Genomic DNA, 61,099 nt, shown 5'->3' on the forward strand with positions numbered 1-61,099 from the left:
ACATGGATGTCAGTCATGGTGGGGTGGGACTCTAAGACGTGGCTGTCTTCTACATGGGCAAATTCTAGAAGATTATCCAACAGCAGGCAGGAAGAAAACACCTCCTTTGGGTTAGGACCTTCAGCACCTTCCATGTGAAAGTCGGGCTGCTTCTATGAACTAGGTTTCAGTCCTGCCTACATCACGTATGATGTGACATCAGGCTACTTATTCTCCCATCCACAGAATGAAAATGAAATCTATTCTACTCTCTCAAAGAGATGTCATAAAGGTCGGAAGAGAAAACGCTTTGCAAACCATAAAACACTGAGTACGATAATGAAAATAAGATCTTGTATATAAGGTCCCTAGAACAGGGCCAGGCTTGGAGTGTAAGGTTAACAAGTAGGGGTTTCTCCCAGTTATAGGCTCACCTATGGCTGAAGGGGGGGGGGGAGGGAGTAAAGTGATGGCAGCAGGTATTTTCTGATGTCCAGTCTGTGCCCAGTTGTCCAAGGAAGCCCCATCAATGCCCTGAAATATCCCCACCTAACTCGTCCCTCCCCCTGCACAGGACTCACCCAGTAGGAACTAGTAGCCTCTCTGCAGGCTCTACTGAGAACAGCAGGATTCAGATGACAGAGCTGGGGCAACAGTCAGAAGGGTTGACAAATTCCTCTCATTAGGATCTGAGAAGGCTGAAACTGCCTGAAGGCATGGGATGGAGTGATAAGGAACAGGAAGAGAGAAAGGGCAGGAAAAGAAACACAAACTTTCCTTTTATTTCTCTGCCTAGGGCCTGGATACCCAATTTCAATTTCCAATTCTAGGATTAATGGGACCAGGCAAAACACAGCTGCATATAGGTGTTTCTCTCCTTAGAACTGGAGTTGTGTCTCATCAAATTCACACACTGTAAGGTCTTTGTAGGTGATCAAGTTGAGGTCATTAAGGTGGCCCTAATCCAATATGATTGTGTTCATATAAAAGGGGGAAATTTGAACACAGACACATAAGGAATATGCCATGTGATGACAGAGTGATGTTCTTAGAAGCCAAAGAATGTCAACAATTGCCAGGAAACCGCCAGAAATCAAAAGAGAGAAACAGATCCTTCCTTCAAAGCCTTCGGAAGAAACCAACCTCGATGAGACCTTGATCTCAGACTACTAGCTTCCAGAACTGGGAGACAATAAAGCTTTGTTGTTCAAGCCACCTAGTTTGTGGTGTTTAGTTAGAGCAGCCCTAGGGAACTAATATGAGTCATTTGGGTGTCATCGGCACAAAACCACAAAACCACAGGGTCAGATAGACCTGATTTGAACCTCTGCACTTACCAACAGCATGACCTTGGGCTACCTACTTGCCTTACTGGGTCTCATGTTCTTCATCTATACAATGAGGAATTCCATATGCTTTATGGATAGCTGTTGAGAATTATGGAAAGCATCCAGTTACCAATCCTGGCTCCTGAGAGCCTCTCAACAATGGCAGTGGGGTTTTCCATAGCAGAGATGATAACTCAACTCAAATTCCTTCACCTCTCCAAACCACTGCACCCCTTACTAGGGAAAAGTGAAGGATCAGCTTTCTTCTAGTCTGTGAGGATACAGATGCTGTGCAGGGAAAAGTCCCCAAGGCTTTGGATTAGGTTTCTATTTCCACATAACAAATTGCCACAAACTTAGCTGGGCTTAAAACACCACCCATTTATCATCTCACAGTTCTGTAGGTCAGAAGCCCAGAGAGACTTGACTGGATTCTCTGCTTAGGGTCTCACAAAGCCAAAATTAAGGTGCTGGCCAGCTTGAGTTCCTACCTGAGCTTCTGTGGATCATTTGCTTCCTGGTTCATTCAAGTTGCTGGTCAAAATCAGCTCCTTGCCTTCACAGGACTGAGGTTCCTGTCTTCCCCCTGGCTGTTGGCCAGGGATTACTTAAAGCAACTCAAGGCCTGTGACGACACTTCTGATATGAAATGAATGGACTTTCCACACTAAACAATTGTCCAATTCTCTGTGGACACCAATTGGGCGTCCTACAATTCAATGCTGACGTTAACTACCCAGAGTTAACATAGACTCCACAGGTTAAGGGCTCCGTTCCACAAGATGCCTCCACTTTAGACTATAGTCACAAGTCCAGGCCACCTGTACTTCTGACCAACTGGCTATAAAGTTGGGGGTGGGGGAGTGTTCCCACAACCCCTCCTCAGGTTTAATAATTTACTAGAAGAGATCACAGAACTCAAGGAAACACTACTTATATTTACTGGCTTATTATAAAAGATATTAAAAAGGATACAAATAAACAGCTAGTTGAAAAGGTATACAGGGAGAAGTCTGAAAGAGTTCTGAGCACAGGAGCTAGTCCCCATGGAGTTGGGGTGCACTATCCTCCTGACACATGGATGTGTTCACCAACCTGGTAGCTCTTCAAACCCCATCATTTGGGGTTTTTATAGAGGTTCCATTTCATAAGAATGGTTGATTAAATCATTGGCCATTGGTAATTAACTCAGTCTCCAGTCCTACCTTCCTCTCAGGTTTCAGAGAGTGAAATTAAGAGTATCAACCTTCTAATCTCATGGTTGTTTCCAGAAGGACCAATCAACCTTGGATGCTACCTAGGAGCCCACCAAGAGTCACCTCACTAGCATAACCTCAGGTATGGTTGAAAAGGGCTCAGTCTGATTAACAAAAGACATTCTTCTCACCTCTTGTCACTCAGGAAATTACAAGGGGCTTAGGAACTCTGTGCCAAGAACCAGGAATGATAACCAAACATAAATTTCTTATTAAATCATAACATCACAAGATCCTTCTACACAGCTCCATCTCAGTAACAGAAAGATGCCATTAAGTTCAATCCCCCTGAGTTTTTCTGACTTCTACCACTAGCTGGAGAAAACTCTTTGCAAAGGGCTCATAGGATTAGATTAAGCCCACCTGGATAAGCCTTGTGTCTTGTGTCATTTAACAACATAATCACAGAAATAACACCAGGGAGTAACAGTCACAGGTGCCATCTTAATAGTCTGCCAGGTTCTATTCTTGGCTCTGCCACTGAGTAGATGAATAACTTTGTAAAAGTCCCTTCTCCCTTTTGGACCACAAATTCCCTTTAACTCAAATACTTTATAACTCTCTTCAAGATCAAATCACATTTTCTTAACTTTATGGGACATGTGTTCCGCTTGAGGGTAACAAAGAAGTTCTAAAAAAAAGCCTTTGCTCTCAGAGAAGCTTTACAACCTAAATGCAGTGTCACTCATCTTTTAATGCAAATTAGAACCTTTAATAACACTGATGTTGGGGCCCCGTCCTTGGAGATTCTGATTCTTAGAAACTCCCGAAAAGCAGAGATCAAGGAAAACACACCTCTCCCTATGGTGGGTGCATAAATGGAGAGAGATGGGAGTCTTTCGTGTGCATTTTAGTCTTTCAAAGCTGGGATATGGGCAGTGGCAGCTGGACCCAAGTCACAATCCTACAACTCATATAATTTCAGTTTTGTATGTTTGCTTCTTGTGTTATCCCTAGGTGTGAGCTGAGGATAAAAGTTAGTAAGTGAGGATAAAAGTTAGGAACTGAAACACTGTGTTCCAGACACTGTCTAGCTCCAAAGCTTAAGTCTAAGATATCTTTGAGAGAAATGAATGGACTGCATTATCTTAGAAACTCTGTATGTATGTGTACATATGTGTATAAATGCATATATACATTGACATTACAGATATAAAATTCCTCTAATTCAATAATAAATGGATAGTCGACAGTTGACGATCATATTGTCTGCCAAAGTCTTGGTGTACATAATTTTGTCTTGCAGATTTTAAATTCACATAATTTAAATATGTGAGGAAAAGTCAAGAATTGTACTTGGTTCTTCATGGCCTCCAGCATGAGCCCTCCCCTGAGGCAGTGAGACTTTCCCAGTAGTGGACTATAGAACAAAGAGAAATTACAGAGAAGGAAAAATATATCAGAGATTATTTCAGTTTTGCTTAGAGAGTAACCTTTCCAAATGGTGGAGTTAGAATATCATCAATGAGTGCTAACATCAGTGGGCAAAGATTTGATGACAAGCATAATATTGGCACACATCTCCATAAATTATTTATTTATAAAGGAAAAGAAGTAGTTTTAAAATTGAGAAGGCAGATCTTCCTTAACCAAGTACCAAAGTTAACATCACCAATAACTGAAGGCAGGTGTCTCCTGATGGACCAGGACACACGTTACTTTTGTGTGATTCCTGCTCAAAATGTAAACTCTGGATTGAATCAGGCAAACCCAAGTTAACGAAAACAAATAATCTTCTGTGCTCTTCGAAAATGCTAAGGTCAAGAACGGCAAAGATAAATTGAAGAACTATTTCAGACTAGAGACCAAAGAGGCATAACTACGAAATGCAATATGTGATTCTGGATTAGGCTCTGGACCAGAAAAAAAGCCATAAGGGACATTAATGAAACAATTAACTAAATTGGAATATGAACTGTGGATTAGAAAATAATATCCACTTAAATTTCCTGATTTTGAGAATTATACTATGATTATATAATTATTTCCTTGTCTAAGGAAAGACACAGCCTTTAAAAAAAATGTTTTTTAGAGATAGTATTTAGGGATAAAGGGACATACCTCCAGCTTATTCGCAAAAAGTTCAAACTATTTATAAATATACTTAAAGAATGAAAATATGAGGCAAATATAGACAACTGGTGAATCTAGGTAAAGAATATAATTCTTGCAACTTTCCTTGAAATTTAAAATTACCTTCACTCCACCCAAATCAGCTACTTGTTTCTTTCATTTTCTTTACTCTCTGCTCTAAAATTCTGGTGGGAGAAAAAGAAGTAGTTCTGGAGACAGGAAACCTGGTTAAAACCCTCACATTCAACCAGGATTTGTGGAAATAACTTGGGCTAAACCCTCACTCCAGGCTTCTGATTTTTTTTTTTTTTTTTTAAATCTACATGCGAGTGAAACAGGCCCTTAAGGTTTTAGGATTCCAGGACAGGCTGCCAAAGGAAAAGACCTGGAATTTTTTTGTTCACCTGTTGGGATTTTGCTATTCATACTTCCAGATGTAGCCTTCATCTCCACACCTCCATTTTTTCCAGCTGCCTCTGATGCTCTCAGGTTAGAGTAGCTCTCAAGTTCATTGTTCTTGAGTTTCCTCATCTCAAGCTGGATTAGGTAAAGGGATGTAGACCCACATTTGGACAGGGGTGCCCTCTTGAACTGTCAGAATAGGACACCACTAGCTGTTTAAAATCTCATACCTGACCACCTTTGGTTTGAGTTCAGGAGCACAAAGCAGCTTTCTGATCACAAATTGGCTTTTTGTGTTGTTTTCCTAGAGAGGGAATGAACAGTCTAACAGAAACTAACCTGTTTGTCTTGTTCCCTGCTGTATTCACAACAGTTGAATCTTCATTAAGAGACTGAATACAAGCTTTGATCTGCTTGACAGTTATAAATTCATGATACAAATCAGTAAATTGACATTCTGGGTTACGTACGGGGCTCTGCGAACTTAGTTAACAAGTCCATCTGAAAGATCAACTCTCCGCTGGATGACAGAATTATGATTCAGAGTTTACACAGCTGATGATCAATGAATTTTCATGACATCACCAAGGTAATAACTCCCTAGGGCCCAGACTTGGCCACAGGTTACCTCCCTCTACAGCTTTTCTATCTCGCCTCATTTCTCAAACTGCCAGCTAGACAGGGTACCAAATGTTGTCTACATTTTTGCACTTATTTATGTCTTACAGGTTACACACACACACACACACACACACACACACACACACACAATGTTTTTCAAAAATTATTTTTGCTAATGTAAGAGACTTAGAATGCAAAGGTAATTTTTACCACTTCTTTTACCCTCCAAAGGAGGATAACCAAATATTTGTTTCTTCTTTTTGTTGCTTCTTGGTTTTGGTAATTTTGATTCTCTTGACCCAGTGGGTTATTTGTGCCTCTGGTACTTTACAATCCAAATCAAGTATTATCAGAAGACACTATGATATAGTTTTTTATTTGGAAGTGAGGGAGTGGGAATACATTGAGAAGCCAAAAGTAATGGGGTGAAAGCTGGCGCTTTGAGTTAAAGAGGTGGAACTGGGTTAGTCTGGTAGGGTGATAACTTTCTGAGCCAGGGAAGAATCCTGTTTCCTAAAGTCAGTGCCTATACTCAGAGTCCCTAGTGGAGGATATCTGTGGAAAACTATGGCTTGTGGACCATGAGCACTGCAGCTTGGAAACAGCATCCAAGGTAAGAGTGGAGGACTCCTGAGAAGGGCCACTTGGGGAGAAGAATGCCCACCAGATGGCAAGGACCATCTCCACAGCCCCATTGGCAATGATGGTGGACCACAACCTAGGACCAGGCTCTTCCCATAGTCTAGCACCAGGTTTGTCAAGGATTCTTATGCGAAGCCACGAACTAGAGCCTACAAAGCCCTAATAATGACTGAAATGGGACTTACCTATTCTGATGGAAGGTTTAATTCATCTAGGAAAAAGTTTTTCTTTCATTGCTGCTTAAATTTATTTCCATCATGTGGGAAATATCTATGCACACAAACAAAAACTGGAATGGTTTTTAATTTAGTTTAATTGTAGATGGCTTTCCCTTTTCAGATTTGCTTTGAGGGGGGTTACGTTTTAAATGTTGGTGGTCTGTCTAGTAAAACTGCGTATGTTGGTGAAGATCTGATGACAGATCCATTGTCAATGAGTTCAGAGGCACTGAAGTGCCTTTGGCTGGAGGTGGGCAACATACATTCATTCCATTCCCTTTGATGTTTTATTATCATTTGTCTTCCTAATATTAGTCACAAAATATACATATATAATCAATAGCTTTTAAATGACTTTGCTTTAACTTGTACATCCCTTGTAAAAGCCTGTTTCCCATAGTGTTTATTTCAACTTGGTAAAGAATTATGGCATAGGCCAGGCCCAAATTCAGCATCTCTTTCTTCCTTGAGACTTTATGAGTAACCAGAGGATGCTAAAGAAACCTTCTAGACAACCCGCTGATAAGGGAAGCAATTAATTTTATCAGTTGTAAATTACTGACATTAAATTACGAACATGAAAACAAGCCAATATTTTTATCTCTCCTTTCCTCCTCCTCTCCCCAGGAGCCAGGAATGGAGAGAAAGGTTTGTTTAAAGTGATAGTGAAGTGGGCAGTTAATTGCAGTGCTTATCACTGGGCACTGCTTCATTTAGGCTTGTCTAAAAGTGAAAACATTTCCAGGAGTCCTAAAGCTCCTTTTCTGTGTTTAGTGGAGTGCCTTTACTAGTAGAGATGTCAACTAAAGATCAAACGAAGATAAATGAGTTCAGCAAATTGATTAATCTTGTTTCTCTTTCCATTGTGCTACTATATCAGTGAAATAAGAACTTGTGATCATGAGTGGATAATGCTGTTAAAATTTCACAAATCTAGCTTAATTCCACAACCTGTATTTCACAAAAAGCCTTGGTAATGTTACTAACAGTAGTTCACCTGTGTGTAAGGCTCAAAATGTTCACAAACATTTCACTCAGATATGGGCAGGGCAGATATTATTATTTTCACCTATCGAATGAGAAAAGCAAAGTTCAGAGGATTAAAGTTGCTTGCCCAAGGTCATGGTCAGCAAGTTCAAGTTTTCCGAGTGGAGTGAAGGTAGGACTAGAAGCCAAGAATAACGACTCCCTTTTGACTTGCTATAGCCTTTTTGCCCCACTCCTTCCTGGTTTGGCAACTAAGAAACTTGGTTGCACAGATTTTACTTTTGTTATTTTTGCCAAGGATGGCTAGAATGAGGAATCTGGGAGGCGACTAAGTGAATAAGAAAAATGACCAGATAAAATGGCAATGATTCCCATGAGGAAACCACGGAGAATGGGTTTAGCTAGTAGTGCTTATTACCTCAGATGTCATCCTATTGATGCACAAGAGATTAAGAATTATCACAGTAAACATGAAATTTTAACCCAAGCAAACTATAGTCCTACAGGTATTAAGAAAACTTTATGGGTTGAGGATCTCGCCTAAAATATAACCCAATAGAAATTTGAATTATTCAAAAGAAATATCTAGTATTAGGGAAAGCAGTCACATGAAATGTCAAGAGGGTATAGTCTTAATTTGAAATTCATAGATCTGAAATAGACACAGCGAAGAACATTTGAGTGAAGCAAAGGGAGACATTCTACCAGTAGGAGTATGCTTCTTATTCAAAAGGCTAAAGTAAACACCATTAAGAAAGGTACAAATTTCAAGATTGGAGAACAGATTAAAAAAGAATTCCAGTTTCTTTACATAAGGCAGACCTCTACACCCATAAGAAACTGCAGATCTGTTGGAAGGAAAATACATGCTGGCAAAATTACAAATATGAAAATGACAAATGTAAGACAAAATTCCAACTCCAGTCATTTCTGATTTCTCCCATGACACATACCCAAAATAATCTATGAAAGTGAAGAAACACTGGACACAGGCAATGTTCAAGTTTTCCGAGTGGAGTGAAGGACAGATTCCAGAAACAATAAACCATTGGCAAGCAATAAAATCCTAGCCGGGAGTATTTAGCAGATGGTTTGCCGTGCAAAGCAGTGATCTTCAGGGGGGCAGTATGAGTCACTAAAGCAAGCCAGGACAAGGTGACTTCATTTCTCAGTGACGGGATTGACAGCAAAGGAATACAAGTATATAGAAGACTTGCCATTAGCAAAATTTCTGACATTCTTTCGTGATATTGGACAAAGTAGAAACATGGGCTGGGTATTAGTAAAAAGAGTTAAATTTGTAGCTTGTTGGATTTGCCCAAAGTGTGTTGACTGGTGTCCATGACAACTTGGGCAGCACAGGAAAGTTCTCTGGTTGGCTTCTGAACTTGATCCTCGGCTAGGTATTGATCAAAATTTTTATTAATAATTTGCATAAGAACATAAGGTATTGAAGCAGTATCGTGCTGAGGCTGGTTTCTGAGAGCAGACCGTTAAAGTTTTACAAAATATGTGAGCAGGTTCACATATTGTTACATTGTAATTGCTCATGGTGGAGTATTTAGACCACAGGAAATAGTAAGCACTACAAATCAGGGCCTTTTCTTTCTCTTCCTCCCAAGAGAACGTTGTTAAACATTTATCACACCACCGAATAGAAAATAGGTATGTTAGTTGAAACTTGACTAAAGCTAAAACTGGTTTAAGCAAGCAAGACAGCAATTTCAAGTAACTGTAAAGTTCATGTTAGAACTGTTTACAGGCAGAGTTGGAAGCTGGGCTCAAATGATGTCAAAAGGCTCAGTCTCTCTCCCTCTATTGTTCTCCTCCTATTCAGCTTTCCTCTATGTTGGCTTCATTCACTAGTAATTCAAGATTTTTATCATATCAGCATTGCAACACCAGTGGAAAGAGAACCATTCTTTTCTGATAATTTAAGCAAAAGTCCAATCACTTTAATGAGGTGAATAGAATGCTGATTGTTTGGTCCTAGGTTGTGTTCCCATGTCCAGGCACAGAGACTGACAACGAGGAAGTGGCTGACCAAAGAAAATCCGTAAGGCGGTTACCAGGAGAAAGGGAGATCGGTGCTGGGTATCTAAGGAGCATGAGTCCACTGAGTGCATTTACTGGATCTACGAAAAGGTGGAGGAATTACAATTCATCAAAAAAAGTATAATTGCAGAATGATTAAATTAATGGGTACAGAATGTCATATAAGAAAATGTAAGAGCTATAATTGCATAACCACTCTGGAGTATTATATTCAGTTCTTGGCACCGTATTTTACAAGGAATGTTAAATATCCATGAGAAGGCCTAAAACTATGTTCTAAAACTATGTATGTGGAAGAACATATAAAAAATGGTTGAAGAAACCAAGAAAAGTTTGTTTTGGAGAAAAGAAGACTTATAGCACATAGCATCCCTGTCTTCTTATATGTAAAGTCCCCTTTTAATAGAGGGCATCTTCTATGCGACTCCAGAGGGCAGAGTCTTCGGATCGGGGGATGGATTTGGCTCAACATAAGAATCTACTCTGTAACCATGAGCGCTGCCCAACAACTGAATACATTGGCTCTTAAAGCAGGAAGCTCTTTGTCACCAGAAATGTTCAAATTTAGATGATCAAAATTCTGGAAAACTATAGAAGAGTAGGCTTGAGATACTGGATAGTGGAATAGCATTTTAGATGGCAGTTACACTCTCAAGTCGGTAAGGTGAAAACCACGTATAGCCAAAATCACCTTAAAAATCACTACCTATAAAGTATGGTAATTATAGAACATGAGTTTGTACATATGATATATATGTATAAATTGTATAATGCATTTAATAATGCACAATAAAGAGTGCAACCTTTTAAACATAGGCATCTCCAAACCCTGAGAAATATATGGGGACCAAATAAAGCAACCACTGATCCAAGTCTCCTATTTCACACTCACTTTGAGGCACATGCCGATTGAGTGGAATAGTGGGCACGGTGTTGACAGAACTTCACTCTTCCCTCCTATACTCTACAAGGACATTTAGCTGAATCATCCTGCTGTGTAAAAAAAAAAAAAAAAAAAAAAAGGAAAAGAAAAGAGACTGGCCTTTCTCTCTGGTTCCCAGGAAGGAGATTCTAAATTCCTGTAATTTTCCAAGAAATTGGGGTGTTTTTGTTATTCATGAGCTCTTGCACCTGAGTTTATGCTCAGGGATGAGATAACAGGATGGGGGCTGGTCACCAGAAAGACTATGTGATCAAATAGTTGAAACTTTGAGCCAGTCCAACCTCTGGGAATGAGGGGAGTCAGTAACATGGCCAATGATTCCACTGCTCATGGCCATAAAATAAAACCCCGGAAAAAAACTCCAGACATCGAACTAATGAGAGCTTCCTGTTTCGTGAGCATATCGATGTACAGAGAGGGTGATGAGCCCTGATTCCATGGGGCTCTATATTTGGAACCCTTCCACACCTGTGCATCTTTTCATTTGGCTATTCCCGAAGTGTGCCCTTTGTAATATAACTGCAGTCATAAGCATAGTGCTTTCCTGAGTTTTGTGAGTCATTTAGGAATTATCACGCTTGAGGGTATTATAGAAACCTCTGAATTTGTAGCTAGTGGCAAAAGTGTGGGTAGCCTGAGGACTCCTAAAGTGTGACTGGTAACTAAAGAAGGAGTGGTCTTGTTGGGAACCATGTCCTTAAATCTACGGAGTCCAATACTAACTTTGGGTGATTTGAGTTAAAATTGTATAGAGGTTGGTATCAGAGCAACTAACTGTAACTTAAAGAAACACAGGATGTGATTGTACAGTACCTCTAATGATTGTTATAACTTAAAAAATTCTACTCTTTTAAAGACCAAACAAAATAAACACTTTTATCTTTGCCCATAGAAAAGCCATTATTAGGTACTTATCTCTTACTATCTCACTTTATAAGATATACATTCAAAAGACGCAATATAATTGGAACCTAAGAGTCTTTGGCTCATGTGATTTCACGTTACCAACTCATGTTACCATAAAGCAGCTAAGGTCTGGCAATGGAACAGCTTGTCCACAGTGGGGTTCGGCCAGTTAGGGAGAAAGGGCAGAACCCCCTCTTTCTACATCAGAATATGACCCAGGAGACACTAACACCATAGTAATATGAGCACGTCCACAGCCAAATACCTTAAAGGTTGGCAGGATGTTTTTTCTTTCAGAGAAGTGTTAATCAAAAATATCTACTGCCAATTTCACAGAAATTTAGGGGGAGGGGAAATCCACTTGCAAGCTCTTCCAGGGTCATAAGAACAATGCCTCATTCTCTCAGTTCCTTCAGTCAGTGGCTAACAGCAGCAGTATTCATCCCATACACGACATCTATTCAAATCCCTTAGGGTGCCCCCAGAGATGCTGCCCGGCTTCCTTGGCAGTGAAGAGTGGGGATGAATTCCCAGAGAGCAGAACTGGGATCAAGGAAAAAAGTTAGAAGGGGACCTTCTCAGCTGAGTGTAAGGAAGGACTTCTAAGTAAAGGGGGCTTCTCAGGAAAATGATTATGAACTCCATTACCAGCATGGTCTAAAATGAGTCACCACCACATCATGGGAACAAATGGACAAGACGTACACACCTGATATGAGGTGAGGACAACAGATGACATTTAAGTCTCCCTGCAGCTGACAGTTTCTGGTCTAATCCAATTATATGTAAAACCAGGGAAAATAACCCCACATAAAGAGACTTTTCGGCTGTGTCCTTACCACAAATATTTCTCAGCAATAAATCCCACTGAGTACCTTCTGCATGATTTTAGGGGAGTTACAAGATTTTGGAATTACTTCAAAGCGTTTAAATTCATTATCTAATGCTAATTAAAATGATGCTTCGCCCTCACCAAGGAAAATCTTGTTAGGGAAACTGATGAGCTGCAGTAAGCTCCCTCACTGAGCTGGGAGCAGAAGCATGCTTACAGCATCACACATCCTATGTCATTAACAATTAAGAGTGAAGGAAACTTGACATGGTGGTGTACTCATCCTCAAGCAGGTTTTGAGGGCCAGCCAGGTATCTGAAGGACACTGAGCTACATAGCAGGAGACCTGCCTCTGACCCTCTATATCACATTGGGGTAGTAACCTCATCTCTCAGGGTTCGTTTAGATCAGCAATTTATAACCTAGGAGGCACATTAGAATCACCAAGGGAACTTGCAACAATCCAGATACCCAGGCCCCACTGCAGACCAATTAAAATCATCCTGGAGACAGGCATAGGCATCAATATTTTAAAGCTCCTTAGGTGATTCCAATGTGCAGGTGAGGTTGATCAGCACTGCATTTGCTGGTCTCTAAGAACCAGCACCATCCACGTCCCCTGGGAGCTTGTTAAAAATACCCTCGGGCTCCAAATCATACCCACTGAATCAGAAACTTTGGAGATGAGGCCCCCAAATCAGTTTTAATTTCTTCAGGTGATTTGAAAACCCTGCCTTTATAAGAATTTGAGAGATGACATTCTGAGGCTAACATAGCAACTCCATGAAGTTATCAGACACTCAGATACCCTTCTGTTCAACACTCCTTTGTTCTTATGCTCAAAACCTTGTCACTATGATCCAAAAATGGCTGCTGGAGTTCCAGCCATTACATCTAATTTCGAAGGGGTAGGATGGAGAAAAGACCAGAGAAGGGTCCTCACTCTCCTTTAACATGATTTCCTACCTGAGGACAATACCTTCTTTTACACTCTATTGGGGGAAAAAAAAAAAAAAAAACTTTTCTGTGAAGAAGGCTAGAAATGTCTCAGTTGGACACAGGCCACTTAGCTAAAACTTGTTTTTGTTTCTGAGGTACTGAGATAGGAAACTAATTGTTTCTGCACTAACTACTCATTCGATGATGGTAAAAAGGAAAACTAAAATTTATGAGTGCTTTCTGTGGGTCTAGGCACTGTATTAAATATATCATGACAGTATCTTGTTTAACCTTCACAAATCTTTGGGTGAACCGTTATTTTTGTAGATGCAAAAACTAGGGCTTGCAGAGGTTAGTGTGTCTGTCACGTAACTGGGAAATGGAGAATTTCAACCGAGGCAGTTTATGTGCAGAGGGCACATTCTTAGCCTCAAAGCTATGCCACTGTGATAAAAGTGTTGGAGATGTAAGACTGAGTAATAACTGATATTTTACATCCGTTCCTCATTAGCAGGAATAACATTGGTTTTGCCATCACTTAATAAGGCTGACCTTGCAAAGCAACGCTCACACTGCTCCAAATGGCTGGCTTGCTCTAAGACTGCATTTTCGTTCACGAGGACAGCTCTGCAGTGGTGTCTCCACATTAAGAAGCTCAGGCCTAATGAAAGGGAGGATCCAGAGTTTGTGGGACCTGAAGCTTGTACAATTTAGGATTTCCTCTTAAGAAAATAAATAAATTATAAACAAAATATTAGGTAGCAGGCTTTGTTTGGAATGCCCAACAAGGGACCCTGATGCTTAGGCGTCCTTGGCCTCACAGGAAATTGCTCCTAGCCTAACCCTCCCCCTTCCCTGTACTGCTTGCTGATTGCACGAGGCACTGAGCACACATGGAGATGACTGCAATCAGGAACTGTTTCATCTAGAAGGGACACTGGAGCTATTCATGAGTGATTTTCTAACTTTGTTTCCAAGAGCAGAATCCTGTTATAAAAGTTAATGTTATTAGAAGTCTGATTATGTTAAACAGACCTAAGTGGAAGGTTACGACGGTTAGAACCTAAGCAGTTGGTCAAGATCCCCACCAGCTTTGCCCCTGTTTCCTACCACATGCTCCCAAGGCATCTCAGGGAACCCTGGGTCTTCCAGGATCCCATCTGAAAATCACCCGATCTATTCTAAGACCCTCTTCTTATGGAGCAAGGGTCCCCAAACCCTGGGCCGCGGACCAATGTCGGTCCATGGCCTGTTAGGAACCAGGCCACACAGCAGGAAGTGAGCATCAGGCAAGTGAGTGAAGCTCATCTGTATTTGCAGCTGTTCCCCAGCACTAGCATCAGCGCCTCAGATCATCAGGCATTAGATTCTCATGGAGGCACCGGTCCCTGGTGCCAAAAAGGTTGGGGACCGCTGTTATGGAGGACAGAATTAAGACCCAGAAAGTTAAATAACTGTCTATGTCACACACCTGGTTACTGGCACACAGATCTTTTCACTTTACCATAATTATCTTTCAATTACTAGACCAACCCTCAAAGGCCCATTGAAAACATGTCTCTTATCTCATCCTAAATGCAATATTTGTTACAGTACAGAATCAAAGCACAAGGCATTATCTGCTTCTATGAAGAGTAAGAATATGCTCACCCCCTGCAGCAGTGGTGAAGGGCTGGGTACTTCTTCCACTTATTACCCTGAACTGCTGGCCCTCTTTCTCCATATTCACCCTGCCTTTCTGGCTGAGCCCCTGGCACACCCAGGAGAACGTGAGAGGAGGGAATGGAACAGGTGGGCAGTGTTTGTACCTCAGAGAGTGGGAACACCTGCCTGGGGTCATGGGCACGTGAAATATATTTTGAAGGTAATCATAGATAGAAGCTACCTTAATAGTATGAAAAAACAGATTTACAGATAAATCACAAGTAGGTACCACAGATACTTCCTTTTCCATCTTAGAAAGGTAGAGGGAATGTTTTTTCTTCCTCTAATACATATTCAATGAAATACCACTAAAACAAAGACTGCAAAGTTAGATCAACACTGGTTAATGTTCTATGAGGTAATAAAACTGTAATCTTTGGAGTTGTCTCTACTTTGGACAGAAATTGTTTGCAACTTACTGATATTCTATATATTACCACCCTTCCAGAGTCTGGGGCCTAACAAACTAGTATGTCAAAGTTATATCCCCCTAGAAAAGTCAAATAGTCTTGTGGTTTTGCAGACAACGTGCTCATGTATCTTTGAATGGGGCAAATCTTTTTCTAGGCTTTGGATAATTTTACTTAACAGTAGTAGTATTATTTTTTAATCTGCACATTGCAACCCTGTGACTTGGGAATCAAACAAGGAATATTTGATCAATCTGGAGAATCACAAACACTGACAAATTTTACAAGGCACCTTCACACACACAATCTCATTTGATTCCGACCCCAACCCTCTGAAATTTTCAGGTGTTACCTCTATTTTTGCAGGCGAAAACCCCCCTAGGTTTATAAAGATTGTGACTTACCCATATTCTTGATCGGAGCCCAGGCCAAGCCTCAAAGCCAGATCTTCTGAAAACAAACTCCAAGAGCTCTTCACTGAGGACCTGCTCTCAATTACCCTTTTCATTTGTAAAGAATCTTGTTTAAAGTCTTTGTAAATTGAGGGAATAGGAGGCAGGTGGTTTGTTTTATAGATAAAAAAACAAACCTGATTACCAACATACCTGCTTAGCAAGTTGCAAAACCCATACAGGGTCCAAGTTTCCTAAATAAGTCTAAAGCTATTTCCTCTATAGAACAATCACCTGGAGTTAGCCCACTGTCTCCTTGTGCTAACTCTATACTCCGTCTTTGGATGCCAAGACCACAACACAAGATGAAAGCCCTCTCTTCTCTGCTGTACCTACTGGCCCAGGTAAGTGATCTCAAGGTATCCCTTACTCCTTCCCCAAATAAACACCCTTTCCAAACTGTCTAGCTCTTAGCATTCTACTCCAGGAAGCTGATGGACTTCTCAGGAAGATGTTAATCACAGGCAACAGCTATAAAGGCGCTGTTCCTGCAAGGATTGCTTGCATTTTAAAAAGAGCTGATTTGGACTCAAGCGCCGATTTGGACTCCCTCCGCTTTATAACCTGCGAGCAAAAATAATGCAAGGGGCCTGCAAACCAGGCACCAGCTTCAAATGCAATTACAGACGGCTTACATGGTTAACGACTTTTCAAATGTACACAGCTGTGTTAAATCGTAAAATACGTATCTAAAAGTGGTAATGAATTCACAGAAGTTTCTGTGATTTCTTAGTCAATATGTACTCAAAAGTCCAAGTGTAATTTTGCATCTGGGAGCAACAGTTGCTGAAATGTTTTATGTTAAAAATCTCCAAGATAGGAACTTTGATTTCCAAGTCATGGCTTTCAGAGTTGTCACAGAGGCCTTTCCAGCAATTCCCAAATTTTCCATAATTCTATCTGCGCAAATGTACGCCTGGCTGAGAGTGAGCCTCATCTGTATGGCAGGCCCAGTATTAGGTCCTTTACACATATAAACTTACTTAATATCCACAATGACCCAGTGAAGTGTGTATTTTTTTTTTTTTTAAATAAATGAGGAAACAGAAACAGAGGTTATGTAACTTGCCCAAGGATGCCTAAGACAGCCAGGCTTCAAATCACAATGTGGTTCTGAGCTGGTTATTCTAGTCACTATCTTCTACTGCCCTTAATTTTAGCTGATTTTCAATTTTCAAAGCAAGATGATTTGTATGCAAATATACAGGCCAGAGACACAGAGGAATCCAGCAATAAAGAAGTTTTGAGAGGAGTAAAGAGCTACTACAGAAAAGCAAAGCAGGTCGAGAGGGAAAATGATGGAATACTGTATTTTACCAACTGTAATATGCCTTGACTCTAAGACCCATCACTATTATATGTATCACTAAGAAAAAAAAGCTTCCTATTAAAAATGACCATGCTACAAAGCCATCAACTATAAATATGCATCCTTTCAGATGTTAAAATGAAAAAAAAGTACATTTGAATAATTGATAAAATACAATAATACCCAGACAGGAAGCACTAGACAACAGGCTAAGGAGCTTGAAATCTCAGGAAAAAGAAGAGTATCTTTCACAATTTATCTCACATTAGTCCCAGAATTCCAAATGTTCTCGTTTTTGTCCTATGCCAGATTCCGATTTGATGTAACTTATTAGTAAGAGTACTTCACCCATAAACTAATCCTTGTGGCCAAGGGAATGGTGGTGTGATTTGAGAGACCTGGGTCAAGTGCACCCAGTCGGGGCAGGTCATGATAATATGAGTTCACCCCACCCAAAAAAGATGAATGTGAAATGTGGGAGGAGGGGAACCCCCAAAGAGGTGCCAGAAGACCAAAATATATATCCACCAGGTTATTATTATTACAAGCAGACATGGTGGACTCTAACAGATCTATATTTAGAAATAAAATATTAAGCAATGCAGATAGGGCAGAATAGTTGATTTGGTAAGAAAAATAAAACTCAAGACTTGTCCACTTCCTCAAAAACACTTTCTATTACTGCCTAATTTTAAATTAATCGTAGTGAGTCAATGTCTTCACTGGTAGGTGTATCAATAAAAGAATATGGGTTTTAAATGCAAGAGGCTTTCTATTAAAAAGAAAGTCTGTTTTTAAGCATCTGAAAATAATTTAAAATACCTAAATTATTCATCATGCTTAATTATAGTTACAAAGAGCACAAAGCAAGGTGATTTTCATAACGCTACCAGATCCCTATTGCCTTCCGCTCAAGTAGTCATCACATATCAGGAACAACTAAGAGCTAATCATTTCCCCTTAAGATATAATTAATTCCCCTAAGAACAAGATAGCATGGACCAACATCTTTCTTTATCTTGATTTTACAGCTCGGTTTGCCACTTACATTCAGCATCAGTTCAAGTTTAAAAACTGGACAAAACACTTTGATGAAAGATTCCAAACACCATTTCTTTATAGGGACAGGAGTGGAAACATCAGTGTTATCTTCCAAGGCATCGTTGTGGGTACAAACATGTACACAGCAATCAGTATCTGTTTGCACAGTTTGAATTGCAAGGCAAAGCCATCATTTAGTTACTGTTCATAAAAGATTTGTAATGCGAAAAGCATACTGCGTCCCTTGATTAATTAAGACTGTTCATCTGGGAAAAAGGTTAAGGAATTTGGGGCACTTTAGTGGTGATGTCTTTCCATTTAGAAGAGGAAAGATGGTGTCATTTTCCAGGACTGCCTAGCAAATACCAAAGACTGGGTGGCTTCAACAACAGAAATTTATCTCCTCACAGCTTTGGAGGCTCGAAGTCAAGATGAAGATGTCTTCAGGGTTGGTTTCATTTGGAGGCCTTGCTTCTTGGCTTAGATAGCCTTCTTCTGTTTTCACATGGTCTTTCTGTGTGTCTGAATCTCTTACAGACATAGTCATACTGGATGAGGGCCGATCCATCTGATTTCATTTTACCTTAGTTATCTCTATAAGATGTAAACTTTTCAAAGTTTCATTGCAAACAGAAACAGAAGAGCCATCTCATATTTTTAAGAGCTTTGACTTCAGGTATGCAGGAAGCCATTTCCTCTAAGAGGCTCCATTCTGTTCTATAAATGGAAATTACGCCAGGCTTAAAGGGAAAACAGGTTCTTCCTTCTAGACAATGTCTGATCCCTGGAAAATGGGGTTGGTGCAACTGAAAACTACAAAAAAAGCCTGATTTTAAAATTAAAGACGTTCCTAAATCTACTAAGCTCTTCCATGGAAAATAAACCCTCTATTGAGGTAGGTGGGTTCTTTTCAGTCGGGTTAAAACCATTTGTAGACTTCTGTTAAAAATAAAGTGGTATAAACTCACAAGAACAAAGTAAAGATGCCAGGTACTGGGGAAAGCCGGACTAAGGTATGGAATGGAAAAATGGGAGACTGGATAAAACTGGCTGACTACCAGGCCATACCTTGGCAGAAGGCTGACAGATTATTATGTGAACTCATATTGATTTAATTTCTCCAGACTAGGGGACCCTAGATATAAAAGAACATGAGGGAGAAGCACTGTATTGAGAGCAGATGGGTTAATTAAAATTTGCACAATGAATGTTGTGCAAACAGAACACTGGCTGCCAGGTGGATTTCTCTCTGGAGGCACCAAGCGGCCTGAGGTAAAAGGCCTCTTGATCCTGACATCTAGAGGACTCCTATGAAACAGCAAAATCCACACCTGGTCACTTGTGCAATGAATAGTCAAGAGTAGAGATTAGGACGGGCCTGCTCCCTTTATGATTAAGTATATAGAGTCAAAGATCTCCAAGAAAGCTTCAAACACTGAGACCAAAATAAACAAAAAGAGCAGACAACAGAAAAGAGACAAAACAAAGTAAAACTAAGCAAAACAAATAAACACAAAATATAATATCCCTAGAGGCATAAAAGATTTCATCCAAGAAGCAAGAAAAGAACACTTCAATGGACGGGCTGGCAGAGTGTGTGAAGGAAATACCTCATCCAGAAAAGCAAAACAGAAAAGGCAAAGAACTAAAAAAAGAGAGAGAGAATCAAACCAGCATTCAGAATCTGAGTAACAGGAGTTCCAAAGAGAAAGAATAGAGAAAACAATGGGGGGGGGGGGACCTAGAGAAACAATACAAAGATAGCTCCCAGAATGGAAGGGCTTTGTTTTTTTTCTGACAACAGTTCAACAAGTGTCGGTATGAAAAATGATGAACAAACACACAACACATACTAGTTCATAAGACCCTGAAATATTGAAATATAAGGCAGCTGGGGATTTAAAAAAGTCCTGTGACCTTTCAGAGAAGCCCCCACCCCTCTCTTCACCTGACAAAAGGCCACGTACAAAAGATTAGGGATTAGGATGGCACTGGACTTTCACAGTAACTCTGCAAGCCAAAGAAAATACTAATGCCTTCATAATTCTGAGGCAAAATTCATTTCAAATCAGAATTCTATTCCCAACTAAACTAGGTATCCAGGTATGAAAGGGCAGAGTGAATACATCCCAACTTGAAAGGTCTTCAACATTTTACCTCATATGCATTCTTTCTCAGGAACCTATTAGAGATTGTGCCCCATTCAAAGAGGTATTAACCTAGTTAAATAATTGATCCTTTAAACAGCAACAACAAAAAGTGTTCAGCAAGAAGAAATGCAGGGGATCTAAGAATGGGCTTTCCATAGGAGAAAAGAAGAGATAGCCCAAAATGAGGATGGTGATTGTGCAGCAGCTCTCTGGGACATCCAGAAAGCCAGCTGGCTTCGGGAGGGGTGTCTGAAGAAAGCAAAAACGCTAGTTGATATGTTGGACAGTGTGGAAATAACTATTTAGACAGTCAGGTTAGCACACTTTTAGCTGCAAGTTTCTAAAGATTCAATTCAAAGTTGCCTAAATGATAAATGGAGTTTATTCTCAAGTAACCAGAAGTCCAGGAGGAGGAAGCTTTAGGAGCTGATTTCTTTAGCAGCTTAATGTCACCAAAGTTCCAGATTCTTCCCACCTTTTGCTCAGCTGTCTTCCACATGCTTTGTCTTCTCCTGGCTGTGAGGCACTGCAAGAGCTCTAAGCATCTGATCTATATATACCAAACACAAAGTCAGCAAGCAGAAAAAGGACTCTCTTCTTTGTGGGTCTATAACTTAAACCTCTGTCACCTCTCTTCAAAGGTTCATTGGCTAGGCTCCTTTCTAAATGCATTACTGACTGAAGGAATAGGTCACCAGAACTAGTTCACACCAGGGCTCTTTTGCACTATAAACACAAAGGGATTGTTTGCATGGCTTGGTGGAATAATGGAAGAGAGTGTTAAAATCTCAGCACAGCTAGGACCCACTCGAAGCACACTGGGTGTGAAAAGCTGGATTAGACCAATCAAGGTACTGGAGCCATGGGGTAGAGGGTGAACATCAGAATATGGGAGCCTCAGACGCTGAAAAAAAGAGGAAACAGTACCTGCTAAAGAAGAGTTTAAACAAATCTGATGAGAAGTCTGGGAAAAATTCATAACATTAATATAGAAAAGTAAGCAAATGAAAACAAATAAGGCAATTATTAATTCCAGGAAAAATAAAATGGTCTGGGCAATGTAATGACAGTTCACTACTTATTTCAGTATTTAACAGTTTATGTTGATATAATCATATAAACTGAACACTGATATATCAAAAATCATGCAATTCTATTGGGAAGATGAAAAGAAGTGTGTGTGTGTGTGGGGGGGAAATTATATATTTAAAAATTCAGAAGAGTTAAAAGAATTGGTAGTAGTTACTTCTGGAGAGGGCAAGGAAGGGCTGTGAAGAGGAGTGGGCAGGGGGAGGATTGCTGCTTTTGTTATATGCTTTATGGTACTCTTAACTTTCAAAATCCTATATGTTTTTTTTTTTTGTCTCAAAGATGGAACAAATAGTAGGATTTCCCCCACTTCCTTTCTGAATAGGCCCTTTATATGGAAAACACAAACTCAATGTATTAGTCAAACAAAAATGAACTCTGATGTTGCCTTTTCCCCATTCACCTCCTCATTCCATCCCCAGTTCCCCCCACTGTCCCACCTCCACCCTTAGATGCAACTGGGTAGCGAGGAAATCCATCCCCAAAGAGATAGCAGGTGGATCAGCTATTCTGTTCTCTGGGCGGTACTCAATGCTTCCCCCAGGAGAGGAAAGGAGGTGGACTCCTGGTAGTTCATATGTTGGAAGTAGTCCTGGGACCCTGTAGTCTGGTCAGGAAAGGCACAGCAATGCTCCAGCAGATTAATTATAGTGACAGACACCAGTGGGTGTCCTGTTACATCACAGCAGCCCACTTCAAGAAAGTACCAAGGCTTGCTATCAAAAGTAGTCAGGGAAGGGCTACTACATGAGCCTGACTGATCTACCACACCTTCCAAGCTTTGTAGCTAAAAGCCAAGTGTAGTTTTAAGATTCAAACACCCTACCTCAATTTAAATTCAAACTTCTTCACTGTTAACTAATTAGCATCTCATTCCTTCTAACTGGTAGACTTCACCTACTTTAGGGATAGTCCCAACAGAGAAAGTCTTATCACATGGAGCTATTTGCTTGGAAGGCCCAGATCCAGAAATAGGCAGATTTCCCAGTGACCTTGACCTTAACACTACTACCACTGTGATCCCCTAACTCATTTAGCACATTGTCCACTATAAGCCTTAATTTACTCTACTGGCTTTCAAACAAAATCTAACCTAGAACCCAATCCATAAGGCAGGTAGCAACGTGGCTGCTTTGGTTGCTGAGTATCCTCCCCTCCCTGTGCTATCAAGGCCCTAAAGCTTCCTGAAGTTCAATTCAAAACCACTAAGCTCCACCTCACTGATCCCACCAAAAACTTCTCTTGATTCTTCTTTCCCACATCCTGTTTCCTTTGAGGTCCACTTAAGTCCCAGCTCCACCATGAAGCCTTCTGACTATTGCTCAATGAGGATATCTTCTCCTGAATCAACTCACACAACTCCTTTATATGTATCTGGTTGGTCCCACAGTATATGCCTATTAAATCTTTTATCTCACTACCTCATACTATGATTTACTTACTACTCAAGATGATAGAGAAGATAGCTGAGATTTAAACAAAAAGAAAAAGCATTGTTAGAAACCATTTTATAAATAAATTCTTATACAAAGAAGAAACACATATACAGAGCACCCAAATTACCAGTAAGGTGGACTCTAGCCCTTCTTTTCCACACAGGGAAAACAGATCAGAAGAGGAAAAATGATTCCATCTTGTTAATTGTTTCCATCTATGCAGATAGTTTTTCAAGTAGCGTTTCTATTCCTTTGCTGGTGTTTCTGTTTTGTTTTAATGTGGGAATCAGGCTTTTCAGTCCAGCTTTGACTTTGTTTGCAATTTCTTGATCAGAACTCTGGAGAAGGCTGAAGAGAGAAGACAAAAATTAACCAAGAGAAAAATTAAATTTTATAAAAATCCCTAGATCATCTGCAGGTACTACCTGCATCTACAGGATAAAAATTTCACTGACTTGTGAGATGTTTTGTAACTATAAATACATACATTATTTTTTCATCAAATGAATGACGGGGGCCAGCAGCCTATATGCTAAAACCACATAAATAAAAAACGTTTTATAACCTTGCTGGTGAGGCCACTCAAGCAAATGTACAAATAACTCTGTTCCATACAGAATTGGTACTACTTTCACTTTGACTAGCTTAGGACTAACACCCTGACTTAAAATTATTTACTACGTGTACTCTATCTTCTCTTCTCCACCTAGCCTGAAGAGCAAGGACCTAGTGTTTTCTTTATTTCATGGCACCCTATGTACTGAACAGATGGCAAAGAAATGCTCACTAAGCAACTGAATAAACAAGAGCGAATGGGTGCACACAGAGGAAAGGTGGGGCTGTGAAAGGTAAGCAATTACCGGCCTTCTTATTGAACTCTGCAGCTAGAACGTTTAGAACAAGGGTAAAAAGCTTTACCTTGGAGCTTAGCTCTCTAGATTTGAAAACTGCCTCTGCCACTCTGTAACTGTACAACAACCAAGAGCATGCTATTTAAACTCTTGAAGACTTAGTTTCCTGACCTGTGAAGTGGGATCAACAACAGAATCCACCTTCTACCTGTCAGGGTTGTGTGGGGGAGCTCAAATGATCTTGTATGTAAAGCCCTGCCAAAGCCTGATACTCGGTAAGCATTTAGTTAGTGTGAGCCATTAAGCAAAATAATGCCAGCTCTGTTTTCTGAGATCTTGCTGGAGTGCTCTATCACCAGTGAACGGAGCCCTGGTGGCTGACAACAAGCAGGCCCCTTTGTCTTTAAACAGGGGCTGGGGCATAGGCAGCAGGGGTGAATTTCCTGTTCTCCTCCTGACTTTTTCACAACCACATTTAAATGCTGACCTCTGAAACACATCCTTGGCATTTCTGAAGTGCCTGGTGTCAGTAACTTCCATCATGTCCGGAAAGAGGATAAGCCAGCACCCCCAAGGAGCATTCCCTTGGCTTGTGAGACACAAGTAATAAGTACTTCTTGCCACCTATGAAGCTGCAAAGTGCCCTTTTAAGAGATCTGTGACTCAGTAGGTGTTTTTATTTTAATACCTTAGCTTAAGCAGTCACATAATGCATAACAGTAAGAAAAAATTAATATTTATTGAACATATGTATTAGACATAATGCTAAGTATCTTATACACATCATCTCATTTAGTTTTCACAACATTGGACTATTATTTATCTCACTTTACAACTAACAAAGTTAAGACTCAAAAGAGTTCAATAATTTGCCCAAGGCTACAGAGTGAGCTGAGACTGGAACCCAGGCAGTCTGTCTAGAGCCTGGAGTTACTTTTTAGACTGCATGCAAGGAAAATTTTATTTTTTCACCCAGAATGCTTTTTCACTTATGGTAAAATGATTCAGAAAAAAAAAAAAAAGCACTGGTTTGAAGTTAAATATAAACGAGCAGAGAATTTTACCAGATATGTCAAGCACATGACAACATTCTAAAAACCAAACAAAAGCAATTACTGTATTAATCGATTCTTAGGTTATCTATAGTTTAGCTTCCCTTCAGGATCCCAAATATTTCATGTGTTCCTGTTCCAATTCTAAGTAGTCTTCCATAATAAACCTACAGCATCCTTCTTATGTTTGAAATCCACCCAATGAGAGCTGTGATTGACAAGAAATCTCTATACATTAATCTTTTGGCATTTCTGAAATACTTAAGTGTAATGAAAGAATGTGTCAGTAGGTGTTAACACTGCAATTCCTTGGGAAAGAAATCTGTCTCAAAAAAGTTCATGTTTCAGCTAATGGATTCTGGCTATTCAACATCAACTGAAAAATTAACTTGTTTTAATGGGAAATAAACAAAATGATTTCTATCACCCATATGTTTGGAGATACTGATACACCTGAAAAAAAATGAAAGCTCATATGGAATGTGTATGTTTGTGAGTATATGTGTACCAAATCAAATTACATATTGAACAAACACTTACAACATTTACAAACAATACAGGTAAAATTGTATAGCAGTTACACAGAGAGCATGTGAAATACTGTGGGAAATTCAAACTAAGACTGGTATCTGTCTTACAAACCTTGGTAACTCAGCAGGGAAAAAAATCAACAGTGACTGCTTCAAAACAACACACAAACTTATTTTTAAATGAATGTTCTTAATAGAAAGGTTTCATCTGGGAATAGAATGCATGAAAATTTCAATGAGTATAAATTATAAACTCAATATATTATGTCCAGAGAACAATATGCAAGTTAAACATATGCCTCAATTCACAAATCATCAGTTTTCTATCCATTTTAATTAGAAATAAACAATTAGCATGCAGATTCAGAAGGAAATGTTTCTCAGATCCTTTTAGAATAATTGAAAACAGTGAATGAAAATTACAGATAAAGTCAGTGACAATTTTAAAAAATCAGTTTTCATAAGTCAAGACTAATTCATTAACAATAATACAATTACATCTTGGTCAAAACCATAAATGTGGTGAGACAATCATATGATACCTTCAAATGTCATAATTTTATGTTCCTTAGCATACAAAAGAAGGTAGATGAAAAAAAAAAAACTGTAAGGGTTGACCGAAGGAGTTACATTTGCTTCCTAATGTCTGGTATACTTGTGCAGATCATGAGTGACTGGCAGTTAACACTAGACTATTGGGAACAAACATCAGAATGGAGAAATAAATGTGAGAAGAGTCTTTGCATGAACGGGCAATCAGGATGGGGACTCTGTGCAGAGAAAAGCATACATTATACATACCTAGAAAGAATAATGGCACCTCGATTCACGCTGGCCCAGGACTTCAGGTTCTTCATACCAACACACTCTACCAGTATTTTTGCAAAACACCCTGTAAAATATACTGAAACTTAGTGAACATCACATACTAAGATTTAAACCGCCAATCTCCTTCTCTACTGCTTTTAAATGTCCAAATATGTTTTAATAAAAATGTTAATCAAGAGTTCTCACCCAAACGTCAATGCTAAAAATTCCAGTTCAAGTTTATATGTGTTTTTAGTACAGTGATTTCTTAAAAACAATGAATTCTTATAAGACACTCAGTTGGTCGTGTTTATGTTTCTTTGTGCTATGGAATGATTTAACTCTGACTTGAAAGGTATTCAGGAAGTAAATATTTGACAGTAGCACTGCACTGTGATTAAAATTAAGTTTTCCCTCATGGAAAATGCTCACTCAGAAGGGGCCATGAACACAGCTAGTGCTCAAACGACTCTTCTGGCTTACACCTGGTAATTTCTCTCTACAATACTAAATATTCACCCATCAAAAATACCATTCATCTTTTGTTGTTATAGTATATCTGATTCCCAAGGTCTTGGTATATTAACTTATTCACTGTGCTGTCTAAGTGTAACTAATTCTTAGACAAAGGAGACATTCTAAAAGCTAGGACTTAGTGCAAATGAAGGGAGAGAAATCTTATCTTGAAAGGAAACATCTTAGGTAGGAAGCATGTATAATTCATTCAAAGATGCTCAAAGTAAGGAGGCTTTATAAACCAAGAAGCATATGGCTTTTTAGTTTTCCATGGCACATGCTAAGCATAAACAGATCGGTATTTTCCAAAGGTGACCACAATAATACCTTTTGTTCTATGTGCTCTTCTAGAATATTGCCCCTCCCCACCTCCAATTTAGAGATGGAATAAATCGCTGTCTTCTCCTTTTGAATCTCGGTGGGCCTTTGTGACTGACTTAATAAAGAAAGTGTAATAAAAGTGATGTTAAATAATTCTGAGGTTAAATCATGAGAAGAACCATGTACCTACTTTGGTCTCTTAAAACCAAACCTACCATGTTATGAGGAAGCCCAAGCAGCCCAAGGAGAGGAAGTGAGGCTGCTGGCCTCAGCCGCTGCCAGCCATTGTGAAAGTGGATACTCCAAACCCAAGCTGAACAGCCTCCAAGCAGAGCAGAAACAAGCTCTACCAAACCCTGTTTAAATGACCGTTTTAAGGTGGCTTGTTATACCGCAAGGGAGAACCAAGACAGCTAATCACACTCATTTGTTGCTACATGAAAATGACAAACACGGCAGAACCAAGAAGGCATGTTTTAGGCCTGTCAGCACATTTTAATTAAGAGGAAAATGCCTGGTCTTTAAAAGCAGGCCAGACAACTTTCTCTGATATAAACAGTTCAATTGTGCACCAACTTTTTCAATAATGAGAAATGAAAAGGCTGATTCAATACATGATTTTAATTCAAAACTTATTATAAGCTTTTTCTTTTATAAAGTCTCTACTCTTAAACGTAGAGCGAAAAGTGACAGTTCTACTGCTATACTGATTGCCTCACTAGCCATCAGAACTGCAACTTGACTTAAGACATAAATTCACAATGTCACTTTTTTTTCAGATACAGTAATAGAAAGCCCAAACTGCTTTACTCAAGTAAGGGAAAATCCTTTTAATGTCCAAAATACCAGGTAGAGTTTGAATTTAGTAAGAGAAGGTGTGGTCAAAGACAAGACTGAAGGGGGAATGGTATGCCACTTTTCAAGTAGATAAAAGACGCTGTCTTCCTCTTGAGAGCTGAGTTTCTACAAAGCAGTTGTCAGGTTTACGAAAAACCAGAAAGCGCCAAGGATTGGCTTGCTCTTTGGTCACATGTATTTCAATGTCAAACTGGCACCAGTTCAAGATTCTCTGATAAGGATAATTTTCTTCTGCTTATCTTTTCCTCAAAACTAGAGATAAATATCATGTCTTTAAATTTGGGTGATGATACTCACAAATGACCCTCCCCCCCCCCGCCCCGCCAACACACACATACACATAAACACACACTGTACTGCTCTCATCATCCTCCAGAAATGGAATAGCATTTTAGAAAATCAGCCAGGCCTAGTCAGAAGTCTGAAGTAGCAAAGTGAGGGAGAGTGTAAAAGAAAGAAAAAAATGAAAGGATTTCAGGACACAAATTTCTAGCATTTTCTAAACAATACTTGCAACCACTAAATTATTTCTTACAGACATTATTTCTGAACAGTCAACTTAAATGGCTGACAAAAAGTTAAGGGACGCCAGGAATTACTGAAATTCCACATGAGATACAAGAAGAGATCAAGTTTAATAACCTACCTTGTCTTCCTTTTTCTTTCATCTTTTTATCTTGCTCTATCAACCACTTTAGAACGAGATGTCCTGCAGGATGCTCTGCGATGTGAAGCTACGAGGGGTCAAGAACACATTCATTTACAAGTGACTGTCATCCATGCCTTGGCCTACGAGCTGTTCCATATCACCACAAACAGATAAGGACACTGCGAAGTTGAAAGTCCCATAGGCTTAAAAGGTCTTTATCTATACTGACCATTACACATGGAGGGACCAGAGGTCTATTAGAATCCCCATACTAAAACGAGGATGGTTATTCAAGATAACACAGCCACTGAAAAGTAGTTCAGACTCAGCTTTGTGAGTTCTAGTTTGAAGAGTACCATACAATGCTCACCTTATGATCATGCTAACCACTATTCAGGTTGCAATATGCAGTTCTGAGGTACAAATACACCTATGGGACAGAACACTATAGTAGAAACATTAAAACCTAAAGCTGAATGCTTAAATTCATGTGACTACATATGGGTATTATCTGACTAGCTGGCCAAGAAAGTATCTTTTTAGCTCAATCTTACTCCTTTTTAAGGGCCATGTCATTGTTCCCACAGTACCAAGGATCTCCCCTTATCAAGCATGGAAGACGATGGACTCAATCTCTTTAAAAATAAACTTTCATTATGCATGCACTTGACCAATTTGTTAATATGGTCTGCTCTATGAGGGCAGGGCCATGGGCTTCTCTAAGATCCACAGGCCATTTATCTTCCCTTATTGCATAGGTCAGAAAAAATAACAGGCTCCCCACACACATCTGTTCATTAGGAGCTTAGAACTGTGGAGGACAAGTGCCCTCCCTGTATGATCCGGCTTCTGTCTTCCTCTTCCCTTTGCTAAGTGATTTCCACCCTCCTGAGCCTTTTCTTCTCACACAAGCTCAGCTCTTTCCTTCCTTCAGGCTGTTGCATACGCTCTTCCCTCGGCTTAGAACCATTCCTCACAGAGCTATTAATCCTTTGGGTTTCAATTTAGCTTTTATTGCCTCAGGGAAGCCTTCCTGAGGACAGGCTGGCCCCACTCTTAATTTCAAAGAATCTGTGGTTTACTTCCACAGCACTTATCTCAATATGAAATGGTTGTTTGTGTAAGTATTTATTTAAATACTGTGTTCACCAAAATGGTAAGCTTTATAGCGGGGAGGGGATGAGGAGGGAGGGGAAGATAGTGCTGAGCAGTGCCTAGCACATATCAGGTATACAAACCAAAGAACTTAAGATGAAGGGCAGAATAACATGGGCCCAAATAACACAGGCAGGAGCAATCAGACAGAACAAAGACTTTTTAACAAAAGGGTATCTGGAAAGACTTTATAGAGGATTCTACCCTGAAGAATAAGTAAAGATTTCTACATAAAGATCACAGGAAAATAGACGTGGGCAGCACTCGAGGCTGAGGGAAGCATCATGTACAAATGCAGCGACGTACAAAAGTCCACAGCAAATTCAAAATAGAATAAAGAGCATAGAATATGCTAGAAAGGCAGCCTGAGGCCAATCGTGTACAACAGAGAGCCATATTAAAAGAATTTTATTTTACTCATGGAGTCACTGTAAGTTTCTGAGAAAGACAGTGTTGTGACAACACTGTGTTATGAAACGTACTGTTGGTATGTAATGAGTTGAGATAATAATCATTAAAATTCTCTTTATAGAAATGTTCTCAATGATTGGAGTTTCTGCAGCCACTGCAGCTTTCCCACCAGTATTATAATAGCACATTACCTCTCCATCCTTGCCACCAGGATGCAGTTCTGCTGCAGCCAAGCTGGCGATGGCATTCATGGCAGGTTGAACATCTCCAGTGGCGGCTCCCAGAATGTCAGAAACCAACACACAGGCAGACTTATCGAGTACCACTTCTTTGGCATGTTCTTGCAGGTAGCTTAACAAAGTTGGAGAGATGGATTCTAAGAGCTCTCGGCGACGGATCTCTGTATCTTTCTTACTATTGGAATACGTTGAAAGCTAAGATTAATGGCAAAGGAAATACGGTGGTCTTATTTCACAAAAACCACTAAGGGCTTATAACAAATAAATTGTGTCACACACTATTGTAATTGTATCTTTCTATTATGCTTGTATATAACTGATCTGAGGGTGGGATATCCATCCTTCATCTTGGTGTCCCCAGGATGTGACTAGTACCTGGCACAGAACAAGCACTCGGTAAGTGAAGTTGCCTTATGTAATTAAAAGTACCTAAAACCAATCCAAAAACCAAACAACAAAAACAACAAAATATCTTACAACACATATTTAGACTACTTTATGAACTCTACTCTTTAGAGTACTTAATTATATGGTACTGGTAGCTTTAAAAATAAAGTAAAACCAAAACCAACCACACGCCTAAGTGCCTGCTATGTGCCAGGTACCTCAGAGGCGTTCTTTTAGCATCATGCTTTTATTCCCTTTACAAGATAAAAACTACAGGCTTAAAAATGAAATTCACCCTTTGAGTTTTAGAGAGAGGGAGCACGAGGGGGTGTGCATGTATAAGTAGACTTCTGGAAGCATGCACTACTCAAAATTAATAAATCAGAGCAGAGGAAAAACGGCTCAAGCTATTCTACTTGTTTTTACCTGTGTGCATTTCCATCTCCTTTCTGTAGAACTTCAATGATTTCTCGTACTGTATGTGCAGGATCTCTGGGGCTTAGTAAGTACAAAAGGACTTTCCTTCCATATTTGTCATTTAATATGTTAGGCAAGGAACTAATAATTTCCTGTAAAATTATAGAAACAATGAGTCCACATGCTTAAAGGATGCTTGGAATCTGAATGGTAAAGAATACATACTTAACGATTTTCTCTAATGTACTTAATGGAAATGTGGAGCTAGTTCTAAAACCATCTCATTAAAGTACAAAGAAATTTACCCTCAAAACACAGAACTGAATCTCTACTGTGACTAGTATTATTGCAAAATCCATTTATATAAACTAACCAAGCTCAAGGACTTAAAAAATATTTAAAGCAGTTAGCTTCATCCACTATATAACCGATATTTCTTAGGCCACCGTTACTAGGGACATTGCTTGCTGGGGTCACTGAGCAGACAGTTAATTTGCAGCTCCACTTAAATGTAGCATCAGCAATGATCAAGAACCTTCTTATTAGAATTTCCTCACTGGGATGTTAGTGAAGGGAGATAAGAAAACTCTGTTAAACAGAACAAGTGGGTAAAGGCTTTTAAAGTTGGGTTGCTTATGCATGGCAAATGAAGGCTATTTCAGTACTGAAAACAAAGAGTAGAGGAAGGGGAAGAAATGCAGAAAGATTCCAAGGAGCAGTTACAAATAACTACACTCTGACATTTTCAATCAACTTATCGAAGAAGAGTAACCTCTTTTTCTAGTTAGATAAAGTTAAGGAACAAAGGCAATGTCATCCCCACCCCAACTAAGCTCCTTTGTAAATTTGTTGATATTTTCAAAGACAGAAAACTCACTGTTTAAAAATACCCTTATTCTTAATAGAGAATATGCAACAGAAAAACCATCAACGTCCCCTCCCCCATTCCAATTTCTTGCAACAAACTTAACAGATATTCAAAGCCATGTGTGTCTGAGCATCAGAGATTCTTTAGAACTGGCCAGGGATATAGGAAAAATTCAGTTCAGTCACCCAGATTTACAGATGAGGGACCCAGAAAGAAGAGAGGTGAGTTTGCCAAAGAATGTAATGTCAGTGGCAGGGCTCTGGTCCTGATTCCAACTCTAGTCTTTTTCAAAGAAAACATACAATCCCCTGTTTAGGAATGAAATTCTCTATGAGATGATATACTCAGATCTGCTATTCTTTCAAGTGCCTATATTTTTACTATGAAATCAGTAATTTCAGTGTAAGGAACCAAACTAAAAGTTATGTCAATCATCAAGGAATCATGATACAGCAAAATCCATGACCCTAAGGTTCATAATGCAACCAAAAATTTCCCTTTTTAAAATTCCAAGCTTCCCTCATTTTCTGCACCAAAGTGTATCGTGCTTCCTACAATTAATAATAGCAGCTAACACTTGAGTGCTTACTAGGAAGCAGACCCTATGTTGAGAACAGTGCAGCCATCATATTAAATACTGTTCATACCATGCAGCTAAGAAGCCTAAGGTTTAAACAAGTGACTTACAGTAGATGAGTAACTCATTCAGGATATGATTACCTGTGCCTATGACTCCAAGTCCCAGTATGCTCTCCTTCTGAAGTTTAAGGTCACATACAAAGATTTTCCCCATACAACTAAAGGTTTTCAGAGAATAGATGCAGTAGATTTAACCACCTCAATAAATTTTAGCCACCCAAGAAAAATTAACTTAAAATTTCAGTAATAAAGAGGAAGACAAAAACAAAACAAAACAAAACAACTATATATAACATATCACAGTGTAGGAAATTCTTTTATAATAATTTTAAGGTACACATTCCCCAGAGTGGACTCAATATATACATTTTTGACAATGAAGCACTTAGTGCCACAAATATTGAGCTACCTTTAGTATAGCTTTTCCTATTTAAGCCTTAAGCAACTCGAAGAAGACAGATGCTTTAATCTGTCTAAAGAAAAAAGTGAGAAGGATACACAGCTTAGGCAAATTTCTAGTCATGTAAAATAAGCCACAATTTTGCTTTAAAGAAACATTCTGAGGTATAATACCTTTAAAACAGTTGCTTAAAACTAACTACTACAAAAAATGGGGGGAGTATGCAGTGAAGAAATAGAAATGGCTGCTATTTAATTTTTTTCCCTTTGAAGCCAGAAACGTATTTGGCAATATACTACTTTCTCTGTGGGTTCCACACTTAAGGACTAGTACAACGCATACGACTTGACAGAAATGGTTTTACCTTAACACAAGAAGCTTATTTCTATGCACAACTACTACTCAAGGACTTGTCCCCAAATCCATTGAACTTTATTGCCTTCCAGCTTGTAATTATGGAACTCAGAATCTAAACTTATATTCATTTGAGTGTTATCATTTAATTCTCCCCCATCTCACCATCGTTCCAACTTTCCTAGTATCAAAAACATACATCTTTGAAAAAAAGTAAAAGGGAACAGTATGAGTGCTGCTATATCACTAATTCATTTCTCTTTAACCTGGGTTACACACAGAGAGGAGAGACATTTTCAGAGAGGACAACATTAACAAGTATAGTAACATGTAGAACTAGGTAGGAGGCAGGTATGACATAGCTGGTTTTGTACTAAATTCAATCTTTGGGCTCAAGTAGAATAGCCTTTGACAAATCTTTACTCTCTGTACACATCAATTTCCTTATCCATAAAAGGAAATAACGCACCTGCCTGATTTGTGGGCTATCATCAGGAGCAAATCAGAAAATTCATATTCCAAACTGAAAACTGCTATAATTTTTTAAAAGTTTCATGTCAAAACCACAACTCTCAATATAGTATCTTCAACTATGGAGGTTAACAATGGTGGAGTCATGAGTTTGGCATCCTTAAAAGAGAGGACCCAACAACGAAGGTTGAATTTTAAAGGTTTTCGACTTAGAAGAATTAACTTAGAAAAAATAACAAGGTCCTTTTGTTACAATTTCTTCTTACGCTTTACTCTAAAGCAGGCATGTGAACAGATGAAGTAAAGTGTAAGAACAAGAGACCTCTTCTGAAGACATGTCTGGCCAGTTCTGTCCTCCTTGTGCTGCACCCTTTGTCAGATTCTTTGGCACTCCAATTTGCCAACCCTCTTATAAAAGGAAAGGTAAAGGTCAAAATGAAGGGTGCACTCTGGAAGTAGGGTTAGCGTGCCCATACATTTTCAGTGGAGGAAAGAAATGCAAAAGAAAACACATTACTGAGAATTGAGCCTATGGTGCACACATCTCTATGTAGGTTGTGTGTGGAGACAAAAAAAAAAAATGTAGACTGTTCTTAACCTTAAAGAGCTAAAACCTAGTGGAAGAGGCAAGAGAAACTTAAAAAATCAAAAATAAGAGATGTAAATAATAGATAACATAAGTGTAGAAGGACGATTAGTTAGATCATTAGGTGGTGATTGCAGCCTTTTGAGTGTTTTAAATATATAACTTTTATCTAAAAGTTTACGTTATTGGTTGCATTAAAAAATCAGAAGATATAGTTTAATAAGTATAATTTCGATATTACAAGATGAAAAAGTTCTAAAGATTGTTTGCACAACGTTGTGAATATACTTATAAAACTGTACCCTTAAAAACAGTTAAGATGGTTAAATTTTACAAATAAAAAGAAAAAAAAACCCACAAGGTCCATCACCATGGAGCTCACATTCCCCAAAGCTGGAGGCTACTGCCGTGGACAGGACATGTGCTTTCTCCTTTCCCCACAGTCCATCCCTCCACACTGTGCCTGCCTCACTCTTACCTGCTTGGTCAACAAACATTTCTGAGTTTGTGAGTCCTGGGTCAGATCATGATTAACTGTTACATGAATGGATGACAAAGACAAATTATATGAGTTGAGAGGATGGGAAGACCATGTCTGGCTCAGAGATCAGAAAATGTTATCGAGAGACTGAAATGGAGCTTGGTCTTAAAAGAGAAAATGAGTGTTTAGTAGACTATGATTTCGACCTGACATTTCGGGAAATCCAGTTACTCTGAACAAAATGCTTAGCGACTCTAAGCTTTCTCGGCTATTTTTAAAAGCACTGCATAATGCAAAAGGTTTTGTAGTGGCTGGGTGGGATGGACACATGACTCTATATAAACATATACACAGAATTATTTGGCAACCCAGAAATTCAGCTAAGTAAATTGCCTTAGAGAAGAAACAAGGAGACATATAAAAATGATCAGAGAATTATTTGGAATAGCAAAAAATAATAAGAGTTTTTACAGCTTAAAAAATTTTAAACAATCTAAATGTCCATTAACCGAAAAATAGTAAGATAAATCACAGTATACTCATAGAAAAACACTATTTGGCACTAAAAAATAAATTATTTAGAACAGGGTTGGGCAAACAAAAGCCATGGGGTCAAAAACTCGATCTGCAGTCTGTTTTTTGTACATCTTACAAGCATGGTCTTTACATTTTAAAAGGTTCTTTAAAAAGAAAAAAGAAAAGTAAAAGAAAAGAAAAGAAAAGAAAAAAGAAAAAAAGAAGACTAGATAACAGAGATCATACACAGCCCATAAAGCCTGAAATCCTATCTGGTCCCTTTTAAAAAAAAAGGCTTGCCAACTTGTGATGATAAATCTCATAAACATAACACCAAAAGGAAAAAGCAAGGTCCAAGAGAAACACACAAAACATCATATACATAGAACTTGTAAACATGCAAAAGAGCACTACACACATTTGCATACAGTGAAAGGATAAAGAAATGCATGTGAATGAATACAAAATTCATCACAGTGGGTATGGGCACGAATGGAATATGCAATCAGGGACAGGTACACCAGGGACATGAACTTTAACTACGTTTGTTAAATTTTACTTCTTTATCAGATGGTGGGAGGCTGGGTATCCACTGTATTATTATTATTTAAATTTTTTATTTATATTTTTATTTTTTCAATTATAGTTGACATTCCACTGTATTATCCTTTATACCTTTCTGTATATTTTAAAAATAATATATGTTAAAGTATGAATCAATATTTAGTCACTCTGAAAAAGAAACTGGCCAGAGTACTTATTTCCTTCTCAGGAACACTGCAGTCAAAGCAGCTGTGTCATACCAACAATTTCAGGGTAAAATAGATCAAATTTTATAAGTATTTTTATTTTGGTAGGGAACAGTGTGTATCCATTTTGAAAGGTGAGGGGTCAGCTGACCAGGCTGTGATTTTGACCTGACGTTTTCAGGAAGTCTGGTCCCCCTGAACAGAATTCTTAGCAGTATTAAGCTTTCTTCAGTATTTTAAAAAGCACTGCATACTACAACAGGCTTTCTAGTGGATGGGTGGGAAAAATGCAAGTGTAATTAGCACTCCAAAATTTTATCACTAGCTACATAGTTTAATGACACACAGAACCTGTTGAGCATTTGTCAGAGGCAAGAGATCAGTAAATCAGGCCATGCTCAGGGAAAGCTGCCTTAAGTATGATAAAGTCATAAGGGACGTGGGTCAAGTAGCGGTAGGAATCACACTGCTAAACACAAGGAATTAACAGCCATTTTAAGTGGGATAAATCTTTGGAAAAAATCAATCTAGCAGACAATCGTGGCAAATCCTAAAGAAGTCTGGTTTCTCTTGAAATCCATTTGGAACAGTTATGCAAATTTCAGCTGTCCAGAAAATATTAAACAAAAGCAAACTTTCAATAGCCCAGCCTGTTTCCATTTTCATGAAACAACTTTATTCATTAGTCAATCTTTGGCCTCACATCTCTGTCACTGGAATGAAAAACAATCATCATTGATTGGAGTCAAAAGGGTAATAAAGTCACAAGGAACATGTCAAAATACTCAGTTTGTGACATGGAAGTCTTGCCAACTTGTTTCTTCCCACAATCTTATCCCAAAGAAAGTGATCACAATCTTAAAATAGTTAAGGGGAAAGTTAGAAAATGAGAGCAAGGGCATGAGAAACACACACTCTGGGACCTACAGCTGGCATCTAAGAAAATCTCCTTCCCCTCCAATAGTTTATAAATTTTTTTCTGTTGACACCCAGCTCTATTGGTCCAGATAGGCTACAGAGAAAGGCTACAGAGAGAGGCCACAGCACCACCACATGTCAAGGGGTAAAGTCTCCTTCTAAATATCCATCTGCTTCTCCCTGCAGATGGTATAAAAATAGTTTTTGTCATTGAGATTTTTCCAAAAGCCCCAACCATGTGCATCAAACAGAAAGGTCTGTGTAATTTTTAGATGAATGTCTATACAGATTATGTGGTTTTTAAAATGTTTCCGAGTTTTGTCACTGCAACCAATGCTGCAATTTCTTATCCCTGCCCCCGCAACGTCTATTATATACCCACCACCCCTTGCACACCAGAAATAAAGGAAGGGAAGAGAAGGTCACAGATTCAGAAACCAAACATTGCAGAATGAAGGAAATTATTTCAAAATACAGTTTTTACTTTGGAGTTGTTTTTTCAAGAGAACTGCTCAGTTTTTCTGAAGGCAAATTTGGGGTTAAGTAAGCTGCATTCAATTATTACCACTTATGGTCATTATACGGGGCTAAAAGGAATTGCTGAAATGTTAAAAGGAAGGTAGTATTCTAATTTTATTAATAATTTTTAATATGATTCTACAAAAGCTTTCACAAAAGCTCTAAGTATCACAATTGAGTTTTATTGGGTTTTCTTCTCCAGCTTAATCTATGACATTTACTGATAAGCTGGGTAGTTGTGCAGAGGTAGTTTCTCTAAAGGGAGAGAAAAAGAAAGGTCATGGAGGACCCCTGCCTGGATATGAGTTCCTGAATAACTGAAAAGTTACTATGTAAATGAATTTCTGATCAAGTCTAAGCACTGCACTGTTAATTTTTCATTTAGTTTTTCATATGGTCAGAAAAGCCATATTATCCTAATTTAGCTGCTTTTACATATTTAAAACAATATCAATTATTAATATCAAGTTATAAGAGTATGACTTATACAGGAATAAAGCAACCCCTCAAGACACTTGAGACAATAACAAAATATTGTCAAACACAAATCAAAGTCTTTTTATATATATAAATGTAAAATAAAGCTTACAAACCCACAAATGATATATCAATTTAACTCAAATTCAAGACCATCAGAATTACTTACTGATATTATGATCTGCTTGACAAGCTTAGTATCATCAATACAATCAAATGCTGCCAGTAAAACCAAATGAGAGTATTGGCCCTGTAAAAATAGGAATCCAGGAAAGGTTAAAAAAAATACATAGTTTCTCCCTTTTATTCTACTCATGGACTCATTTTATAAAGGTTACCAACCTGACAACTTGCCAAACATAATACAAACATGCAGGATAAAAGCCATTCAAAAAACTTATCAGGACTTAGTTAATTATATTCTAGATTGATTAAAAAAAGATAGAAACAGAAAAGCACATTCTTCAATATAAAGTAGCTAAGATACATTTTGTTTTTAACAAAATAGAATACCTCTCAAAAATAGGTATCCTGTTAATGAATAGCTAATAGTGAAATAGTTAAAAATTAAACTAAAAAAAAATAAATAGATTAAAAAAACCCAAGAATATAAAACTATATTTATTGAATTCCAATTATAAAAAAATATATAAACGCAGATATAATTATGTACACAAAATATACACAATACATGTACACAGAAAATCCTGGTGGAACACTGTAATATAACAGTCATCACTGGGTTGAAGGATTATAAATGATTTTTCATTTTCGCTTGTATATTGTCCAATTTCTTATAAAAAAATCTTATATAACTAGAGTAGAAACACTAAAAAAAAATTAGAATTTACATATATACTAAAGATGAGAATAAGATAAAAATTGCTTTTAAAAAATATAATGGCAAGTGATCACAAAAATATACATTATAACTTTCACAATGGTAACCTTTTGAAATGATAGAATTAATCTGTGATGCTGGTATTGCTGCAAAGAATTAAGAAACTTCTACTTTATGTAGGATTCTTTTTGTATCCTAGGTAATTTTATACACACACACACACACACACACACATACATATATAAAAGAATATATATATATACACATATATAATTTTTTTTTTTTACTTTGAGAGGGCATTTGACTTTTGATAAAACTCATTCAGAGCCAGGTCTGATAACCATGACAGGTAATAACATTTCAATTAGAAACAAACTAGAGAAAAAGAATCAAAGTCTAATATATTTACTATATAAAGACCAACAATCTATTAAAATGGACAAAGAACATGAAGAATGAGTTCACGGAAAAAGAGAAGTACAAATGGCTTTAAGCACATAGAGTAAAGCTCATTAATTAAGGACTATAATTAAAACAATGAAGTACCATTATCTACCTATCCTATGAAAACCCTTGATAATATACTAATTTTGCAAAGATGTAGGGAAAAGCAGGCACTTTTCTGTTGGTGAGAATGTAAACTCCTCTGAAGTTTACTGACAACATCTATAAAAACTTAAAATGCATGTAACCTTCTAATCCAGCAATTCTACTTCTGGATTTATTTTACACACACATCTTTACATACTTCTAAATAACCCATAAATCAAATCTATGGGTCATATTTATTTATCTCTCCCTCTTAGAAGCTTGAGATTAAATTTTATATATATATTGCATTGTTAATTTGTTACCATTATAATAACTTCTGGGGATTACAGTCTCAAAAAAAAATTGTTGTCGTAATTATAAAATTAAAGCAATCTAATTTTATTATTTAAAAATGTCTTTTACTATTAACACCTTTTAGAACTAACATCCTATTTTTATTCATTTCTAATTTAAAATATTCAAATTAAAACATTATACAAAAAGATTTACTTAATGATGAGTAATGGATCATATAATATTCTTGTACTCTGGAAACAACTCACTAGAGAATATTTTATTTCATTTGTTATAGGAAAGTTAGCTGCCTTCTAAGTGGTTTTATACTCTCGTCCCAGTCTCCAACCCTATAGAAAGCAACAGGTATGCACACAATTACGAAGTAGCAATTTATCTGGATTTGAATTAGTATTTACTGTATTAAGTGTTTACCAGATGCTAGTAGTTCTCATTGGATTTTTCATAGGAAAAAGTTGTTAATATCACTAATTTTAGTTCACCAGTCAACGAGAAGCTATAAAACGTAATATATAAAATAACTCAAAAGTTAAAAAATAGTGTTTAGTATGACATATATTCTAGAAACACTGGAAAATGACAGTATTTAAATACCTAGAAACACTCAAAAAATATCTTCCAATTTCATCAGAAAAACTGTTACAATACATAAGCGTCTCCAAAATATTCCAAAGAACTATAAAACTTAAATAGAATTTTCTTTGACCGCATTATAAATTTATATGAGGTACTAATTTCCATGATTTAATAACACGACTGGACAAATTTATTAGATAAGTTAGTAAATATTAGGTTTTTGAAAACTATCTAATGAAAATGGAAAACTATCACAATACAATGTTAAATAAAAAAAGGAGAAATCTCATTTTGTGAGGATTTAATAATTTACAAAAATTCATGCATATGCATAGAAAAAGATTATAATAAAACAATGAATAATTTTCTTCTTGGTGATTTTCTGAATTTTTCAAATTTTCTATAATATACATTTCATTTTACTTTAAAAAATTAAAATATCTAGTTTTATTATACTTACATTAGCCACCTTTTCAACATAAGTCTTCATTGTTTTCACAATCACTTTCCTGTCCTTAAAAAAAAATTCTCAATTAACTTAATTATAGATTAAAAGTAATTCGCAGTCAAAAATTTTACATAATATTAAATTGTCACTAAAATTGCATACTTTTCATTAGTGAAAATAGTTATGCAGTCAGAAAGAAAGAAATTGCAATATACTATGAGAAGTCCTTTCAAAGCTATTATAATCTTAGACTTGTATGTTGTAATTCATTGAGACATAAATATGGAACCATAAAAATTTTGTTGCAAGGCAAACCTAGTAAAACTACCTCCTTTTATAGTAAGAACTTAGAGATCCCTCTTCCAATATCTGAATTGTCTTCGAATGCCTAAGAGTCTAGCTTACAGACAGTATTCAAAACATAGTTGCTGAATCGAAATTAAATATGCATTAATTTAAAAAGTAGACAATGTACAACTGTCTTTTAAAGACAGAATTATACTGATCAAAGAAATGAGAATCATTTCTGTTGATTTCTATAATAAGGACTTTTACCTTTTCCCTCAAAGTACTTAACACTCACATGGGCAAATGTGTAACTACTCACTATCTCTTCTCTCCTCTTCCTCTCACATTAAGACCATTAAACGAGGAATCAAAGAGACTGACAGGTATCGAACTTCTATACATGCGAGCCTACGTATTGTGTTTATTTGCTTCACAGGTCTCTTCTCAAATAATGAAAACTCCAGCAGAGAAGAAACACTAGGCCCAAAGAAAAACTGATTCCTGAGAGGCCCTGAGGCACAACTTTGCAAAGACAAAGTTGTTTATGCACAACAGGGCTAATACCAAAGTAGACAAAGTATGGAAAGTCAAGGCAAGTCAAGGCCTGACACACTTACCTTGGGGGTGCCGTGCCAGAGGCAGTGCATGGCCACTCTGGCGCCATCGTGTGTGTGCGCCAGGTATACCACTGCTTCACGGATGGCTTCGATCATTTCCTGGGAAACAAATGCCACCAGGGATTTAATTTATTCTGCCTTTAAAAAAAATCTGTTTACTGGGAAGCAGTTACGCACAGAGAATGAAGAAAAGCGGAGGTAGCAAACAATTTTTCATTTTGTAGACGCAGACACACATCTTTCTAGAAATGTTCTTTCCCAGCAAGAGTAGCAAATACTGCCAACAAGCAATTTCTATTAAAATACCTATTTTATAAAATCTCTATATTAAAATACAATGTCTATTCAAAAAAGTATGTACATGTATAGTATATTCTAAATGATTTTTTCAAGAAAAAGAAGGCTAAGAGGTGGCTATGGTCAGAAGTTAATAGAAAAGCCAGAAAAAATAAATAAATAAAATGCTCTTACCTAAGAGGTGTGTATATATAAGCAGAGAACATAAACATTAATTTTGGCTGAAAGTTTCTCATTAGTTTATCACAAGATGACTTCTAAAAATCAGATTAATAATTTACCACGAAAACACTTAATAACATTTCCTTAAGAAAAATTAATCCCTATATTAGACTGGGCCCTCACTATTAATAACCCTTTAGTAAAAACCCAATCATTACTTTCTTACAAGACAGTTTAGCTTACTAATCTTTATTCTTCATTGTCAATGCATATAATTTCTAAATTATATTTTGGAAGTCTACATATGAGTTCTAGTAAATGAGTTCTAGCAGCCGACAGCTGTAGGGCCCCATATCAGTCCATTCCCAATTTAAAAACTTACACTAAATAAATAAGTACAAGGTATTCTGCCAGGAGAAAGGTGGATCCTTATTTTCATCAATAAGGAACAAGCAATTTCATCCTTTACTATCCTACAATCTTTTCCCAGGATGAATCTTAACACAGCTTTCAGCTTATATACCTAAACTTATCTCTTCAAAGCTATCCAGTTGGAGAAGAGTTATACACATATTCCAATTATGCTTCCACTATCCCCCAAGGTTTTATTTTTAAAAGTCTCTCTTTTGAGAATGCCCTTTAAGGCCAGAAACATTTTTTTTCATTACTTTATATTCACACTAGGTTTCCAATGATTTTTTGCTATTGTTAAAACACATCTGACACTAAAAAGATTTTTCCACCACTAATATATTCAAATGATCATTTTCGCAGTTCTGAAAATATAGTCCAACCTCAATAAACTCAGAACTATGAGATATGTGCTCTGCATGAAAGGGGGAGAAATACCCAAAAGAAAGGCAGAAGCTGCTAGAGTCATTGAAGTACAAGCTTAGATGGGTGTGGCTATTCTTGGAAAATTATTTTGTATGTCAATTGTGAGAGGGTCAAAATTCCTATGAATGTTTAGTTTGGCATATTTGTTAAGAAGTCAGTGTCATTGTTTTAGTTATTCCTCATTACTAGAATAAAGACAAATGAACAATGAGTTCGCTGTATGACGAGGCAAACCAAGTTCAGGGAGCTAAAGATGAATTCTCATTTGTATTCCTATCATTGACTTGAAGGGCAGTGCAATTTACCTTCAGTCTCTGTTCCTTTTCCTTCTATCATGTAACGTCCAATTTTCCATGGTCCATTTAGTTTTAAGTAAGTGTCCTCCCCTAACCTTTAACCCCAACACACACATATATTTTTAATATTGGCACAGGTGAATTTCAAACTATCCGAGTGCTGAATATCTCTCTATTAATTAATTTTCAGGTTAGGTTAGCTAGAGGGTACTCTCTGGATCATAATTGCCAAAATTCAATGGAGCTGATATGGTCAATTTTATTGTCTTCTGGCATAAATATAAATGCAATTAGCTGACTTGTTCAAAGGAATTTTAGTGCATTATCTTCTCTAAATAAGGAAAAAACTCTTTAAAATTTCCAAAAGATAATGTACTTCAAAACAGTGTTTTACATTTTAACATGGCTCTTCTATGTTTTTGTTTAAAAACTAAAACCAAAAACTTACTGATCTTAACTTTGCAGGTGCATAGGTAAAAAAGTCCAAGAATACTTTATGCACCAATGAGTGCTTAATCACAGCTTCCCTAAAAACAGGAAAAAAAAGGAAATGAGAATACGTCAGATCTGGGACTACATAATACAAACACAGGTAACCTTGGTTGTCCTAAAATAATCCAAACAAGTGAAATGGTTTTAGCAAATGTAATTTGTCATAAGACACAGCATATCTTTTAGCAATATTAAGATTAATAAAATACTTTAACAAAATTAAAATTTGAGTGGATCAAAACAGTATTAACAACTGCAACACCTGACTGATCCTAGCTTCCTAGTGTGACCCCTGGTGAATTCAAGTGCACAGTGGAGGCTGATGATCAGATACCAATGACTTCAAATTCACAATGAGTGTCTAACTAGATGGCAAAAATAGGTTGCCTTTATGGGCAAAGGACTGTTATGAATGTTTTGAAAATATTAACCTATTTAATCTCAAAAAAATATGAAATATATACTATTATAATATCAAACTTATAGATATGGAAACTAAGTCACAGAGAGGTTAACTTGCCCAAGGTCACACACAGTGAGTAACTGAGGGGGACACCAGGATTCACACCCAGGCCATCTGGTATGAGGCTATGCCTTAACCACCCACTATGGTACAAATGCCAAGAAGGTCACATTCCTGGATTTCTAAGTCTTAACAATTCAATTTAAGTAACAGACTATATTTGGACAACTATCCGCCTTTTCTATGCAAGGGCTATATAAAACTTTCCTCTTTCAAAGGCTATTTGTTAAGAAAAAAACAAAAATAGCTTTCTTACTTTTGGGCCATTGGAGTTAGAATCTGTTTCATTTCATCCATGATAAGGTCTAGTTTTTCTGGCTGTATCTCTAATACTTTGTCCAGAGTTGGGTGATCTGCTGACTGCAACAGAAGAAAAATTAAACCCCTCTCAATTTCATCAAGTTATCCAGCTTCATAACAAAGAAAATCAATTAGTCATTTTAAAAACAAAAAAATTTCAGATTTGCCATATTCCTATAACAAAAGCTCTGCTGTAGATATACTCATGAAATAATTCTTGACTATCTGATTCTCAGCCTATACACCCACCAAGGTACTTAAAATGCCAGGTTAAACAACAAACCAACAGGTAGTTGCCAAGCACCTAGTATGTGCCTAATCACAAGATCAAGCACTCAGCTCAAAAATCCTTGCCACCAAGTAGTTTATAATTACCTACATATTTCTATAGTGAATGTTAAAAAAGAAATAGGGCACTAAATTCAAACCAGGAACGGAACCTGACTGGCGGAGGCAACCCAGGAATGAATATGTATCCCTGGATTTTAGTATGGGATTTATGTCTCAAGGTCTGAAATAGATACTTTAACTGTCTTAGTCCCATTATTGGCCTTTTTCAGTTCAATCCTGTACCATAGCTAAAGTTAGGTCCCTCTTCTACCCTTCCTCTCTAGATGTAACCTGATAAGGGTAATCCACATACATAAGAGACACAGGAAAAGGCAGCAACAAGGAGCCTTATGCACTTCAGCCAGAGCTGGTTAGGAGGTGGTTACAAAGCTGCACTAACTGTTAAGAGTCTTCCACCTCAGCCTATCTGACTACAGAAATAAACATATTAAAGTTTTACACAGAGCACTTGGGAGGGTGTAACAAAAGAAGTTCCAAAGAGGATTTAAAGACAGTGCTCTGGGAGGAAGAAAAAGTATTGATCACTTAACTTCATACACTAAAGACAAAATAATCAAAGAGAAAAAAGGTGAGATGGTCTCTTAAAGAAGCCGCCAAAGTAAAAATACATTCTGAAAACAGGGCATCAGAAGGTAAGGAATAGTGCATAGAAAAAGTAAAAATGCTAGAAAAACTGTCTTAAAATGTTACCTTGTAAAGCTGAAATGTGTTCCCATAGAGCTCCTCTGTCAACATGTTCCTTTGCTCCAAAATGGCTTTGTCATTGTATGCATACTCTACGATGGCCGATGCTTCTGCATGCCTGAGCATCTTCCTCACGTGCCCTTTAAAACTTTTTATTATCTCTGCAATCTGTGGTTTACTCCTAAACCCAATGGGATCATGGGAAAAGATAAGTGATCTAAGAAGCTGGATGGTAAAAAAAACTTGACACCAACCTAACTCCTGAGGCCGGCTCATCATGAGGGGTAGTGCTACCACAGAGAAATGCTTATGTGAAGGAAGATCAAACTGCCTGTATTTCTACCTCAAGCTTTTTAAATTACTCGGTAGTCAGCCTGCCAACCCTAAGCAAATTATTCAACCTCCCTGTGCCTCAGCCTTTTCATTCAGAAAACAGAAAGAATAAAGTTGATGTGAGGATTAAATGAGTTAAGAATTGTGACCAGCACGTAATAAATGCTCAATAAATGACAGTTCCCACTATTAACTGGCTCGAGAAAAGTAGGGAAGGAGAAAAAGAGAAGGTGATAGTCAAAGATGTATGGAAATATGAAGAAACATACTCTAAGGATGCTCTTTTAAAACTTGACATAATACAAGTTTTTATATTACATCCTAAAAAAATCAAGCAGCTGATAATCATAGTTAGAAACAGTTTCTGAAAATTTTGTCAACTGTACCTTTTTTGTTGGTTAGCATATTTTGGCACTTTAGTATACTTAGAAACAGAAATCAAGACAAGTATCAATTCCACCAAAGTTAGGAAATCCTCCCATCTTGACACTTCCTAACGCATTGACTCTACCTCTGAGTCACTCACCCCACCCCCAACCCCCAACCTTCTACACTCTAAATACTGGCAACAAATTACAATTATTCCACTTATCTTCTCCAGGGCTTCAAGATATACTCTTAAGAATGGTGAAGGCAGTAACATTAATTCTACTTTCATTTCAGTAACTGTTTTTAAGACCACACTCCCTGGAAATATTCCAAGCATCTGCTGAGGGCTATTGTTATGGCCACGAACTTTTAAGTAACATTAGTACACGATCAATAGCCATACCTTTACAAAAACTAAAATATATGTATTATAAATAAAACAACTCACCCATACATGAGAAATTTCTTAACAATATTTCTGGAATATTTAGCTTTACTTAATTCAACAAAATCATCTGAAAAACAAAGGAAAAAACTAAATAAAAACACAATCCTGAGAACACAAGTAACTCTCTATTTGTCCCAGGCAAAGAACAAATAAAAACAAAAAAAAAAGGTCCTGCAGAGGATACATTGCTTCCCTACAACAGAATTATTTTCCAGGACAGTCTTGGGTATTTCAAGAGGAAACAAGCGACTTATTAAAAATGATTACAATTAATCTTCAATATATAAGAAATACCTCGCAGTTCTTCAAAAGCCTGTTTTCGCTGTTCTTCATTCCCATACTGAATGTAACACTGGATCACACGAGTTGAATCATGTGCAAATGCAATCTGTAAGGAAAGACAGTTTGAGCCTTTAGACTAATTCTCTCTGAAGATTTATGTTTTTATCGTATTATTTATGTTTTACCGCTACTTCTTCCAGAATGTTTTGTTAGGAAAAAGGTAGGGTCTTCACAGATAAAATTAAATCTAGGTTACTTAGGAGTAGAAATACTTGTTTTAATTGTACAAAATGGCATTCTTTGGTTTTGCTGCCTATGATATGGCACTGAGACAGGGATAGATTTAACTATTTTGCAAGATTCTTATCATTACTAAGTAAAACAAAACCCAATAATTAATTATATGTGCTCTATTTCTCATTTCTCTGAAAGTTACTTTCCCTAAATGGGAATTTTCCAATTCAAAAATTCTATTATTCTAAGATTTTTTTTTTAATATAAATGATCTCAGAATGTATGGCTTTGGCAAACAAAGGTACAGTTACAAGACAGGTCTAAAAGGCTTGCTACATAAGTAAAACTATGTATACACATACTGGTAATTATAAGCTAATCCCCCCATTTTGTACATTTTAATTATGATCCCCAAATATCTATCCAGTTATATTCCTAGAAATTTGTTGTTTCAAATCTGATTCTCCAACCCATCCTCTCCCCTTCACAACTACTGGATGCATTAGATTTTCAATGAAGGACTTGCTGATCAATTTTCTATAGTAATAACCACAAACAATCACACATGCAAAATTATTATTTACTATGGTATAGTACCAGTCTACTTTAATATTACTTATTATTTGCTCAGTCTGTCTTCAAAGTTTTTTAATTCCAACAAACCAGAAGGTGAAGGCACACCTCCAAAGTCCATAGATTTTGGAAGTATTTCCTTAAGAGAAATTTGTATAAACATTTATGATAAAACTTAAAAAAAAAAAAATCAATTAAGTAAGGCTGTTTTTGTGCATATATTTACTACTTACAATATAACCAATAAACATGCTTTAAATATAGATTTCTCTTTTAGACCTCAAAGCAACCTTAAGAGTAGGTTTTTGTCATTCCCACTTTACACAAGAAAAGTAAGTTTATGAAGAATTAAAGAACTTGCTATTCCTATGACCCTGGAGATGAAACTTAACTTGTCTGAGTCCCGAATGAATAAAATGTCTAATAGTGATAAGGATCTTAAGGTAAAGGAGACAACATATGCATGGTTACTGCAATTCTTAGCAAACAGTAAATAATTAGGTTGTCACTGTCCAAAAGTGCATATATGTTAAGCAGTAGAGTGAGGATGTGAACACCAGACTAACTTCCAAGTCCATTGGTATGTAGTAATAACCCATGTGTAATTGGGAAAGGATCCTGACTGTAAAATATTTATGAATTGAGGATACCAGACTGCTAGAGCTGAGGAGCAGTTCTGTTCTAAAAAGATCTTGCTGGATTTATAAGCAAGCATAGCTGGGAATTTGCTATGTCAAGACATTCCTTCAAACTACAATACAGACTCTGGATATAACTATGTACGTGTTTTGGCAAAGGCTGCCCCTTCAGGGTCCCCAAAGCTGTTGTCTTACAAGTGAACAGTCACTCTAAGTATTTATGCAAATACACGAGTCAAAAGAAGTTTATTATAAAACAAGGTTAAACAGCAACAAAGAAAATTACTGTAGAACTCCCAAATCTATCATATTTTTAGATCTTTGCATGTTTGTAAAAGCATGGAAAAAAAAGAAAGAAGTAATCACATTTGCATCACATACACAAAAAAGCCAGCAATTTAGAACATAAAAACCTATATGTTCAGATCAAGACATTCTAGCACATACTATTGAACTAGTAAATTCTTCAAAGTAACTTTAAAGAACACTGATTTACACTGATTTATTTTAATTATTAAAAAATGATACAAATACCTGATAGTGTTTTTATTATTTCCCAGCAGTAAGTTCCCTATTAAATTTTTTATTTCGTCAGTATTATAAAAGGCTTTGGAAATTTAGGGCCAAAAATATTTAATGAACAACAATTTCACTTGTAATAAACGGTCAGCTACCTTTTATTGAGAGTGAGTCAATTTCGATTGTTAAAATTGTAACTATGAGTATGCTCTACTTACAGTTTTAATTTTTCCTTCAATCAACTTTTGCAAATCACTCATCAACTTTACTCTTTTTTCTTTGTCACAGTCTTTTCTATAAATAAGAATAAAGAGGGAGGAAATGTAGCTTAAGTAAAGACATTATTTTAAACACATAAAATGAAAAACCATTTCAATGTATGTTCACCCAGTTCAGTATGATTTTCTCTTTGAAGGCAGCAAACCTTTTGACATTAAAATTACTATTCCAGAGCAGCCAGAGAAAAGTAATTTTCTCAAAGGCAGAAATTCATCTCACAAGGTATAATTTCATGCATCAATCTAAATCTTAACAGCCAGAACTTCAAAAAGTAAAGAAAATAATAAAATGAGTCCAAGATACCAAATACTTAAGTATCTCAAAACCTAGCCAATAAGAAATTGTCCTTCATTTTCTCAGAAATCTTTCAGGAAGGATGTCAAATCCAATTTAACTCTCATGTTTTCACAAACATATCTGATGCCATCATAATGATTCCACACATTTCTGCAACGGGCAGACATTCAAATTCCAATGCCTCTACTGGAGTTTCAGTACTCCCTAAATAACCCAAGTGCAATGTCATTAATTTGAGGACATCTCACTATTTACAAGGTACACTGTTACTCTTCCATCATCTTAAAGGGACTAATAAATATGCCATTAAGTAGCATTACCTTCTTAAGATCTCCCAAATCTGCTTTGCCCGAACAACAATATCATAGTTGGTTCTATCATTAAGTTGTCTGCTTTGCTTCAGTTCTTTCTTCTTCTTTTTGAAATCATCCCATTTAGGTTTCTTGGCTGCTGACTCTAGTCATTATAAAAATTATTTTCAATTACATTTAACATTCTGAGTACCACAGTACAAGTCAGGCACACAGGACAATCACTGATCAGGATATATACTCATTGGGGAAACTAGAAGGGAAAATATTTTTCTCTATAAACACGTTTCATTTCATTTTCTGCAGTTTATACATTTTAAATTCAATTGAAACCAACCATTCACTCATTTAACAGCTATTTATTGATTCTTAAGAGGATACCTACTAAGAAAAAAAGGAAACTGAAAAAATTATAAAAGCAAAAAATTTTAAGCATCTTTTTCAATTGTAAAATAAAATTCTACTTTAGAACATTAAGTTTGTGGACTTTAGGTATAATCATTTCCTCATGAAAACAAAATTAGTCCTAATTAATTAGCCCAACTTATTAATTAGTCCAAATTAAAACAGGAAAAACAATGCATTCAAAAATTCACTTTTCTAAGTGCTGTTATGTAGTAGCTCATTTAATTTTTACAACACAATTCTACTGTAAGGTATTATTATTATTATTTTTACAAGATACAGAAAGGAAAAAAACTGCAAAATCTTAGTTACATGTAGAATCTAAAAAAGTAAAATGCATTAAAGCAGAGAGAACAGTATAGATAACTGCTGCAACCTACACAATGAGAGGGTTAACCTGAGGCAGGTGGGCAGTGACGGAGGATTAAGAAAGACACAGAGACAGTATATACAAAAGCTGGGGCCAGGTGGGACTCCGCACTCAGATGGAGTTCCAGTAACCCCGAGGTAAGCTCAGCACGTTTATGATACACTTTTGAAGGTCAAGGAATAGGTGGGAGTCTTCTTCTCAGGACTTGAAACTTGCTGGCAACAATAATCTCCCAACCCTATCTGTACCCAGTTATCTATGCTAAACCACAAGCAGCTTTCTGTTCATTGTTTTGCTTCTCTGCCCTTGGCAGATTATAACACAGTAAAGCATGGCTTTGCCAATGCTTCGGCCACAGGATCTACAACATAGTCAAGCACGGCTTTGCTAATGCTTCAATCAGTCAAGCATGGCTTTGCCAATGCTTCGACCACATGTTCGGCTCAGATCTGGTTCTCTATAGTTACCAGGGTTAGGGAGGCAGAGGAAATGGAAAGATGCTGGTCAAAGGGTACAAAGTTACAGCTATGTAGGATGAGTAAATCTAGGGATAATATATCTCTATTATGCTGACTATCCTTAATACTGTACTGAATACTGAACATTTGCTAAGAGGTAGGTACTATTATTACACTCATTCTCCTTTTGGAAAAACAAGGCACCTAGCAGTTAGGTTCCTGGTGCAAGGTCAGCTAGAAAATGGTAGAGTCAGGATTCAAATCCAAAGACAACTCTGCAATTTTAAGCTCTGTTGCCTGTTACTCATAACAATGTACAATCAAAATTCCTAAGTTCTCCACAGAGTAATTCTATAAAGGTCAAGTGCCTATTAGTAATTTTTGTCCTCAAAATCTAAGTAATTTACCAACTGAATCAAACATCCTGATGAGGCCAAACAAAGAACAACTTAATAAAATGTGTATTATTAACATGAGGATCTTACAAAGAGCCCTTGGAGGTTTCTTCTAAATATCTCCCTCTCTCTGATTAAAAATATTCACTATAAAAAACTTAGAAAATACAAAAAGCACATTTCTTCTATAATCCCCAAACCTGGATATAACCATTAACATTTTATTTCCTTCTCGTCTTTTTCCTCTGTATGTTTTCTATTACTCTTCTAAAAAATTCAGACTCTTAACTGTCCTCACTTAATATTGTGAGCATTCCTCCATGAAACTAAATATTCCTCAAGACCATAATTTTTAATGGCTATACAGTACACTATAAAACATTTATTCCCCTTACAGGTTACTTATTTATCCCTGGCCTGGTAATAGAGGACTGCAGGCAACAGAGGGCATATTTATCATTAATTATCATTAGGGCATCAGGTACTACATCATACCCCAGAGGATAATTTAATTCCACAACAGTTGGGCACCATGCTAGGTTGCAGTGCATACACCAATTTCGGGGATATTTAGTATCCAATCCCCCTCAGTTGCTGGTATAAAAATATGAGAAAACAAAATCAGAATTCCATTTTGAGATGTCAGGAACATTTATCTCCCATAGCAAAAGGAGAGATGGCAGAATTTTAATGTGAGAATGTGTGTGTTTAAAATAAAGGTGCCAAGAATTCCAGTAGAGAATGAAAGATTTAGGACCTATCAGAGAGGACAGGAAAGAGGAGGTGAGAAAGAGAAGCTGAAAGAGAAACTATAGTGTGTGGTTGTAATGGAGATAAAAGAGGGATAAAGAAAAAACAATGGGGCTAGAGCATGAAAGGATCCTGCAAGCCTAATGAGAAACATAAAAATTTTCCTTCCCTTCCTCTCTCCCAACCTCCCTGTTTTAAGGCTGCTGCTATCCCTCCAGTGAGCAGCTTTAAGCAAAGCAGAGAGCAGGGACCAGGGCTAGGGAACTAGACTGAGAAGGCAATATGACAGTGGTCTCAGTTGGCAGAAAAGGAGCAGTGTTAGGATATGCCATGTTGGATAAAAAGAGAATAAAAGACACCAGAGAAATTCTCATGATGCTGCAAAGGTGGCATATGTATGTCAGCACATGTAGCCTGGAGACCAGGCAAGACAACTCACAAGAGAGCACGTCATATAACAGACAACAAAGCTCTGGGTTATAAATGACCCTGGAACATTGTGTTGAAGAAATTAGAAGTTTGTTTCAATAGACAAATAGGAGCCCTACCAGTACATCCCATCGGTTAGCAACCTGTCCTGAACCAATTATAGTCAAATATGTTATTTGTACACTATATCATCCCTGAAATTGCCTGCTAGATCTGAGTCACCTAATGGGTTGACTATATTAGAGTGGCCTAAGCTCTGTAAGGGCAGGGTCTACACGTCTCTTGTTCACGGAGACAACCTTAGTCAAGGCAGATAGTTGCCTGGACACACTAAAGCTTAAGGCTGGCTTCTATGCTAATTAGTCAGGACCTGTACCCTTGAGATGGTTATTTTTTCTATCTCCAAGCACAATGCATAGAAAATTCAAATATTTGTGCAATGAATGACCGACTGAATGAGTAAATATTTTAGCCTACAGAAAGGAACATTTTATTGAGAGTCCTCTGTATGAAGCCATTACAACTTAGCTTAACTCCACAGCCAAAGTAATTTGGCAAGGGCCTAAGACATGAGAAACCAAGCACTAAGACAATTTTGACCTGGCAAGATGTTCTCTGTTGTTTATTTGATCCCATCTACTCTCTACCTCAAATGCTGCCTGTCAAAAAACAAGAATGGGAGGTCTTTAATAGGTTTCCAGAGGCTCTGTGCACAGTGTTTCTGGCATTAGCTCAGGTAGGGCAAAGCTTCCAAAAAAAAATATGCTGAAGAAAAGAGTGCTTACCGTCACTTTTACTGTCTGGCTGGAATTTTCTCTTCTTGTTGAATTTATTTGCCTGTTGGAATTTGTTCTTTGCTGTTTTATCTCCCTGCTGCTTATTCTTGAACTGCTTCACACCTTTTTTCCCTGGTTTTGTGGCACTTTTCTCAAAGTTCTTAGGTGTGGTTTTAGGTCTACTTTCTTTAACAACCTTCCTTGGGAATGTCTTTGAAGAACCAGAATCTAGTGACAATAATAAATAATTATTAGTTCAATGATCCTGAGCCTAGAGTTCTTTTATCCACTGAGTGTATTTGTTACAGAAAAGTATATCTTCTTTAGTAAAACATACTTTGTCTTACTATCAAATAGGAGCACAGTAGGATTTGAAAGCTTAAAACAAATTTTTAAAACTTTCTCTAATTACAAAATTATAATATAAGTTCATTATAGAAAACCCTGAAAGTAGAAAAATGCATAATAAAAGCTATCCATAATTCTAGGGATAACAATTTGTCAGTCTGGTGCATACTTATATTTTAAGCATAGAGTAGAGATGAGGTATTATTTATATGTATTCTACTTTGATTTCATGTCATTAAAGTCTTTACACATACTTTCCAATGGTTCAATAACATCACAGGAATCTAAGAATAAAATTAACACTTAAAATTTAAGAGGTATACCACACGGACATATTAAAGATGTTAATTTTTCAAAATTTCTAGTTTTTTTTTTTTTTTTTAACTAGAATAAAGTTATTTGATAAAAATCTTCTTTGGTAAACAAAGCTTGCAAATTAAGTACCCAACAAACGAGATGAAAACTACAACAGCTATGCCCTAAGACTGCTGCAAGAAAAAAAAAAGACTGTGTAGAAAAACATATAGTCGTTTACATCAACTCTGACTTTTCTGTTTTGCAATACTGACACCTGATGGAATAGTAAAGACATCACAATTAGAAATCTTGAAGATAAAGGTATTTTGTTTACCAATAGAATGTATTAATCAGCCACAATTTATCAAATACCAAAATAAAATGTGGTGAATTAGTGTGACCAATATGAAGCAACAGCATCACCAGCTGACATAAGGGCTTTTTCATGAGAACTGCATCCCCTAATTATCCTGACAATTTCTTAAATGTCTTAGTTTCACAGGGTACATGCAAACTCATATACCTGCTCTACTATTTTAATCTAATTCCAACTGACAAATACAGACTGTAATCTGCACATGTCCTTTCATTCCATCAAACCTCCCTCCAATTATAAGGACCAAAATACCATATCAGAAGCATATTTTGGTATGGCTATCTTACCATTGTTTTTAAGAAATCTGTTTTTCTCTTGTGATGTCCTTGTACCTTTTCCTGTAAATTTTTTTTTCGCTTTAACTTCCATCATAGCAACTCTGGAAAACAAAAACAAAACTCAAAGGATCACCAGACTGCTCTCATGTAATCGGAGTCATTAAGTTGTCACTGCCACATTTAGTCCTTGAGTTCACAGATGTAGGACAAATCACCTGGGTACCCACCCAAGTTCAAGAACTATACAATCACTGCTTCTAAAATTTTAATACTGAAAATGAAATAACCAAAACAAAAACTAAGAACACTCGTACAACTCAGCTAGTGTGTGATGTATTTGGAGGCAACACTTCAGCAATTGTAGTGGCTAAAAACAGATCATTTTTTACATTAAATATGATACAAGTGTGAGTGTTTGTATTTCTTGTAAGGTGGGAAGACTTTGTGATGAGAAACTGACAGTATTACCATTTGCTTTCTTGGTCTCTATCCTAAAAAGCCAGGAACAAACAATAGGTTGTACTTACCTATATTCAAATTTAATGAATGAAAATTAAAGATTATCTAAAAGTTCCCTATGTAATACAATGTAGCTAAAAACAAACACTAACTTCAAATGTTTAATTTGTTATCTTTTTGAGGCACCCAAGTAATTTTCAGTGACCTCCAGAAGAACATTACGTATTTAACATATTATTTGAAGAATCTGCCTAACAGGTCACTTCTGGGTACAGACACTCCATGGTGCAAAGGCAGATAACAGATAACCCATCACCTACCCAAGGCTCTTGAAACTAGTAGAATATATCAAGAGCAAAAGTCATTTGGTTATTTCTCTGCCTTCCAAAGTTGCATATTTATCTTTACATTTCTAAAGTTGACCTTGTAGCATAGACATTAGGGATCCCTAGACAATACCATATTTCTGTGACAGTTTCTCATGACCATGACACTTTCGAAGTGCCTACAGGTCAGGCACTTTGCAGAATATCCTTTATTTGAGGCTTGTCTGATATTTTCTCACTATTAGACTGGCGTTACGGAATTTGGGGGAAGAATATCAGAGGTTAAGTGCTCTTGATACCACACCACTATTATGAGGAACATGGTATCAACATGACTGGCAATACTAATCTTGATCACTTGATAAAGGTAATGTCTGCCAGCTTGCTCCACTGTAAAGTTACCGCGCTTCCAGGATCTTAGTGCTAGGTGTTCTTGCTGTCACTGGGGTATCACTTCTAGGTGTTTTCCTCAGACAGGGATAGGTAATATATGTATGTGCACTAACCTATGTATACACACAAACCTATATTTTTGTATCTATCAAATATGTTTATATTAATGTCTCCAACTTCAATCAAATGCCACTCTAGTCTTCCTCTTGCTTATCTGTAATGCCTTTCTTTAACAGTGAGAAACTTGTCTCCCAGTATCTACAATTTCTGTGTTGCCCAATCCTAGCACACAAGTAGTTGCAGAATTGCTACCTAAATCCCCATGAGGCACAAATTTACCAACTATAGTACAATTTTTATTTACAGTTTTTTGTTTTTTTCCCTTACAGAAGCCATTCAACACTTTTCCATAGTTACTTGGGGCAACTCTTTTGCTACTTTTTTCGGTGAGGTTTACATATTTCTACCAGTTAGGTTCATCTTATCATAGTCTGTGTTCTATTCCCAGGCATGTTAGTTGATTTATTTTTTCATCTGCATATAGTCAAGTTCACTTTTTGGTGTACAGTGCTGGTTTGACATACACAGTCATTTATCCTCCACCCTAGTACCTTGTTCCAAAAAGTTCCCCATGGAGCCCCTTTGTAATCATCCTCTCTTGACTCCCTGACAACTAACTGCTGATCTCTTTTTCCATTTGTCTAGTTTTGTGTATTTTTGAAAATGTCATATAAATGGAATTGGACAACATATAGCCTTTTGGGTCTAGCTTTTTTCTCTTAACAAAACGTGTTTGCTTGGGGACCCTGTACTTTCATATCCAATCATCACATTCCAGTATCTCTCAGATTTGTCTCTTTTTACCTTCCTTCTACTATCTCATTCAGGCTCTTAATCTCTTGCTCAGATTGTTTTTTGCTATTAGATTCAATCTGCTGTTTCCACTCTCTGCTTCCGGATCAATCTTCCACTAACAAACCTATTTCATGCCATTCCACTGCTTATCAGCTTCAAAAGTTTCCCATGGCCAACAGGAAAATTTCAATTTCAGATTAACATTCATAGCCATTTAAAATTTGGTACTAACTTACACCCATTACAAACACCACACTGGAGCCAGACTTACTTCTTCACTGTTCTTTTTTAGGATCCAAACTTTAAAGCTAATTCTATCAATACAAATCCTACCCATTCTTCAAATCCAGCTTAAATGACAATTTCTTATCATTTCTCCTCCATACACCTCTCCTCTTTCCAAACAATACTCCCTCTTATGGCACGCTTTGATTGCCTTCTTATGATTTAACACTTTGGGCTTAATTTATTGAATACCAATACACTATGTACTACACAACTATTGTGTTGAAAAAAATTTTAAAAATAAAAGTGTGGTATAATAGAGGAGACAAACAAGCAGTAAATTAAAACACAACATAATTAAGCATATATAATGAAGTATATATAAAGCATTAAGGGAGCCACAGAACTGAAAGCCCAATTGTGCCTTGTAAAGGAAAATAGAGCTTTCCAAGGGACAGAGGGACATGTGACTGATCTTTCTTAAACTTCTCAAACTTAGCATTGCACTTTGAAAGCAGCAAACATTCAACACCTAACTCTATAGTTATCGGTATTCCTCAAAGTCTTTCCCTCTCTCTCCACATTTCTCCTTAGGTAATCTCATCTAATCCTATGGTTTTCTATGCTAAGGACTCCCAAATTATTTCTCTATTAGGACCTGTGTAACTGTGTACCTGACACCTCTGTTTACGTGTCTTACAGGCATTTTCCATTTCCTAAGTCCAAATGTATTTCTTTATCTTCACTGCAAACCACACCAAAACAATAGCATCATCATCTTTTCCCCACCCTATCCTCTATCTCAGCCAATGGCACACCATCCACTGCACTGCTCAAGGAAGAAACCTAAGAATTACTTCTGAAATTTTCTTCTCCCTTGTCTGCTACATTTGGCCCTTCAGGAAGTCTTCTTCAATCGCCTTTAAAAATACCTCTAATCTTCCAATTTAATCTCCAGCATCACCACCCAAATCCAAACCATCATCAATATTATCTCCGATTGTATAATCAATTGTAATCCAAGTTATATACATTTTCTAAAGACAACCAGTGCCTATCATGTTTCTCCCTTGTTTATAAGCCCTTACTGTTTGATAGAAATGGGAATGTTTTCCCATTGTAGAGAAAATCTACACTCTAAACTCCTCTACCATAGCCTTCAAAATGCTACAGAACCCTCATCCCACACTGTCCTTCTAACTTTATCTTGTTTCGTTGTATGCCTACTTCACTACATTGGTCCCTTTTCTCTAGCTCAGGAATTTAGGAATTTAACCCAAGTTACCGCTTCTGCTTAAAATAGTTTTTCCTGGACTTCCAGATTTCAGGGTTGCCTCTCGTCATGCTTTAGGTCTCGGCTTAAAGGTCACTGCTTCTGCTTCTCCTGCCCTCTCAGTATCCAGTTCGTTTCCATCCCAGCGCTCGAAACTTGCAACTGTATATTTGGGTTGTAAACTCGACACCTAGCACTCACTGATCCCGGAGCGCGGCGGGTGTTTGTCAAAAGCACAACAGAAAGCATGAATGCAACTGGCACAGGCCCGGGTTTCAGAAGTTGACAGTAGTTAAGGGTGACCCAGGGTTCTCTTGACAACGTGGTATAGGAATTGGACTGATAAACCCAACGTCGTCGCCAGGCTCCTGTCAATCCCCGAACTTCAATACAAAAGGCCACAGAACGTTGACCAGCGGGTGACAGGTTGTGAACATCTCTACTCTCTCCAGCCGCCCCAAGACTTTCCCACTCCGGAGCCGGGTCTGGGGCGAACACCTCCCAGGAGCGGTCACAAGCCCGCCGCACTCACCGCACACGTGTGGCTCCGGCACGCGAAGGTCCTGGCTCCGGACGCCGCTTCCGCTTCCGGGCCTTGCCCCGCCCCTGGGTCCGCCTCTTTCTTCTTCCGCAGCGGAGCTAAGGTTAAGGGGTGGGGACTAGCCGGTAAAACGAAAATTCGGCATTTCTATTGGTCCGCTTCTATTCAACCCCTCTACAAGCCCTAAGAATGAGCCACCCGCGGGTTTTGGCCCTTAAAATGATCCGTTGAGCGAGGAAGTGTGAGCGGCGCCTGAAAGTGACGTTATTAACTCTGTCGCTTCCGCGCCGGGAAAGAGACCGCAGCTTCTCGCAAGGGTTGATTTGTTGTTGAAGCCGATACCTTTGTAGGCGCGGTTAATCCTGTAGCCTGAAATTATGCAAAAGTAGTTGAAGCGTTTTTGAGTGCATTGATTTGCAGCCTCTTTGACAGTCTACCGTGGAGGATAAAAGGGGTATCTCTGGGGTTGCTTTGAATTATAATCCTGTTTTTTAAATTTTTTTTTCTCTTGCTAGCCGTGTGGCTTTGGGCAAAAAAATGAATCTGAACCTTGGTTAGTTATCTGATCAATAAAACTGTGATAACTAAGTCATAAATGGAAAACGCTTAGTATAGTGAATGGTCACGATAAGCGCTCAATAAATCTTTGCCATTTTTGACGTCTGCCTATTCTTCCGGACTGCATTTATCTTATTTTCCACTTAAGAAAACCAAACTATTGAGGATAGTATATCCATTTTACAGATGAAGAAACTGACACCACAAATGTGGTGTTGTCAAACAACAGCATTTATTCTCCAACAGTTCTGGACGCTACAAATCAGAAATCAAGCTGTTGGCGAGGTTGTGCACCTTTCTAAGACCCTAGAGGAGAATACTTTGCCTCTTCCAGCTTCTGGTAGTTCCAGGTATTCCTTGGCTTGTGGCTGCATGACTCCAATCCCAGCCTCTGTCTTCACATGACTTTTCTTCTGTCTTCTGCTATAAGCACGTTATCATTGGATTTAGGACTCACTGGAATAATTCAGGATGACCTCATATTGGAAGTACTTACTTAATCTTTGCATTTGTAAATATCCTTTTCCCAAATAAAGTAACTTTCATGGATTCTGAGGGTTGGGAAACTGACATATCTTTTGGAGGGCCAGCTGGTAAGTTAAGGAATTGAGACTTGATCCCAAGTGTGTCAAGCATCAGATTTTACTGTCTTCCAGGTCATACTGTTTCCTCTTTGTTAAGGTACTAGGCTTGAAACAGGTAATTTACTAGAATTCTTGAGGACAAGTCCATGGTTATTTCTAGGCACCTAACTCACTACTCAGCACAAAAATGTTTGATAAGTACTTATTGTCTCTCTTATTATGTTTTCATTTTAGCTCATTTAGTCTCATAACAATTCAAGTAGGTATTTCCTCCCTCACTTCACACACACAAAAAAGGTGAAACGACACAGCTCTCGTCTGGTGAGACTGACTCAAATGCAACATGGCTGTCTCTAAACTGCTTACCTAATCCATTAAGTCTCCAGTAAATGCTCAAGAGAAGAGACTATGAAACAAGAATTATTGGAAGTCCATCAGCAGTGCCTATTAGTCAAATAGTATGGTACATACTAGCACCCCCCCCCAAAAAAATCACAAATACACCCTACTACTTGAATGGGATACATTTATATTTTCAAGGCCACAATGGCAACATTCCATATATCCTCTCAAAAGCAATCATATAGTTGTCTTAAACATATACATGAAAACCCTACTATTCATTTGCCTTTTCACCAGGGAGAAAAAAAATATTATCACATAACAAAGTCCTAGATTATTACTAACGATGTTATTTATTAAGTCTTTTGTGCTGGAAAAAAGGATTGACTTGAGGGTTTTATTTGTATGGAGTGAATTGAAAGTTGTGGTTTTGCAGAACAGCAATAAAGTTTATCTTGTAATTTTGTAGTCAATCAAATTAAACCCATTAATGCTTTGAATATCTAATCATCTAAATGTTAATCATTATGTGTATTTCTAAGAGCACCAAATCCCTTTCATAAATGATATAGCATACAATTTAATCAAAGCAACTAGACTTGTACACATACAAGAGGTTTACAGCAACGTCATTAAGAAGATTGGCATTGGAATCAAATGAATCTGGCTTGGAATCCCAAGTCTGTATGACCATGGACAATATAGTTAATTTGTATGGGCCTCAGTTTCTGCATTCGTAAAATGTGAACAAGAGAACTTTTTCTTTGGGGTTGCACTGTGACTCAAAAATGATAACTGTAGTTATTAGCCAGTAGTAAATGTTGAATGATTTATAGTGTGTGTGCGTGTGTGTGTGTAGCGAGCGGTATGACAGAGA

At 37.4% G+C, this 61,099-nt stretch overlaps 1 protein-coding gene across 2 annotated transcripts; it reads right to left on the reverse strand.

Moving 5' to 3' along the window:
- Nucleotides 1–18,150: 18,150 nt before the first annotated feature.
- On the reverse strand, nt 18,151–58,843 carry PUM3 (pumilio RNA binding family member 3). 2 transcript variants are annotated; one of them, XM_016138322.2, is made up of 18 exons: nt 58,730–58,843; nt 54,676–54,767; nt 53,377–53,595; nt 49,794–49,929; nt 49,116–49,191; nt 46,946–47,039; nt 46,652–46,718; nt 45,508–45,682; nt 44,423–44,526; nt 43,600–43,678; nt 41,560–41,658; nt 40,667–40,720; nt 38,113–38,193; nt 30,975–31,117; nt 30,114–30,336; nt 28,354–28,441; nt 26,007–26,097; nt 18,151–23,120 (listed from the first exon to the last, which is right to left on the reverse strand). In XM_016138322.2, the coding sequence occupies exons 2-18, from the start codon at nt 54,758–54,760 to the stop codon at nt 22,988–22,990; spliced, it is 1,947 nt and encodes a 648-aa protein (XP_015993808.2). In that variant the 5' UTR covers nt 54,761–54,767; nt 58,730–58,843; the 3' UTR covers nt 18,151–22,987. The 2 variants fall into 2 exon arrangements, with proteins under 2 accessions (XP_015993808.2, XP_036094861.1); XM_036238968.1 differs by lacking the exon at nt 58,730–58,843 and adding an exon at nt 58,210–58,672.
- Between the last annotated feature and the right edge of the window lie 2,256 nt (nt 58,844–61,099).

This window comes from Rousettus aegyptiacus, unplaced genomic scaffold (genome assembly GCF_014176215.1).
Source record: "Rousettus aegyptiacus isolate mRouAeg1 unplaced genomic scaffold, mRouAeg1.p scaffold_m13_p_3, whole genome shotgun sequence".
Classification (NCBI taxonomy): Eukaryota; Metazoa; Chordata; class Mammalia; order Chiroptera; family Pteropodidae; genus Rousettus; species Rousettus aegyptiacus.

Bases quoted from the DNA above. Each gene is read 5' to 3' on its own strand.
- PUM3 (XM_036238968.1), bottom strand. From the start codon at position 58,268: ATGACGAGAGGCAACCCTGAAATCTGGAAGTCCAGGAAAAACTATTTT. The intron at 54,768-58,209 runs GTAACTTGGGTT...TTTGTTTTCCAG, and splicing joins AACTATTTTAAGCAGAAGCG to AGTTGCTATGATGGAAGTTA. The intron at 49,930-53,376 runs GTAAGCACTCTT...TATAATGACTAG, and splicing joins GCCAGACAGTAAAAGTGACG to AGTCAGCAGCCAAGAAACCT.